The sequence below is a fragment of the Perca fluviatilis genome, chromosome 19 (assembly GCF_010015445.1).
Source record: "Perca fluviatilis chromosome 19, GENO_Pfluv_1.0, whole genome shotgun sequence".
Lineage (NCBI taxonomy): Eukaryota > Metazoa > Chordata > Actinopteri > Perciformes > Percidae > Perca > Perca fluviatilis.
In genome coordinates, this window is record NC_053130.1 from 25722400 (window position 1) to 25794488 (window position 72089).

At 41.2% G+C, this 72089-nt stretch overlaps 4 protein-coding genes across 11 annotated transcripts; 3 read left to right on the plus strand and 1 right to left on the minus strand.

The window, feature by feature from the left end:
- The first annotated feature begins 209 nt into the window (after window positions 1-209).
- LOC120548498 (spermatogenesis-associated protein 48) lies at window positions 210-12316 on the plus strand. The gene is made up of 9 exons (XM_039784775.1): window positions 210-636; window positions 3976-4061; window positions 7026-7108; window positions 7514-7652; window positions 9526-9593; window positions 9685-9726; window positions 9857-9964; window positions 10156-10260; window positions 11999-12316. The coding sequence occupies exons 1-9, from the start codon at window positions 210-212 to the stop codon at window positions 12132-12134; spliced, it is 1194 nt and encodes a 397-aa protein (XP_039640709.1). The 3' UTR covers window positions 12135-12316.
- Window positions 12317-17725: 5409 nt separating this feature from the next.
- Window positions 17726-35919, plus strand: ikzf1 (IKAROS family zinc finger 1 (Ikaros)). Of its 7 annotated transcripts, none has more exons than XM_039784565.1 (8): window positions 17793-18035; window positions 22736-22789; window positions 22962-23075; window positions 29626-29895; window positions 31463-31630; window positions 33594-33719; window positions 34290-34421; window positions 34915-35919. In XM_039784565.1, exons 1-8 carry the CDS (start codon window positions 17891-17893, stop codon window positions 35622-35624), a joined length of 1719 nt encoding a protein of 572 aa, XP_039640499.1. In that variant the 5' UTR covers window positions 17793-17890; the 3' UTR covers window positions 35625-35919. The 7 variants fall into 7 exon arrangements, with proteins under 7 accessions (XP_039640503.1, XP_039640500.1, XP_039640499.1 ...); XM_039784564.1 differs by having other exon boundaries at window positions 17794-18035; window positions 34287-34421; XM_039784566.1 differs by lacking the exon at window positions 34290-34421 and having other exon boundaries at window positions 17792-18035.
- Window positions 35920-42669: 6750 nt separating this feature from the next.
- On the minus strand, window positions 42670-46955 carry fignl1 (fidgetin-like 1). 2 transcript variants are annotated; one of them, XM_039782937.1, is made up of 3 exons: window positions 46856-46955; window positions 46376-46523; window positions 42670-45519 (listed from the first exon to the last, which is right to left on the minus strand). In XM_039782937.1, exon 3 carries the CDS (start codon window positions 45500-45502, stop codon window positions 43607-43609), a length of 1896 nt encoding a protein of 631 aa, XP_039638871.1. In that variant the 5' UTR covers window positions 45503-45519; window positions 46376-46523; window positions 46856-46955; the 3' UTR covers window positions 42670-43606. The 2 variants fall into 2 exon arrangements, with proteins under 2 accessions (XP_039638871.1, XP_039638872.1); XM_039782938.1 differs by lacking the exon at window positions 46376-46523 and having other exon boundaries at window positions 46856-46948.
- A 292-nt stretch (window positions 46956-47247) lies between these two features.
- Window positions 47248-55644, plus strand: ttl (tubulin tyrosine ligase). Its single transcript, XM_039784346.1, has 7 exons — window positions 47248-48015; window positions 48258-48336; window positions 48474-48706; window positions 48977-49112; window positions 49206-49475; window positions 50742-50885; window positions 53196-55644. Exons 1-7 carry the CDS (start codon window positions 47847-47849, stop codon window positions 53392-53394), a joined length of 1230 nt encoding a protein of 409 aa, XP_039640280.1. The 5' UTR covers window positions 47248-47846; the 3' UTR covers window positions 53395-55644.
- Window positions 55645-72089: the final 16445 nt, after the last annotated feature.

Genomic DNA, 72089 nt, shown 5'->3' on the forward strand with positions numbered 1-72089 from the left:
GTATGTGGTGTTACACACACCTCCACAGCCAACAGGTCATGTTGCCTCTCTGCATATCAGTAATTTGATCCGATCAGCAAACTAAGACGGTCTCTGGGCAACCAGCGCTCACTGCATCATTATGCCTGACAGCACATCTATGACGTGCTCTGTCAAACAGAGGCACACATTTAGACACACACACTCTGTGAGTTTCTCCCCTGGCAACAATGACAGCAGTTTTGGATCCCTCCAAGCCGTTCTCTGCAGAGCTGCATGTCATCAGACGGCTGAACTTCAGTCTGTACGGGGCTGGTGGTAGAGATGGACTGGAACCTGGACGTGCAAACTCTCCATTTTCTAGATGTCCCCCCCTTGCTGAGCATGTCAACCTGGCTCCTTTACGAGTCGACGTCCCCCTGCTGGATCCTTGCTGCGGTCAGCTGAGCGCCGGAGCCGAGGTGAACCTGGGGGTCGAAGGTCGACAACAATTCATAGATTTCCAGCATGTGGCCTCTGCTCTGTGGGTGCCTCCAGGTTTCAGAGAAAGGCCACAAACTGCTCCAAACCCCGCTGGTATCTGTGTAGACCTGAGCGAAGACAAGGCCTGGAACTCCAGGAGGATCCCTGATGCAGGATTGAGAGCAAGACTCAGTGGTAAAATAACACCATAATACTTGTATTTATTGCCTGTCACAATTTTTATCAGAGTTTGACACAAAGCTGGCTTATACCTACAGGACAACTGCCCCAGGGCCCCAAACACCCAGGTGCACAACATAAACTAAAACTATACTAATGAGCTGATATGATTAGTCGATTCACTGATTAACTGATTGATAGAAAACTAATTGGCAACTATTTTATTTTAATCATTTTTCAAGCAACCTCTGACCACACCTGGCCTCACTGATGGGTGGTCTGTTGCAACTGCACACACACACACACACACACACACACACACACACACACACACACACCAGTGAGTGAGTCATGGTGTTCTGGAGCACGCATCACATCAACACCATCTCAGCATGGTGAGAGATGGTCAGTAAAAACAAGATTTTCAAGAGGTATTCACTCTACTCTTAAAAAACTATTTTAAAACAACTTCAAAATAAGTTTAATCATCGCACCACTCCATAGACTGTTAATATGATCATATTCTTTTTTTCAGTCTATGCTCCACTCCCACATGCTGAATTTAAAACTGACAAATACGATTTTGGGTACTGCAGTGCCCCTCTCCATTCGATAGCAGTAGTAAGTTATTAGTGAAGGCACATTATTATATGAGGCATGGGAGAGAACACAGGGCGACTGCTTCTCCTGCTAAAAACAACAACAACAATATATATATATATATATATATACACACACAGTACAGGCCAAAAGTTTGGACACACCTTCTCATTCAATGCGTTTCCTTTATTTTCATGACTATTTACATTGTAGATTCTCACTGAAAGCATCAAAACTACTGCTACATATGGAATTATGTACTTAACAAAAAAGTGTGAAATAACTGAAAACATGTCTTATATTTTAGATTCCTCAAAGTAGCCACCCTTTGCTCTGATTACTGCTTTGCACACTCTTGGCATTCTCTTGATGAGCTTCAAGAGGTAGTCACCTGAAATGGTTTTCCAACAGTCTTGAAGGAGTTCCCAGAGATGCTTAGTAATTGTTGGCCCTTTTGCCTTCACACTGCGGTCCAGCTCACCCCAAACCATCTCGATTGGGTTCAGGTCCGGTGACTGTGGAGGCCAGGTCATCTGGCGCAGCACTCCATCACTCTCCTTCTTGCTCAAATAGCCCTTACACAGCCTGGAGGTGTGTTGGGGTGGGGCGTGTCCTGTTGAAAAATACATGATGGTCCAACTAAACGCAAACCGGATGGGATGGCATATCGCTGCAGGATGCTGTGGTAGCCATGCTGGTTGCAGTATGCCTTCAATTTTGAATAAATCCCCAACAGTGTCACCAGCAAAGCACCCCCACACCATCACACCTCCTCCTCCGTGCTTCACGGTGGGAACCAGGCATGTAGAATCCATCCGTTCACCTTTTCTGCGTCGCACAAAGACACGGCGGTTGGAACCAAAGATCTCAAATTTGGACTCATCAGACCAAAGCACAGATTTCCACTGGTCTAGTGTCCATTCCTTGTGTTTCTTGGCCCAAACAAATCTCTTCTGCTTGTTGCCTCTCCTTAGCAGTGGTTTCCTAGCAGCTATGTGACAATGAAGGCCTGATTCTGATACTGAGTCTCCTCTTAACAGTTGTTCTAGAGATGTGTCTGCTGCTAGCACCCTTTGATGAACTTATCCTCAGCAGCAGAGGTGACTCTTGGTCTTCCTTTCCTGGGGCGGTCTTCATGTGAGCCAGTTTCGTTGTAGCGCTTGATGGTTTTTGCAACTGCACTTGGGGACACATTCAAAGTTTTCGCAATTTTCCGGACTGACTGACCTTCATTTGTTAAAGTAATGATGGCCACTCGTTTCTCTTTACTTAGCTGATTGGTTCTTGCCATAATATGAATTCTAACAGTTGTCCAAAAGGGCTGTCGGCTGTGTATCAACCTGACTTCTGCACAACACAACTGATTGTCCCAACCCCATTAATAAGGGAAAAAATTCCACTAATTAACCCTGAGAAGGCACACCTGTGAAGTGAAAACCATTTCAGGTGACTACAGCGCTTTGCAGCGCTATCAAAAAAGCAAAGGGTGGCTACTTTGAGGAATCTAAAATATAAGACATGTTTTCAGTTATTTCACACTTTTTTGTTAAGTACATAATTCCATATGTAGCAGTAGTTTTGATGCTTTCAGTGAGAATCTACAATGTAAATAGTCATGAAAATAAAGGAAACGCATTGAATGAGAAGGTGTGTCCAAACTTTTGGCCTGTACTGTGTGTGTATATATATATATATATATATATATATATATATATATATATATATATATATATATACATATATTGTTGTTGTTTTTTTAGCAAGAGAAGCAGTCGCCCTGTGTTCTCTCCCATGCGTGTTCATTCATAGTTTTGATGCCTTCAGTGAGAATCTACAATGTAAATAGTCATGAAAATAAAGGAAACGCATTGAATGAGAAGGTGTATCCAAACTTTTGGCCTGTAACAGTGTGTATATATATATATATATATATATATATATATATATTAAATATACCACGAAAATATATATATATATATATATATATATATATATATATATATATATATATATATATATATATATATATATATATATATATTTACGTGGTTGCCTTGGGCACTATTTGTTAGCACGTAAGTATTTTGTTTGATCAAAGATTTAGATACTCCAAGAAAAATGTAGTTGCTGTAGCATTACTTTCTTGTGGTGCAAATTGAGTCTCACATTTAGCTAATCGCAGTAATAGCTAGCTAGCATAGCTGCTAAGCTGGCTAGTTAGTTAGTTAGTTATTGGTTATTAGCAGCTAGTACTGCCATGTTACTCAGCATCTTCTCTTTCTAAAAGTTGAAGATGTACATTTTTATTAAAAATCCCCAAAAAGGTTTAGCCTTGTGTTTTTGGAGTTTATTAACTATTTCCTTTGATACTGTGCTTACATGTTGACACATTTCTGTTTAATCAAATTATCACAAATACATTTACACAACAAACCTTGGGCAGGAGTGGTATTTGTTTCTCTTGGCAAAATGCTGTATTAGTAAACTGCGATTTGTAGTCTGCTGTGTGCTCTGTGCCTGATAAGCTTGAAGGCAACGATACATTCATACACAAATCACAGAGAGTGGGAGGAATGTGTGTGTGTGTGTGTGTTGAGGGAGGGGGGTCACTGAGGGCCCATGGCATATTTTAGCCCCAAGGCACCCTCATGGGGTAACATGTCCTTTAGAGCAGTTACTACTGTGCATAGTTATAGTTAGAGTTTACAATTTGCCTGTGTCCCAGATACTTTTTCTTTGTTGTGTCATCCTAAGGTTCAACCAATCCTGTTAAAGTTCAACCACGCTCACTGAGGACGTCAATGAAAGCACCATCAGACAGCAGATTTACTGGACCTCAGGTGAGTGATGACTGAATTGGCTTTCCTACTGAAGTACTTTGCAAAACAGCTTGCATTTACACAAGGGTGTAACTTTGGTTTGAGTGGGGGGACACACAATTCAATAATTAAGTTGACCATATTGATAAATAATGACAGAAAGATTAGTACTAAACTATGCATAAGAAAAATATGTCTTACTTTCTTTATGGCTTAAAATAGGGGCCAATCACAGAGACTTATAAATAAAATATTATCAAACTAATTTGAAAGTGTGGGGGGGGGGACACAAACGGGATTTTGAAAAGTGGGAGGGGGAGCCCTAGTATTTACAACATGGACCCCAACAGATATTTGTTTTTATTTTACTTCATTTTTTACTGTTTAACTCTCTGAGCACATAAACACTCTAGAAAACATAGTTATTATTACATTAATCAGATCACTGGTGACAAACACAAATTCATTATGAAAGAGTAATCCATAAACACATCCTTTGGGTCTCATCACACATGATAAAGTATCACATTAGCCCATTGTTATGTAAGCAGGCATTCACTTTGAGAACATAATCATGCTTTATTATTTGGTTTCTTGTTATTTGGAGTCTGCTTATTGAAGTAATCATAATTATCTTGACATACATTATTATGGTTTAGGAGAAGCTTTACAGTACTCAGCTGTAGTGAAGAGTTTAAAGTGATGGAGGCTTGATTAATGTCTGTATTTGAGCAGTTTGAGACGTGGGAGGAGAGTGGTGAACAGTGATGCATAAAAAGACCTAAAGAATCTAATGGTCTGATTGACTATTTAGATTCACTTAAGTATGTCTGGATAATTGTCTTTACTTTTGTTTTGCATTAGTCATTTGATAGGCATTTAGACAACATCCGGCCTTTTTCTTTCTGCTGGCATTGTGGCTAGAAAACATGGTAATGTCGGTCTCTCTGTCAGTCTGTCCACCACTTTGGTCCAGGATGAATCCTAATGACTTTGGTGATCTCTTGATTTAATGATTCTGTATTCAATGTTGTGGTCTTTTTAGATAAATGTCTCAAGAACTGGATTACCATGACACATGTTACACATTCATACCCCCACAGATGAATAGTACTAACTAACTTTTCATCTAGCAGCGTCATCAGGCCGAAGGTTGACGTTGTCCAATACTTTGGTTTATACAAACAAATGTCATTCCTATCAGCCTCAGCTGTACTTTGTTAGCGTGCTGATGTTAGCATTTAGTGTACACCTAGTCTCGCATGGCGAGTCCACACAGCATTGCGGGATGGGAGAAAAACGTGCTCTGGTTTATTGGCATTTCTTTAGACCAATCACAATCGTCTTGGGCGGCGCCAAGCAGCAACGGTGCCCCTACAAAATAGCCTCGGGAAGGAACTTGTTTTGGTGGAACATGTGTAGGTTCAAAAGTTGTTTTAGTCGTGCAACAGAAAACTAAGATTGGACAGCTAGTCTAGCTAGCTGTCTGGATTTACCCTGCGGAGATCTGAGGAGCAGTTAACCTTAGTCCAACACAAAAAAAGCGGAAGGTGATGGACATTCGGCCGAAATGAGAGACATCCGGCAGAATTTCTGGCAACACCTGAACAATCCTGGAAATGAAACGTTGTTGATATAGACTAGTGTGCACCTCATTTAAGTACAGCCTCACAGAGCCGCTAGCATGACTAGAGACTCTTAGGCTTGTTTTATTTTATGTCCTGACATCTATTAGATATTTGTAATGATCTTGATCTATTTTCTTATTCACTCACATTTACCGCAGGTAGCCTATTGTAATTCAGCCGGGTCTCATGGAAGTTCGTGTAAATGTGACGTTATTTGAATCTATTGATACGTGTTCACGGAGACGTTTTTGTCGGTTTAACGTGGTGGACAACACGAAAATGTAAAGTAATGTATTTCAATGGGAAGCATATTTTGTGGCCACAGCACGAAATGGTAGGGAGTAATATAAAAAGCCAAAAATCCGCGTAGGGAGGTTGGTCGGAGTGGTGGATGGGTCAAACAACACAGGACTTTCACCGCGGCGAGCGGGGATCGCGTCCCGTTTGCGGCGCTTTGTTTCCCGGGGATGGCGTCCCTGCGGTGTGTGTTTTGTCCCGCGTGTTACTGTGGCGCGTGTCTCCGCGCGTTTAACCCTTTCCCCGGCGTTTAAGGCGGCCCTTTCCGGGCGCCTTTCCCGCCAAGTTTTTTCCTAAACCCAACCTCCGCCATCCCGTTATTGTGGGCGTCCCCAGCCGGGTCGCCGGGCCGCTCCCGCGGGCGCCTCCCGGCTTATGGAGCTTCCTTTGCCGCCCGGCGGGTCCCCAGCGGGCCGCCTGCGGGCGCCTCCCGGCTTATGGAGCGTCCTTTTTGGGCCCCCCGGCGGGTCCCCAGCGGCCGCGGGCGCCTCCGGCATATGGAGCGACCTTTTCGGCCGCCTCCCGGCGAAAATAATGTGACATTTACACGTAAAAAACGAGAAAAACGTCTCCGTGAACACGTATCAATAGATTAACAATAACGTGGACATTTACACGAACTGCCGTGAGACCGGGTTGCGTAATTATGACAAGTTGTGCAGACTGGTTCCAGATCTACACGTCAGAGGTCCTTTGCAAGCTCATTAGGCTGGTGTAAGAGGCATCATGCTGTTAAAAACTAATGGTCTACCTATGATATTTCAAGTGAATAAAGTGATTTTTCTTTGGTACTTGTTTTTTTTTAATACGGTGTTGCTTACTAAAATGTACAAATGATTATTCAAAACACACAATCTTTATGTCAAATAATGACGTGTTTATTTGAGACATGGAAAGAAAGAAAGAAAGACAGAAAAATCTAATTAACACTTATTAGTGACCATTTAGCATCTTGCATCCTAATCTCCTGTTTTCTTATGGCCGTTGCTGCTTGATTTTCAAATGGACACAAAATGAAACCACTGACACTATAATGAAACGATGAATATCGTTTTTTAAGGATGGCTTCTCTTCTGATCTGAAGCTGTGGACAGACAACTCACCGGCAGTTCAACGCTTCAGATACACATCTGCAACACAGAGGTCAGAGCACAGAGACCTTTAACCGTTTCCTTTCAACAATAGTAAAACCAAGGAAAGATCACCTCCCACATACTTCATCATCTACAGTCCACGCACACTGTCATTTTGCTTTAAGGGTTTTTGAGAGTGAGTAGGTTTGATTTTGTGCTCCAGTGATGTCATCAGGGAGCTGTGTGTCCTCCTGTTGTGTTAATTGCTGTTCAATGAAATCATGCAGATGGACTGTAGCCCTGCTTAAAGCTTCTGGGAAGAATTGGCTCCCCAGTTAATAAGCTGTCTAATATACTTTGTGCAACGAACAGGGCTGTGTTTAATTCAAATTAAAGCGAATAACTTTCAGGAATTAAGTTAATAAATTAAACTGAATGCACTTGGTTCTTATGTTTAATGGCCATTCCTTTGCAGGAGTTATGAGGAAGTCGGTTGGGATACTAAGTTACCCCGGCGCTTAAAGGCACCAGAGACAACCCTGGAGAAAATGGCGGACCCAGTGAGTGAGCGTCTCTCATCGAGGCGCTACAGTTGTCGACCTCAGCTGTGGCAGGTCAGCAATGAAGAGCAAACGCTGACAGATAGTTGATTTCTTTCTCTCCAGCTGTGGGCTCCCAAAGGTTTACACTCACCCACAACTGAATCGAAATTTGAATGTGTAATAGCTGATTACTCCAGAGAGAGGTGCAAATATAACATGGCTGAAGCTAAATACTGAGATACAGAATAGAACTGCTTTGCTGAAGTAATTAAGCAGTGGTTGTTTTTAAGGAAGTCACTTACTATCAAGAAAAGACAATCTATTTGTGTTACCTGAATGCAATGGACCTTTTTACAGCAGACATTTTGACTTGCCATAGTTGGAAAAGCACAGCTGGAATTGATAACCTTAACGATGGCAATTCCATCAAATGTCACAGAAAGCCTTTTTCAGCGAGTCAGCATGCACAATACCAGGGCCTCTCCTAAGTGGAATGCAGCCATCATTAATGGTTTTGAATACACCTGTGCTTTTCCTACTGACATGTCAACATGTCTGCCGTGAAAAAGGTCTTTTACTGTGAGAATAAAAACCAAACTGTTATTGTCTCTCAAAATTAAAACCACGTTTCAGACTTAGAGGTATATTTGTTTTATATTCAGGATAACTGAATTAATTTCGCTCATTCCACCATGTTCAGAAACTGTGCAGGCTACAGCTTAGTATGTACTTTTTGTCCTGTACAGCAATGTGTCCCCTGTGCCTTAGAACAATGCAGCACATTTCCCGTCGGTTTTAACCTGTTGGCACACAATGTAAAATGCAGCATTGAGACTTAAGGGGGATAAAGTATAAATCTGGCAATATTCTATATTTTTCTTGCCATGAAGAGACCAAATCCCACCATGAATTGATCCTCCTTTCCCCCCTGTTGTCCTGAATCCACTCTGGTCCTCCTCTCCTCCTTAACTTCTTTTTTTCCAAAGATGATGTGTTGGGGCTTTTCTGCCTTTAATGGACAGGACAGATGAGAAAGGGGAAGACATACAGGAAATCATCACAGGTCAGAGTTGAACCCAGGACCCCTGCGTCAAGGAATGAACCTCTTAAACACATGTGCGCTTGCTCTACCCGCTGAGCTAAACCAGCCACCCTCCTTAACTTTTTAATGATACACAGAACCGCACTGGGCCGGTCAGCCCACTCGACTGAGACACACATCTTTTTTGAGTCGTGTTATGTGTTGTTGTTTTTTCACTGCATCGGCCCAATCTGTGTAGCGCCCACTGGAAAACTTCATCTTCAAAGCAAGGAGCTCTACCCTTGGTATATCTTATTCCTCTGTGCCATAGACTTCCATAGATGTTCAACAACTATTAAAAACAAATCACTGAGTGACATGTTCCTTCAGTACGATGACCATGGGCACTGTAGTTCCTTTTTTATGTCAATGCAGCAAAAACCATCCTGCTGCATTACTCACTGAAGAATGTGAAAAATGTGTATTAATCTATGGCTGAAAATAGTCCCCAACAAAATGCCCTATTTACTGATGTTTGAGTAATGTTTGCTAAAAGCTACAGTGCCCAGCTGTTTTAGGAAATAAAAAATGAAACAATATATATACTGAGAGCCACAGGCTGGGGAAGTGGAAGAGTATTGAGAGACAGACTAACACATTGTTGGTTTTGGTCTTTCCATTTGTTAAAAATAAGAAAAATCTATAACATAGCCAGACTTATCGTTTAATGCCTTCAAATCAATGTGGTAATAATATACTGATAATAAAACACTGCATGCAGAACTTACCAATGTGAACATTGTCACATGTCTACCTATGTTTGTGTTTATATAGTGAAGTGAGGGTGTATATAAGAACTGAGTGTCTTCATAAAGGTGCCAGATAAATACTGGTAAAATATCTGTTGTTACTGTCCGTTCCAAGTCTATTGGAGCTGAGTGGAACAGGCAGCAGCTTCGATCGAGGAGTGATGCCAGGAAACCCATATCATTGTAAGTTTCCAACAATGACTCCTGTCTTTAGAGCAGTTACATCAATGATGATCACCAGCTTTAAAACAATATCTGTCTCTCCTCTTTCCAGCTGCAGTGGATGTCCGAGGTCAGGACAAATCCCTCTGTACACGTGAGTACTTCATGTTTAAGAGGTCACCACAAGTGTCTTACGCATGTGTTTGCATGAGTTGATGAATCCAGTTTCCAGGCATGTGTCCACGAGCTGACCTTTGTGTCCTTGGGTTCTCATGTATGTGCAGTGGTACGATCGGCTCTGAGAACATGCAGAACATTGACAACATGGATGAAGACTTTCACCCACTGACCCTGAAGAGGAGCACCGTGCCCCCTTACGTCCCTACAGCACGGTAAGACATACTTTTATGCCGCACACATTCACTGTGGCTCTTAATAGCTCTATTAATTCAGCATGAAATTTATTTTGCACTTGAAATATACATTTTTTATTACACACCTTTGAAATTTGCCTCGCATAGTGATATTCGGTCTCCTGTAACAGATCCTGATAAATAATGTGTAAATGTCTGTTTTGTGCCAGCCGAAACACCATCCCCGGATATACAGGCAGGGCTGTTTATGCTAACTGTGCTGCTGATGCTGCAGTGTCTGTCCCAGCTGTCTCCGGTTCTGCACGCTCCTCTGGGTGAGTCATTACAGTACGTTTTATGAAGCCACCTAAGCAGCAAAATAAACGATAATCTGTCATCTTCAAGTTTTTTTTTCCTTGATGTATTCACTCCTGTTGGATTCACTGAATTCCTTCTCCCACCACTACTCATATCTTCAATACACTTTATTTCTATTTGGCTGGAGGACATTGGACTGATCACAAATGTCCACTGGAGGGCGTTCTAATGCACTCCACTGACACCATGCCTCAGGTTATATTCTGACTTCACCACACAGATGTGCTCATATTCTACTGCTATTCAATTGAAAATGAAATACAGCTCAGAGTAATCATCATTAATACCAAGACTACAGTGGATTATACTTAGTAAATGAATAATTTAAAATGTTTGATATTTATATTTTTCAGCCAGTAATTAATTTAACAGCCATAGTATTATTTAGCGTAGTGCTTTTTTTCTTTCTTTTTTAAAGGAAAAAAAAGCCACATAGTCATTTTACAAAGAGTAAATCCTTCTTGGCAATAACTGCAATCCTTGCCAAGAAACACATCTTAGGCCTAAATCATTTTGTTACTAATCACAAGAAGAAGGATCTGGGTGCAAAGTAGTACTTCTGCCTAATTCACAGACAAAAGGAATTCTGTGATATCAAGAAAAATACATTGTATCTGTTTGTTTGTTATTTTTAAAGAGAAATAAAAAGACATAAAATGTGAAAGATTCCTAATACCCACAGTTGTATTGGCAAAAATGGGCATGCACGATTACCTTAATTAATATTATAAATATAAAGACATAAAGCATTTTATTCTGAATTGTGTTTTTGCTTCTCCTCCTTTCTTTTTTTGTGCCTGTATGTATTTGAGTGGCATCACTTCAGGCATTTGCATCAGCTGAATGTGTATCTTATTTTTTTTTGGATGAGTGGGCCGGTGAGATACAAGTTAACGGTCAGTTGGTAAAGACTACAGTAATTGGAAATGTTCAGACAGAGATTAAAAAACACTGGATGTCGTTCCTGAAGACAGACAGGAAGAAAATTGGAAGTCTTGGAAAACTGGGGAGGAAATGACAAGAAGGTTAATTTGAGGGCAACATAACATTCTTGTCTAAAGAGGCGAATTCACTGCAGATTTCTGAGTTATTTAAACGGCATCAACAGCAATGGAAAATATTACATTTCAGAAAATGTAATATCTTAAAAAAAAAAGGGTCATCTTAACAGTGACATTGTCATTGTACATGAATGAAAATGTAAGTAGTTTAACACATATCACTGTGTAGAGCAAACATCCCTCCGCCCTGGGAGTGTTGGCTGTCTGTTAGGGAGGTGTAAACCTGTTTCCTAGTTGGGCCCCAGTTGAGTGAAATTTACCGGCTTTTGGAGCAGGCATCTCCAGATGGCTGGATCCAGAGCAGCTCGTGGTAATCGTGGTTTTTCACAACCTAGATCCCTTTTCCTGGTGCCCGACACCCCCTGAGATCTGTTTCCTCTGCTGATTAGGCTGGCCTCCCATATTTTTTCCCCAAAACAGAAAAAAAGACAAGCAGTTGGATTGATTAACTGTCTGCTGCAACGGTCAGACGTGCTCGGGATTTTTGCTTGCCACTGCTCACTCATTACACAAGCGCCTATGGGTATTTTTTAAGTATCAGTCTGAAGCAGTCTTAGTTATTTGGTTTTTCATTTTCACTTGACCCAAAATAAATGATAATTTACTGACTCAACATTGTAAAATAATTTCACAGGACAATCAAGGAATCCGGGAGTCCAACGTTTGGCCGTGCAGCGCCCCTGTCTCGAATGGTGACTAGCGTGACCCCCGGCAACCCCTTCCTGAGACCTGCGCCTCCTGTCACCCACAAACACGCCAGGAGGCATTAGACAAAGCAGATGAGAAAGTTTTGAAGGTGTCAGCTTCCTTTTTATGCCATCCAATCTGTTTATATGAATACGTCTATAATGATGTGATGTCAGTGACTGATTCGGAGGGAGTTGGAGAATAATGAGATGCCCCATTATCATAATTTCCCTGATTTAGATGAGTGGTTTTCGAACTCTGGGTAGTGAGCTCTTGCATTGTCCTCTTAAACATTCACTCTCTAACTCACTCAGTTTTGTGTGTGTGTGTGTGTGTGTGTGTGTGTATTTCAGCCCACACTGTTTCTGTCATGAAGGGCAAGGAGGGGGACAAAACAGAAAATATTTATGGAAGCAAGGATTTTCTGCACTAATGTTACATATTTAACAGTATAAAAAAACAATGGTATATAAGAGATCCTTTATGAGTCATATTTTGGTATCAACCCGAGCTAATTTGCAAGGGAAGCACATATTAAATACAGTTGGCACGCATCATTTAGAGGTGTTATTTTTCTGTAGATGTGACTGTAATGAAAAAAGACATTATTATGAAGTGTCTGCCAGCTATAGCTTTAGGTCTGTGGTTTGTGCAGCTTCACGCTTAGACAGGAAATAGGGATGAGCTGGTTTTCCTGTCTCTCTTCATCTATACTTTGTTTAGATTTACATTTCACAAGGATCTTTGCTTGAACACGCTGTTGATTTTGTGAGTTAGGGTTGTGTGATCAATCATCACAGATGCATTACAGTTCTAATCCACATCTTAATTACCTTACCTCTATTGTCATTAAAGGGGCAGAGGCCGAGATATCCTGAGTTCTAGTCTGTACTACATGCAGCTCAATAGCACCTTTCATTAGCCATCATCAGGATTATTTTTTAATTTTAGAAAGCACCCTTCAGAGCTACAGGAGACACTGTGAAAACTCACAGGCGGTACTCCTTGTGACGAGCAGTGTTGGGCAAGTTACTTAAAAAATGTAATCAATAAAAAGTAATTACATTGCATTACATTACTTCACTTTCTTTTCTCAGCACAGCTGCGTAAAATGAGCCTTTAAACAACTGGAAATCCTCTACAATTCACATATTCTGTAGTTACCATGTGTAGAAATAGAAAACCAAACATTGTTTTGCCTACATGTTAGAGGTATTAACTGGCCATTATCAGCTAGCAGTAGTGCTGTCGTCACAGTGAGGCAACGAGCTTCACCCATCCTCCAACTCTGAACAAACCCAGGTGACTCCCAAGGCTATTAGGTAACGTTAGCAAGCCAGCCAAGAACACTCCTTTAAATACAATAACTTTGGAACTACAGGGAGTCCCATTTCTCCTCATTTGATCAGAATCAGAACCAGAATCAGTTTTATTGGTCAAGTATACTTACATACACAAGGAATTTGACTTTGGTAGGTGTTAACTCTCTATACATTCAACAAACATAGATGACATAGACAGACCCTAACTGCCTCCCCACACCTCCACCACCAGGCCCTGCATCCAGCTAGCATTTCCCGGACCAGGCCAGTCTCTCTGCTGAGTACATAGAGCAAGCTCATATCAACCCTCCATCAAACTCCCGGTAAGACAGCGCACCGATCGACTCCCAAAGTGGAAGTTACGGAGCCTGCCTGGGTTTAGTAACTGTAATGTAATGATCACATTTCATATTGCAAACCCTTCTACTACCCTTTACTCAAAAAAGGGGTCACATTACAGTTGCTGCCCAACACTGGTCACAATTAATCTGAACTTTGTGTCTAAAAGATTTGAAATGCCCAGAATTATAAATCTACTAACATACACAGCAGGTTTGTTAGGATTGATCTTTTCCTTTGCACTGTGTGGATGTGTAGTGAATCCAGTAAATCTAGCGAGTGCACTCTTCCTTTTGGCCTGATATCAGCAAACAGCTCTGTTGGTGATTGACGTCTTGTAACCACCAATTAATGTGCTCGACAATCTTGACTTAGAATGCCACCATTCCATAATAACCACATTATTAAATGATGGGGGGGGGACCGGACTTTAGCTACTATTAACGAAAGCAGTTTCAATCTAATTAGTGATCATTATTTCAACTGTTTAGGATGTTTGGAGATGTTTTAGACACTTAAAGATATAGTTTGACATTTTAAAAAATACACTTGTTTTCTTTATTGCCGAGAGTTAGATAAGAAGCGCCAAGCAGCTCCTTTAAAGTTCAAAAATTAGCACTTGTGACATCCTGTGCACAGCTAGCTGTTTCCCCAGATATGAAAATAATAACTTCTCATCAATCTTTTGATCCAACTTTCAGCAAAAAAAGTGTATATCTGGGTGCCCAGATAGCTCAGTTGGTAGAGCGGGCGCCCATATATAGAGGTTTACTCCTCGACGCAGCGGGCCCAGATTCGACTCTGACCTGCGGCCCTTTGCTGTGTGTCATTCCCCCCTCTCTCTCTCTCCCTTTTATTTCTTCAGCTGTCCTGTCAATAAAGGCCTAAAAATGCCCAAAAAATAATCTTAAAAAAAAAGTGTATGTCTCAAAATGTCAATTTTTTTTTAAAATTATTTAAAATATAAACTAATCGATTAGTTGTCAACTATTAAATTAATCGACAACTATTTTGATAATCAGTTAGAGTAATTCTGTTATAAAATAAAAAAATAAGGTCAAAATTCAATGATTCCAGCTTCAATGTGAATATCTTTTGGTTTCTTTACTCCTCTATGACTATCTTTGAATTTTGGAAAAAAACAAGACCTTTGAGGCTGTCATCTTGGGCTTTGGGAATCACTGATCAACACTTTTTCACCATTTTCTGACATTTTATAGACCAAACAACTAATCGAAATAATTGAGAAAATCAACAGATTAATCGCTAATGAAAATAATCGTCAGTTGCAGCCCTACTGCCGGGTTTAAAACCAATAAAACTGCGTAAACCTTCTCATAGCAATCATAACTCTACTTGCTAAAAGCGCCCTCCTCCTCCTCCGATTTTCCAGCCTGTGGTCTGAATCTCATCACTGGCTCCTTTTCAAAACAGGCTCACAAACATCATGATTGATTCAGCCACTATCCTCCTGGATCTCAATGCCTGCCCGGGCTGCAGATTAATTTCCTTTTCCTCATCTTAATTTTTACTCATCGCTGCTCCATAAAAAGGCTAAATGTCAAGCATGCCTGACTCCTTCTAGTGACACGTCTATTCCAGCAGATAATTACCATAAGGAAATAGATGCTTTAGTGTGCAGAGGGGAATTTAATTTACTCTGACATCCTCACAGCATAATGCATTCCTAAAGAAAGAGAGTTTTTCAGTTTGCAATTGACTTTTTAGATAAATTGGACTATTTAATGTGATTATCAGTCTTGAACGCCTTTGACTTATTAAGGTGTTGAAACCAATTAAGGGTTACATGCTGCTCGTGCTTCCAAATGTGAAACTGTGAATACTGCTTAAAGATCCATGAAATAGGAACCAGCCAGAGCCTATTGTTCGGTAGTCGAGCGGCTACATTGCCTGATGATGTTTTGAGACTTGCCAGGTAATGATATTAATTACAGCAACATGGCTTGCTTCAGGTTGTGGATTAACCTGAAGGAGCAGAGGGTTATGTTCAGTTTGATTTACAGCCCGTGCATGTAGTATAATCTTAAAGGCTGCGGAATTAAGTAATCCTATAAAACCTTGAAGCCCTTTGCAGAAATCAGCTTCAATTTGTCGGCATGTCCACATGAATAATAAGAATTTCCACATGTTTTGTAGAAGTCAGACCGTAGGACTATGATCAGCAACTCAGCCAGCGTTGAGTATTGATCCCACCTCTGCAGTAACTTCTCTAAAACCTTGACTGAATCATTGTCCTTACAGTGTTTTGCCTCTCAGACCTACAGTGAGTGAAGCTGCTGTGTCACTGGGACGTATCTCTGGGGCATGGAAGACCACAGTCATGATTGGGCACCCCTGCGTTCGCTGATAGCGCTGAGTCACATTTCAGTCCCAGCATTCCCTCTGGGTGGCCTCAGGAGTCGCTCATCCTGCAGTTTTTTTTTTTTTTTCTCCACACCTGCTTGCATCCAAAGCCTGCAGCTCCTGACCTTATAGAGAAAGCAGTGACGCCGGCCGAAGGCTTTGAGGAAGTCAGCGAGCGTTGCTGCAATCCGTAATGTGGCCGTGAAGACACAGCAGGCCACAGTGCTCCTGCCCAAAGTTCCTCCTTTTGCAACCAACTGCCTGAATGTTGTGCTTCTTAGGAGATAAGGGTAGCCTCCCATGAAAGGTGACTCAGCAATCCAACACACAGCCTCTCCTGAGATAAGGTTGCTCCAGAGGCCTGTGGACAGTGGGATACTGGGGGGTGGGGGGTCACAAGCAGAGAAAACTGAGTAAGTTACATTCACAGTATAACCACTACTTTATTCTAGGAAATTGAGTGTGAACTTGTAACTTAATCAGCAGTGAATATATAAACAGTTCTGGAGGGAAAAAGCTCTATTTTAAAAGTAGAAGCTTTGAATACATGAGTAATTTGAAATACAGTAATTACAGCAGAGGTTCACTCCACCAGATATTCAAATGAGATAATAATGACAGGACATATCTGAAAATGAGAGGCACGTTATTTAAGCCAATCCAGAGGTGTAACTCATTATTTATTTAGAATTTCCATCAATATTAATCTACTATTTATATTTCTTTTAATGATGTAGGACAGTATAGGCGCCCGTCACTCTGTGGCTTTAACTACACGACTGTGCAAGAGATTGACACTTAGATTGGCATTATCAGAATATTGGAATGAAGTTATTAAACATCTTAACCTCTTTGTCCATACTATATGTATGAATGATGGCAGAATGCAGGGAGGTGAAGTGTTGCTCCCTATCCCGTTATATGTGCTGCAGACAGTAGGCTGTGGTGACGGTTTACTAATTTACATTCAGTGTTGTGTATCTCAGTTTTAGGTCACTTCCAAGCAGTTTTGAATTTAGATAATTGACTTTGCAGCAAAACTTCTAATGTTAAAGTTAAGATGAGTCTCGCAGAACTCATATTGATTTAAGCATCTGAAGCTGAAATATCTCTGATCCAGTAGCATACTTTTGGTTTGTAGACTCCTGCACACAAAACGCAAATGGAAAACCACATTGCAGTGAATATAATGCACATGCATGATGGTCTTCTGCAGGACTGAGCCAGTAACTCAGTGAGGATGCAGTCAGTGTGCAGGCATCTTAAAACAGAAAGTAACAAAGAGTAAAATGTTGAAAAAAGAAACCAATGTGCCCAGGTTCGGACATAATCCAGATTGTGGACACTTGCGGATGTGATGAGGCAGGACAGAAGCTTTGACACTATAAGGGTGGCCATGTCTGGAGAGAAAGAGCAAAGTGAAATGGATGAAACATTAAAGAGACAAAGAAAAACTCATTATATGGGAAAGAAAACAGTTGTGTTAATTTCATGGACTGCTTCAGCGTGCCAGAACAGGTGACAGAAGGGGAGCTGTCCAATATGCAAGTAAGGAGTCCCCCACCCCCCCCACCACGCACCCCCACGCCAGCTTCCTCGGTGAGAACGAAATAAATAAACAATGAATGGTCCACTCTCCTCGCGCGCCTCATCCCATCTCATGCATGGCTGCCAGTAATGGTCTACTGGGTGTCAGCTTTTATTGGCACGGCACAAAGCAAGTGCCAAGGGCTCGGAGGCTCGACTCCCCGCTGCAGACTCGGCCTGTGGATAAAAGCGAGCAAAATGCCCCAGCCGAGCTCAGAGACATAGTCATGTTGGGCTGGAACGAGGAAGTGCAGTGGAGAGGGGAGGGACTCCGGGCGCAGCTCCATGGGGCCGCCGCGGCGCTGCGACCTTCTGCACATGGAGCCGGGGAGAGTTGGAAGAACTTCATACTGCAAACTCAAGGAATAGCAGGTAAAGTGACTTCCACCGCGCTTTTCAGCTCCCAACTAATCTCAAAGGCTAGGTCAGCACCTCTAAGTTGATCTCTTTTTTCTTTTCAAGAGTTTTAGGAGACATTTTGCACCTGACTGGAAAAGACTCTCCTTTAGTTTCGGTGCAGGTGCGCCGCAGCATCAGATCCCGCTTGGTGCGCGTAATTCTCGGCCGGTATAGGATTTGTAACGGACTAACAAACCAGAGTACTATTTTGAAATTAAATACAGAAAAATAGATTCACTTTTCCGCGTCCTGTGTTACTAAATAGCCATCAGTTTAACGGAAGTAGTGGAATGTTCCCCATTTTTCCTGTGTCTTTTTTCTCTTTTGGGAACATATGGATAAATTATTTCACAATCACTTAGATTATATAAACATACTTGTCTCGTTTTTTAAGATTTACTTTACTACTTTGTTCGCAATTCGTTAGAATTGTAACCTGTTTAATAGGTTTTTACACTCCTGGTATAGCCTATATAGCACCTGTTGCAACAGATGTGCGCGCTCAGTAAACTTGGTGATGGTCCCTCTGTATCTTACGTTTGATAAAAATATGAAAATACACATTTTCAGGAAAGAAATCAACAACTTTTGATTAAGCACATTTTTTTCGGGGGCCAAAATCAAACCGTATGTGACAATATCATAGCACTGTTTAAACAGGAAATCAGTACGCACAGAAGCTGTACCCAATTTTTCTTGTAAATTAATAATCGATAAATCTGATAATTTCTCATACCGTTTAGCTTTGTATTCACCTGTTCGAACCACAGTCTCAGTTCGTTGTTTAACGTCTGTGTGAAGGAAAGAAACAAGACGCATGTAGGCAGGACTGATACAAGTTTTTACAGTGCTGACAGTGAGGTGGAAAGTAGTTCATCAACGCCCAGGCAGAAAAACAGAAACAACTCTCAAACTGTTGAGGAAATTTCCTCTTTTTTAACACGTTGCAAAAGTTGAGCCATATAGGTTAAGCCTCTGCAAAAAAAATGTATATAAATATATATATATATATATATATTCTAGCTTTTGATCAAAATAAGAATGTATAGCCCTTTTTTAAAAATATTTTTTTCTTTAAAGTGGCGCTTGTGTGATGCAAAGCCCCGAGTCATCGAGTTACCATTAGTTTGTCTTATCTGAAACTGAGAGAGAGAGAGCATCTTAATTTTTTTGTAATAGGCTTATACATTTTTTTTTAGGCAAATATGAATGCATTTGAAGTTTGCTTTCAAGTAAAATGTTTTTTTTCTATGAGTTTGAAACATTTAAGGGAAGTTAATAATTCACTAAAATCACACTTAAATGCAAATATTCAACAAAAAGTAACACTTGGAAAAAGTATTAGAAAAAAAGGTTTGATGTCAGATGTTAGATCTATTTTAAACTCGGATAGGGAACCCCAATACCTGCACAAATAGGACTTTTTCGCATCTCAGTTGGAAAGAGAAGTCCTGAAAGTGCTGCAAGTCTGTCTGCAGATACATCATCTTTCTTGTCAGTAGAAACAGAAGTAGGTGGGGGGTGGGGGCAGAGGAAGGCAGACAGTTATTAAAATGATTGTACTGTCTGAATAGCAGAGTAGTGAAGTGTGTCAGATGCAAATGAAGGAAACTTCTCTTCAGCGCACCTTTACTCTCCCCTCACCCCCTCGATAGGCTCCCAGAACAAATCCGCTAACACTATCTACCCACTTACACCCATACATTTCACGAATTACTGATGAGAATCTCCATGTGCATATGAACAAGGGTGACCGTGAAAACACATTGCTTGGCAGTGTAGGGTAATCTCTAATCCTAATGACTGATAAAAAAAGAAAGAAATCGCCCACAGCTTCATTACTTCTCGTGAAAACCACATGAGTGAAAATGAATAACTCAGATATTTTCCTGAATTGTCAGAAAGTTTAGTAACTGTAGGAAAAGTGGAAACGTTTGGCAGTGTGTGAGAGAATAAAGAATTATTATTCATATTGTTTGTGCATAATCAGAGTGAGGTGCAGCACGAACGAGCGATGAAACTGGATTCACATAGTGATGATATATTACACAGGCCTACTGATGGATTTGAACGCTATGACATGTTTTATTGCAGCCAAAGATCTAATTGTCATAAGCAGAAACATATACAAAATATTTAACATTTGCCTTAAATCCCACTTTTATTTGGTTTTTTAATTGTTTAATCACTCAATAAAAGGTTGAGTGATTTTTTTTAAATGGATTTTTATTAAAAACATTTAAATTTAAGGAATTTGAATGACATGAAACTTCATTTAATTCTAGCTGACACTCAGGAAATGTTTTGTGTGTGACTTTTTCCCCCTACCATTTCTATACTTGAGTGTTGCCTCATGCGTTCCAGTATTTCCTGTTCATTTTGAATGTGTCTTATGTATACTCATTTAAACATATACTGTACACACCAGTGTCTAAGCTTCCTCCTGGGTTTCCAAGCTCTGCTGGTGTGGTCCTCAGTATCTGTTAACGGTTTCGTTGTTTCTCATCTCCACCCTGCTCCCTGGTGTAGCTTTTGCACCTCACTATGAGCAGACGCCTCCAACCCCCCACCCCCACCATTCAACAAACACACACATACACACACGCACACACACACACACACACACACACACACACACACACACACACACACACACACACACACACACACATACACAGGAGGAGGACCGAGAATTCTGTCAACCCACAAGCCTCTTCCTGCCTCTCCTCACTTGACGTACTCCGACCAAAACTTTTCCAGTCCCCCTGCGCTATGTATCAGAAGTCTTTTCTGTGACTTCCATTTCACTGGTTGAAAGATTCCACCTGCCCCCAGTTCATACACACACGCACATGCACACGCACACGCACACGCACACGTACACGCGCTCACACACACACACACACACACACACACACACACACACACACACACACACACACACACACACACACACACACACATATACACACTCTTCCCGGAAAAAACCTGGGACATGAGCAATAAAGGGTAAAAATCATGTTTTGTTTTTTTCACAATATCAGTTTGATCTGATAAAATAAATGAGAAAAAAGTCGGGACTGGTTAGGTGGGATGGACACATTTTAGTTTCTTATTAAAAAGTGTGTTATCAAAGTAGGACTCTAAACTTTGGAAAAGAAAAATTAAAGCACGCTCTTGAAATCACAACTAAAAACAATATGGGAAAACTTTGTAACAGGTAAAAAAAAAAAAAAAACAGCATTAAAATAGTATCACAAAATATCTACTTCCTGAATACGTATCTACGTGCACCTTACTTTCCACATGCCTACGCAAGTGGGTTGTGGTTGAATGTAGGAACTCTCTTTTTTATTTCTGCCGAAGCCCCCCCCCTCCGCCAACACATCCGTGTTTCCCCTCGCACCATCTGCCCAGAAAAAAAGGGCACACGAGAATATACCCCCCTCTGCCCCCGACCTCCTAACTCCAGATGCTGAAGAAGTGCGCTGCGGAGTCGTAGCTCAGCAGAGTAACACGCAACACCCCTGTGTTGTGCTGAACAAATCTTCTGCACCAGTGACCTTTGACCCCCCACCCCCCTCCTCCTCCTTTCTCCTCCCCTCACACTTGCATCCTGGGTGTCTGCAGGCCGCCGAGCTCCTGACTTGACTCCGCAGAATATTGTGCGTTGCGACACAGCGGCCCGGTCGCTTCCCACTATTTGTTCCAAATGTGTGGAGCCATCTGTCAGTAAAACAGGAAGGCCTAGGTTCCCCTTCTCCCTTGGGCTCGTTTCGCTATTTTCGGGAGCTTCACTTCTCCCTGAGTGGCTGCTTGGACTGGGCAGCGGCCCCACCAAGGGCTTCTTGAAGTGGCGGAGTTGGGGCTGAGGCTGTCGGGCCCATCTGCTGCAGGCTTGAAGGCCATCCATTATTAATGGGGCCACGAGCACTGGTGACTCCTCAGATATTCAGTCCTGGCCGGAGGATTGCTTCTAAAAAAAAATCATAAAGAGAACTTCTCTGTCCTTCGGCCTGCTTTTTCTGTTCTTTTCTCTGCACCTTCCTGTTGCAATTGCTCTTCTGACTTCTTGCCCTCCCATTGCTATCTTCGTTCTCTGCCTCTAAATCTATCTCGCTGCCTCTTCTCTCTCTCTTTTCTGTCCTCCCCTCTCTTTGTTTCTGAGTGTGGCTTGCATGCGTCTGTGCCCAGGCCGCGGGCTCAGCGATGCATGCTCAGTAAATTAGTGAGAACACGAGCGCCGATCAGCTGGGAGCGCCAAACGCCCGCATACTCGTGACCTGGGGCCAGTTAATTTTCTGCTTAATTTTGCGGCAGTCAGTTTGCATTTTTGGATGATTACGTGGCAGGAAATTAACAATAAATAACAAATGTGGTCTGAAAGCCCATTCCTAGCAAGCCTACCAGCGGGCCCCATCAGCCGGAGCCAAGCCACTCTCCAAGCTCAGTCGCTCTGTCAGACTTGTAATGAAAATGTCTGTAATTCTTTGTAATGTAATGTGGGGGACTGTGGGGTGTCTGCGGCGGTGACAGGAGTGATCTCACTGAGGTGACAAAGCCACGCCGAGAAGTACACCCTTTACTCCACTCTGGCTTTTTATAATGTTGTTTCCTCAGCCTGCACTTGATTAAACTTACATACATCTCCATCTCCATCTCTCTCCCATTAGAGTACCTGCACCGCATGGAGACAGAGGAGGCCCAGGAAATGGCCCAGATGCCAGGTAAAAGACTACCTACTGCATGATTGAGACGTAGAGTGCAGAAAGTAGATACAATAGGCCCAACAAACAGGCTCTTACACCACCCGGAGGTAATTTTGCTTATCCTGAATGAGACACGTTGAGGGGCTGCGTGGTGAGTGATGGGTGTTTGCGGGTATGTGTGTCTCCCCAGGCAGGGACAGCCCCCCTGCCAACGAGGCATCCGAGGAGGCCGAGGAACCAATGGCCGTCCCTGAGGACCTGTCAGCCGGCTCCACCCACCAGCAGAACAACAGAGGGGACAAAGGTACGAGGCAACATCTCACCAAACGCACCCACAGCCACAGCAGAACAAAACTGATGCTTGTGTAAATGTAAGAATACATGAATCATAGTGTGCGAGTGTATCCATGAAGCAGCAATCAAAATGAGTCAAACCCACTGCAGTGTGTCTTCCCCAAAAGTAATGTATTCACTCCCAAAGCATCCAAATCAGAGTAAAACGGTTAAATGAAAGAAAATGTCAGTATCAAAAGCATAACATATATATTTAAAAAAAAAAGCATAAAAATGTTTTTATAACTTAATCCCATACACATCCAGAGGGAGATATTTGCTGTTCCAAATCCCTTGGAAAAATTAATTTTAAGCTGTAAAGAGACACATTTAGGTCATTGGCAGAAAAGGTAGAAAAAAAAAAAAAATCCCTTTGATCCATTGGATGTCATTAATAAGCCGAATCTTAAGGAATAGCTAATGTGGCCTTGATTTGAGTTTGTGAACACCAAGCCAGGGAATATCATGGTGAAAATAAGGATGAAGCATGCTAGGGGGATTCACATCGGCGGCGTATATTTATCTCAAGTCTCCTGACATGGGTGGTTTGTGAAAAAACAGGAAATGTTCAAGGTGGAATCATTATTGGTCATTAAAAGCTAATCGCTTTTACATGACAGCAGGATGAATCAGACATAACATACAGTTTAAATAGGATAAACAAGGTCTTTTTTTGCTTAGTATTATCATTACTTATTAATAGCTTGTCAAACACATCAATACGTCCACTGAATGTCCAAAATGTTAGGGACCGTCACAGCTTTCAGTACAGATGAGGCAAATCCACATGAGAGCCATTGAGTCGATATTGAATTTATTTTTTTTAATTTTGAAATGTGCAAAAAGAGGTGCAACTCAGGAACACAAATACGTGGGGTTATATATTTTCGTTTTAATCATGACAAATTATTTTAAATGATGGCAGAAAAACCAAGCACGACAGCTGACCATCCTATCTGTGTTTTTCCACTTATCCAGATGATGGCAAAGATTAGCAGCACCAAGTACAAAAATAAAATGTGAGAGAGGAAACTGAAATAGGGTGTGTAAGAGTTTCCTAAGAAGAACTTGCCACCAGGCAGTTTCAACACTCCTGAAGATAAAGAGTTCAGGAACAGGGCCAAGCTCAGAGAGATCAGCGCATCACTACACCACATAGGTCACACACCTGCGGGCCACACACACACACACACACACACACACACACACACACACACACACACACACACACACACACACACACACACACACACACACACACACATACATACAGATACACACATACACACACTTTTTTGAGTTGTGAGGCGCCGAGCTCAGCACAGGCAGGAATTTTCTGTGCTGCGATGGCAACAATTAAAACATTTAAAATCGAGTTAGGGAGCGTTTGTAGAGCCATGTTTTATAAGACTGTGTACATCTCATCTCAGTCGACAGATGCACGTTTAGTACGATCTGGGGAAAAAAGGAAATAGTCAAAAAGCAGATGATTTAAATGTCTTACTTTCATCGGCAGCATGTAAAGAGAGTAAAGGGGGCACAGCTGGCGGCGTGTATGTATGACTTGATGTACTATATGTGAGTTTCTGTTCATTCCCTATAACAGTAGGACCACTTCGCATGAGTGTGTGTGCACATGTGTCTATATAGGGACAGAGAGAAAGAAGGGAAGTGCAAGTATCTGGTACATCTATGCATGGCTGCCCCTGTGATAAAAGCCCAATTGAGTTATAATTATCGCCCAGGATCATGTGCTGCTCAGTTCTCTGTAGTGAAAAAAAAAGAAGGCATAAAGCAGAGGGACTATATGTGGGACATGGGACCTCAAAGTATCGAAAGCTCAAAACCTCAAAACCCAGGTTTGTTTCCTGTTGCAAATAAGTCTTCACAGCCTGGGATTGTCACTGCTGCTGCGCATTCACAGTGCTGTAATCCGCATAAGGGATCTTTAAAGGTCAAAATGAACCCTATTTTGTCCTCCATATCAGTGTGTTAAGTAAACTGTCACAAAAATGCTATTTCAAATAATTTAATTGAAATTAAGAAAAAATATTTTTATTTTTGGATGGAGAGATATTTGGTTGAAGTCACAAGGCGGTTAAATGACCTTCTGAAGATCCCAGTGAAATGATTTCTGTTTCACTTTCCGTGATTCAGACGCTCCTTTGCTATTTCAGAGACATGAGACTAAGAGGGAGACTGAGCTGTCTAGTTCCCGAAAACATGGAGGAGGTTGAAAGCGTGAGGGGGAAAAGCAGGCTGTTTTTGGTGTTCCTGCAAGTCGCGTTGAGAATGTTGCTGCCGTGGTTTAACACATGCGGTTCCACTACTTTGCACACAGGGTTATTTTCAGGCAGTGAGAGCAGCACCAGTCAGTAACAGGAACCTCCAGCAGTCTCCCTGTGTTTCCACACTGCAGAACTAACACACTTGCTAAGTTGCTTCCTATCTACTATCAAACTATTTCAGTATAGCTTGATCATTTCTTATTTTTATGCCAAAAAATGCTTCGTGTTTAAAAGAATAGTACTATAGCTTCTTTCTTTTTTTTTTTCTTTTTTTTTTTTTTACATTTATTGGTCGCTTCTCTCAGTATTGGTCATTGTTTAATTCTCTGCTACAGTATGTGTTACCCCTTTATCTGTAATCTGAGGATTAGATCCACATCAGGTTATAACAATTTTATTGCGACCAGTTTTGTTTGTCTGACCCTCGCTTCCCAAAACGAGCAAATCAGGATGTGTGACTGTGACAAACAAGATAAACAGTAGAAAGCCTTCTTCCTATTCCCAATTCAGTCACAACTTCCCCATATCCATGACAAGTAGGTGGCAGCCCAGCGTTCATGGTTCCCTTCTGTCTGTTTCACCTGGCTGATAACCTGAGCGCCTCACTGGTGTATTAGATGTCTCAGGAACTGAAAACCACAAGTAAACAGAACTTTTTTTTTTATTGCATTGTTCCAACAATTCTGAAATTAGTGAGAATAAATCATCTACACATTTTTTTTTTATATTGAAGACTTATTCCTGGATCAGTGGCACCATTTGCATGTGCAGATAAATGCCTCTCTTGTCAATACTGAGCAAGGCAGTAGTCTGATTAAGTCTTTTCATTGGTACATCATTTTACAAATCAATGTTGACATCAGCAAAGTACTTGAGATACTCAGAAAAAAATTGTGTCATTGGTTATGTGGCTAAAACCATAAATTAAATTAGGAGGGTTGAAGTGGTGTAGCCACTTATCGAGTTTTGCTTTCGAGCTCTGTGATATGCAAATGCAAAAGTAACCCGATCATTTGCCCTCAAAAATCCCTCCTTACATCACTTATGCCTGACTGAAACGCCTTGGTGGTTCAAGTGAGAAATTCAAAGGCTTGGTTTGCAACACGTGCAGCGTAGATACTCCAGAAAAGATCACTCCGGCTGCTTAGTGCAGGTTGTAATTCTCTTTCACCTCTGCAAAAGTGAGTAGGACATGTGCACAACCTGACTGCACTTCACAAAATGTCACAGAAGGTGTAAACATGTCTTAAGTCAGTGAGTCCCAACTAGGGGTGTTCATACCCCGAGGGGTACTTCTGCTGTTGCGTAGAGGAATGTGGAAAGATTGTGGAGTACCTTTAGTCATTTGAAAACATAGAAATTACAATTTAAATACAAATTTGCATAGTGAGTCACCTGAATACCACTTGTTGAGAGTGTGTGTTATGTAGTAGTGGGCAAGCAGAGGAGTTGAAACAGTTGTAATGGATAAACTGTTGTAATAGTGGTTCGAATGGAGGGGGGGAGCGATCACGGAAGGCTTGTGTCATGTGGAAGCACCGACACAATTGTTGTCATTACTTAAAATTCCTGATGGGGGAGACAGAAACTACGCACTATAGCTTTAAAGTAATGGATACACAGTTTAAATAGTTAGCCTAAATCAACAGATACACAGTTGAAATAGTTAGCTAAAAGTAACCCGTACATGTTTAAAATAGTTAGCTTAAAGTAATGGATAAACTATTTAAATATTTAGCTTAAAGGGATGGAAACACAGTTGGAATAGCTAATGTAATATATACAAAGGGAAATAGTTGAAAGTAATGGATAGTAATGGTGGACATATTTAGCGAGACGTAATGAATAGTTAGTTAAATTAGATAGCTCAAATTAAGGTAAAAACTGTTTAGTTTGCTAAAAGTAATGGGAGAATGGTTCAAATAAACGGTTGTGTAGACAAATGGGTATTTGGGTTCATCTGGCAGGGTTGTGGGAGTACAACTGACAAAAACTGTTGACAACCACTGTCTGAAGTTAAATGTATAAATGCATATATAAGCCAGAGACCTCCCAAGTGAAACTAAAGGCATCATGGCAATAACAGCATCAGAGTTGTGTGTTAACACATAGCAACACTTAAAAACCTTGTCATCCACGTTGCATTGCATTACATTTTGGATGCACATGTAGCATGTTCACACACAGTTCTGTACCATAACTTATCATCATCTTTTGCACATTGATAGAACTTAACACCAACGTAGCACCATTTTGTTTCTCTAAAGCTTTTCCTTCCCTTTGCGTGCATGGCTGGTATCTCTCTTATCTCATCTACTCAGCAAAAAGACAAGAGAGTTTGTCAAAAAAATTTCAACAGTCAAAACAGATGAGCAGATTGTTTGTCATGCCACGGCCGATAGAAAAAAAAAAAAACGTTGTGTGGAGATGGACGATCGGATTGTGTGACTGATCAGAAAAGCGATCATGAACATCTCATGATCCATCGCTGTTAGTTCTCAAATTTCGCTCCACCTCCTGCTCTCTATGGGAAACATTCTGTGGGGGATTTATGTTCCCTTGGTGGCTCTCGGCAAAAACAAAACTCCTGCAAAAAAAAAAAAAAATGTTTCAGTTACTGGCTGTTTTACAATTCCTTTCCCGTGCTTCCCTTTCTGTCACTTCTCCATAATTCTTGGTAATTTCAGTTAGACAGGCTCTCTTTCTGAAGCTTCCCCTTTTCCATAGATTCCTATATTTCATGATTTCCACTTCTTCCTCTTCAGTTGTACAAACAGAGGTAGAGGCATGGGGAAATCAGGCTGCCACAGTGACATGCAAACCACAGGCTGATAGCTGTGGGACTTGCATGATATGTCAGTTCTCTTAAATGTTTCTAAAGTTCGCTAGTGGGAAAAGAAGGAGCTGGTAGTTCAGCACAGAGGACACTTCTCTTTTCTGATCACTCTGGGAACACCAGACATCACGTAGAGATTATAGTATAATATAAATAATAGTTGGCATTTGTCAATCATGCAGCATTTACTCTCTGTATTCTACAGACCCCTCTGATTAGTGAAAAAGGTCAAATGCAAGTTTGTCTCATGTGTGTGTTCATCGCACTCTGTGGCTCTGATAGACACCGCTGTCGTCCCTAGTTTCACACTTCCTGTGTCTCTGTTTCCTGTTTATCTTGCTGTCATTTGTTTCACCAAAGTGTGATGGTGTGAGATGATCTGTTTCTTTATCACCAACATCCTCAAACAGTATGCATGCTATCCACCTGTGTATCCTTATGAAAAATACTATTCTGCTTTGAAATAAATGAGCAGTGTATCTACAGTATAGTCTACAGTTTAGAGGAGTAGGCAGTGGCTTGATCTTATCAGACGTTTGCTAATTTTTCTCAGGCTGAATTCACAAAATGCCTGAAGTAAGAGGGGAAGTTTGTGAACTGTCGATGCATCATCCTGGTAAACATACAAATGTTGCATTGAGCACTAAAGGAGGTTTTCCATTGCACAACTGTCGTTGCCCTAGTTATATTATAGTGCAGTTGCAATGCTATTACATACTGTACAGTGTCCATCCAGACAGAGGAACGAGGGAATGAACAGAATTATATTGACTACAATAACGTACTGAATGAATCCAAATAAAGCCAGGCCATGTTAAAGTTCAGTTTCTTGGCTGCGAGAAACACAGTTTGAGTTCATCAGCATAGGCTTTATAAAATGAGCACATGTATGTATTTTATTTGAACAACAAAAACAATGTAACACATAATATATCTCATTCATAGAAAAAAAATTTAACTTTATTGAATCAAAATAAAAGGCCAAACAATTATTTAACAATGACAATCTGTCAGGTCAATTATAAAATATAAGTATAAAAGTATAAAAAAAAGTATAAAATAAAATCAATTAAAATAGCGAGATTGATAACAATACTAAATAACAATAACAATGACAGAAAAAGCTATGTTTTACTTAAATCTGTTAGCAACATTCACGAATATCCATTCAGTGAGGCTTCAAAAAATCGTTTGACTTTCCTATTATGCAGCCTTACAGACCAAGCAAAGGCAACTTCAAGGCTACATCACAATGTTACAATAAGCAGCTCTTATCTATTCTCCTGTCACAGTATCAATATCACACTGACAATTGCCCATCTTTAGTATATAACATCATGAAAGAACCATGCTCGTATTCTAAACCGTGGCCCCCCCCTCCTTGCCCTTTTTTCCAGCCTGTAACATTAAAGTTGAGGCTCGCAGTGATGAGGAGAATGGGCTGGCCTGTGACATGAATGGCGTGGAGGAGGAGGAGTGCGCGGAAGACTTGCGCGTGATCGATGCCTCGGGGGCCAAGGTGAACGGCTCACAGCCGAGCCCCGAAATCAAGGCCTTCTCCTCGGCTGGCGGTATCCGGCTGCCCAACGGGAAGCTCAAGTGCGATATCTGTGGGATAGTTTGCATTGGCCCCAATGTGTTGATGGTGCACAAGCGGAGCCACACTGGTAAGCCACCTGCAATACTTCTTGCCCTTCCTTTGCACCCATGTTCACTGTTAGTAAGACAGGATGGATGAGGGGTAGAAAGGTGTTTGCTGTGGCTCCCGCCCATGTTCAGAACATTTCTTTAGACTTAAAGCTAAAAAAGAGTTGTTGTCTCCCACTAACACAAGCAGTATGTACATGCTGTAGCTTTGCCTACACACAAACGTCAGTGATAGATAAATAAACTTTAGAGCCTGTTCTTATGTTTGCAGTCACACTTATAATCAGTCGTAGCCGTAAAGGCATCCTTGCGTTTGGCTGTATGCATGTAAACCTTCTCTTCGTGCGTGAAATAGACTTTGAGCACACCGTTAGCATTCATTATTTTTCATCTAAATGATTCTGAATTACCACAGGACAAGCAACAGTTAACTGATCAAATTATTGTGTGACAAAGTAGCAGAGATGAACTTGGTCCGACAAAAAAAAAGCCCTGAGTTGAGAAACAGGATATCTGTGGACGATTAAATGGAATCTCTATGAAGTGACAATTATCTGGCTATTAAAAGTTTTTTCAAATTTCAAAATTGATATTCTATTGTAATGAAGCCAAACCAGTGGTGGGGAACATTTTTGAAAAAGGCACTTAACTGTCAAGCTTTAGAAACTAATGAAACTCAAAATGGAAGAAAGGAACACTAGACTAATGTAAATGCAAAAGAAACTACAATAAAAGACATAATGAAGTGCCTCTTATTTAAATAGAAAATATTCTGTGGTGAGTCTTTGCTCCTGAAATGCATTTTTAATGAATTTCCTTTTTTATATATTTTTGCTGCTTCACTGGTGACTCTTATTTTATGGGGGGCCTTTGAAAAAAAGGAAAAAAAAGCCATATTAAAACGTTCTCACAGAATGCCACAACACTCGGAGAGGCTGGATATTGGTTTATTCCAGAAGCGCTGATCAGGAAGACTGGCTCTCAACACAAAGTGTTTCCTCCGCTTTATTCAAATGAGGCTGAATTTGCATTGTGATGTGCCGCTCTTATTTTAGAGACGAAGAAGAGGAAAAAATGAGATTTTCAGATCAAATTGACCTAGGCAATGGTGCATTACGGAACTGGCAGGCTGAGTCTGAAAGGCTCTTGTTCGATCAGAGCGCCAGAAGTCGGTGGGGCAGGGGGAGCACGGAGAGATAGAGTGTCAGTCTGCTGTGAAACCCTCTCTCAGGCTGCTGGATGGCTCTCTGCCCCCGAGACGCTCCATCATCCGGCTTGTTCTGGCGCTCGGGATGCTTGTTGTGCAGTGACCCCGCATTCCTACAGCAGCAACCCGCTTTTTCATCCACATAGAAAAGTGCTTTTATTGTTGTCAGTGGAGGAATCAAACATAGTGAGGTTAGGGAGAGTGGTGCAATCAAGAAAGACATCAAAAATTATTATCTGACTGGTAGGGTACATACAAAAAAAACTATAAAATTGTGTGGCAGTAAAACGTAGACCTACAAGTTATTATTTTGTATGTGTTTTTTTTATTTTATTCGCCTCTTAATGGTAAACGTGCCTCTGTTGTGCTCTTGTCCCCAGGAGAACGTCCTTTCCATTGCAGCCAGTGCGGTGCCTCTTTCACCCAGAAAGGCAACCTGCTGCGTCACATCAAGCTCCACTCAGGGGAGAAACCCTTCAAGTGTCACCTGTGCAGCTACGCCTGTCGCAGGAGGGACGCCCTCTCCGGACATTTACGCACCCACTCGGGTGAGTATGCACAGGCCACCCACACTGAAAACTTCCACACTCATGGTAATGCAGAGATAATGCAAAGATCTTCAGCTCTAACCCAGCGGTCCGCTGGGTTGGAGCTGAAGATCTTTGCCCGACGGGACCCGATGAGTTCTATCATTTTACACAGGCTCGGGCCGGGCTCGGGCTTAAATGAGCGGTCAGGTGATGCATTTCAATTAGCGCGAAAATGGATGCTGAGGAGGTGAAACGGAGGCTGACGTCTGGAGGACTTATTTTATTTCTTTGTTCCAACTTCCAAGTGGCCTATAGCCTACGTTAGTCATAAATAAATGATGTTAAAAAATGTATAAATGACTCTTTCTTGACAAAAGGCAAAAGAGCTGTGTGCGTACTCACATTGAATAATGTCGGGCTGTAAACGGGTTCGGGCATTTAAAAAGCTGTCAATCAAAATGTGCTTGTCGGGCTCGGGACGAATTCTGTCGTGCTCGGGCCTTGTCGGGCCGAACTTTTAAGGCCCGATTACAGCTCTACGCTGGGTGCCTTTACCAAAGGCATGACATGTTCTGCAGTGCATACAGTGAGAGCTCAGGGCTTTATAAGGGGAAGTTGACAGGGTGTAGATATGGTGTCACTTTTTTGTTTGCAAATGCTTTGCAGAAGTATGTGTTAATGAAATCTTTTGGGTGTAAATAGTACACGGCCTGCTCTAAATAGTTCAACAGAACATTGAAGGGATAACCTGCAAAATGGTTTTTGCATTCCAGTTTCAACTTAAATCGATTTGAACGTTTACCTGCAACAATTAGTGACAAAACATCAAGCTAGCATTATGAACACCATAATGGGTTATCCATCTGAAGCACTTTGTTATTCTCCACAAGTTGGTGTACAGAGGCACTGAACTGAATTAAATAAGGAGCAAAGGCTAAAGGAATCAGAAAGCTTACAAACTAGGGAGGCCTATGCTTAAAGGAAAAGGCTGGAATTTATTTTTACAATTTTCTGTGTCATCAAATCCCATGAAAGGCTTAACACCGACAGTGTGTGAATATGACTCTCAGTACTTTCCAACTTCCCTACTATATTTATGACACTCAGTTCCAATCCCATTTATTCATACTGAAGACAGGCTTATTATTATTTATTTTTTTAAAGGTAATGTCACCCACTGACACAGAGTGGCTCATGTATGTGTTTGAGAGGAATTAGCTACAGTATAGTAGTGGCTCATGCCCAGGGCTGTAGTCAGAGTTTTCGAAATACTGAGGTCATAAGTCTCCCCCGCTTTAAATATTCTGATCAAAGTGATAGACAGATAAGAATATACTTTTCTACTAGTCCTATTTTCAATATTTTATTTATCCAACTGTTCCTTTAACATTTCAATAGATTATATTCCATGACTGTGGGTCTATTATTATTTAGTTTACTGTTTTGTTGGTGTAAGAGCGGTTCATCTTAATCAAGTCTACACAGATCAGATTATAAAATACCCACCATGAGTAGGTTTTTATTTGTGAACTCCCCTCAAGTTGCTTCCTGAATTCCCCCAAAAATACAGAGGACATGACCTCAGTGAGCTCAGTAGTAGCTACAGCCGTTTTCTGGACTTTACCTGTCAATCAAACAGTGTGGGGGCGGTACTGCCAGGTCTTTTCCTTGGGTTTTCTGTCGACAAAGTTTTTGTAGGTGGGGCTCTTTTTCTGTGTCTAACCACTCTGTCGTTTGTCTTCTTCTATTTATTCCGAGCAAACTGGGAATGTAAAAATCCGTCACTTCCTGTTTTACTTCCAGGAAAGAGCTACGAGAAAGGGCATTTAGAACAGCAGACTATAGGTTGAATTATTATTGTGTAACTAAACTAAAACGTATGAATTAAAAATGAGAAAAAAAAAGGTTATCACTTTAATATCAACAATCACATAGAATACGACACTGCTCTGTTCACTGATCTAATGTTATTTCTTTGCAGTTGGAAAACCCCACAAGTGTGCTTACTGTGGGCGGAGTTACAAGCAGCGCAGCTCTCTCGAGGAGCACAAGGAGCGCTGTCACAACTACCTGCAGTGCATGGGGCTGCAGAACAGCATGTACACAGGTCGGTGCCTCACCAGACGCACACTTCACTTTTCACCCAAATCTGATGGCCTACTTTACCCTGAGTGCAGGTCTCGCTATGCATGCAACAGCAGTGTGCCGTGAATCTGTTAGGAAATGCTCTAACAGATCAGCTCAAATTACTGTCATTTCCATTTGAGTATAAGCTCATGCAGAAGTTCTTTAGCTATTTAAAATGACTGCAGAGATAAATATAGTCAATTTAATCGTGGTGTCAGTGTAAAGTACTGCATTTGTCCATATATACTTGGCAGTCATAAACTGAATGAACTCACTATGGAGATATTTCATGCGCAGGCTGCTGTAAACCTCTGCGTTGAAGCCTAGAAACACATTTATACCTCATCTGTGAGCAATGAAGAAATACTATTTTTATAGACCAAGTGCTTCACATGTGTCAGAATAGTCCGCTCTGTGCTCTGCGAGAAAAATACCATCAGACCAGAAACTACCATCATGTGTTGTCAGGCGCCAGTTCATCACTTTAAACAGAACAAACTCAAATTACTTTTGATTCTGAAATCTACTTTTCTGTCTTGCTTTCCAGTAGTAAAGGAAGAAAGCAACCAGAATGAGCAGAGGGAAGACTTAACCCAGACGGGATCTGACAGAGCCTTGGTGCTAGACAGACTAGCTAATAATGTAGCTAAGCGTAAGAGCACTATGCCACAGAAGTTTGTGGGTAAGGGCTGAAATCTGCTTCCTTTGTGTTTATAACCTATGCATCTATGAAAGCTGCCTAGGTGAAGCTGCACTGTGTTTTGTGTTAATTACTTTTTCTCTGCCACCCTGGCTCTGCAGAATGCATGCAGTGTAACAGAACAAAAAGTCTATTTGTGCAGTTAAGCCTGATCAGGAATTGTTCATTTGTTTAGAAAAGCCTATGTTTAAATATTTACAAGTGTTTAACCCTGCATATTAATTTTACATTAAGATGTTGATAATTATAACAAAAGAGGGAGAAAAATAGAATATTAAGAGGCTGAGGGAAATGCTAGCATGAGTCTAGAAATACCAATAGGAGACCATGAGACCAGAATAAAACAGTCAGTCAGTCAGTCATTTTCAAACTAGAGAGGAGCAGGCTCTGTATTAAAGTGGTTAAATCACAAGATGCAGGTGAAAGTTGAAGTATAAACTTCCCGTTGCTCTTCTGTCTTTCTCCGAACCCTCAGGTGAGAAACGTCTGTCAGACCTCTCCTACGACGGAGGAGCAGGCGAGCTGATTCAGCCCCACGTCATCGACCAGGCCATCAACAGCGCCATCAGCTACCTGGGGGCCGAGTCGCTCCGGCCTCTGGTGCAGACCTCCCCGGCCTCCTCTTCCGATGTGGGCCTCAGCTCCATGTACCCCCTGCACAAGCAGGCGGGCGAGGGCCACGCGGGAATGGGCCACAACCTGTCGGCCAAAGACAGCGCAGCCGAGAACCTGCTGCTCCTCTCCAACTCCAAGTCCGCGTCCAGCGAGAAGGATGGCTCGCCCAGCCACAGCGGCCAGGACTCCACAGACACCGAGAGCAACAACGAGGATCGTCCCGGCGGGGTGGCTTCCGGCCTCATCTACCTGACCAATCACATCACGTCGGGGGTGAGGAACGGCATGCTCCCTCTGGTGAAGGAGGAGCAGCAGAGGCAGTACGAGGCCATCCGGGCCAGCATAGAGATGGCTTCAGAGGGCTTCAAGGTGATGACAGCAGACGGGGAGCAGGTGAGGGCATACCGGTGCGAACACTGCCGCGTTCTCTTCCTGGACCACGTCATGTACACCATTCACATGGGCTGTCACGGCTTCAGAGACCCCTTCGAGTGCAACCTCTGTGGTCACCGGAGTCAAGACCGATACGAGTTCTCCTCTCACATGACGCGAGGGGAGCATCGCGTCTGAGCCCCCGTACACCGGAGAGAACACACACACATACATACACACACAGACACACACACACACACACACACACACAGACAGACAAATAGGTGTAGATATGGAAAACATGCCGCACACACTCACTCATGCAGACATGCACTGGAAGTAAGGGACTGTTCGTTATTTATTTAAGGGGCCACCCGAGGAGGGAGAGACCGCTAGCTCACATAGTAAGAGCGTTCGCCCATGAGTCCTGCAGCGGTGCAGGGTTTGAATCTGACCTGCAGCCCTTTGCTGCATGTCATCCCCCATCTCTCTCCCCCTTTCATCTCTATCCACTTTCAAAATAAAGGGAAAAGCCCCAAAAAATAATCTTTAAAAAAATAGACATGACCCTACCCTCGCCAGTAATAATTTTTCTATGACCCTCCAAAACGATTTGGAAAAAAAGGGATGACCCTCCCCCAACAATTTATTGATACCTTCTGTACTGGTTTGTAGTTGGCAAAGATATACAGATTACCATGGTTTTTTACAGCAATGACATACATGATTAAACCTCTGCATTCTCATCTGACGCATCAATTCAATTCAATTCAATTTTATTTATAGTATCAAAATCATCAACAATAGTTATCTCGAGACATTTTACAGATAGATTGGTCTAGACCACACTCTATAATTTACAAAGACCCAACAATTCCAAATAATAATTTCATCACACTCCTCTGTTATGGTGTGGTGGCCATTTCAGTAGATTTACTGGCAGCATGGTGGCCCAATATGGCAGCATGGTGGCCCAATGGTTAGCACTGTAGCCTCACAGCAAGAAGGTTCTGGGTTTGAATCCAGGTAGTTCCAGGCCTTTCTGTGTGGAGTTTGTATGTTCTCCCCATGTTTGTGTGGGTTTCCTCCGAGCGCTCCAGTTTCCCCCACCATCAAAAACATATACTAGGTTCTCCAGTCAGATCTGGAGTTGGTCCCTGGGTGCTGTGATTGGCTCCACACTGCTCCCTTGAGGAATGGGTTAAATGCAGAGAATGAATTTTGCTATGTGTATGTGACATTAAAGTACCTTTACCTTACCTGTACCTTACTCACTAACGTTGTGGAAACACAATAAGCATGGAAACTAAATGCGCACTTCCTGCATAACTGCATTATTTCAAATACTAAGTTACTCCTCTAGTAAACTAGTATTCACATGAAATAAAACAATAAAACATTGAGACCATTCAGCAAAGCACTCTGGGTAACATTCAACACACAAACAGTTTGCTATGGACTCGTCACTAGGCTTCCTCCACTTCACCGTTTTAACAAAGTGGAATAAACGTATACAAGTCCAAATCTACACAAAACCCGCAATCAATTAGTAAGCTGACATCAAATGCATGGCATTAAGGCATTTAGGAAACCTTAATTGTAACCTTGGCACGGTAAGATGTCCAGACTAGCAACATTCATTTTCGTTTTTTACGTCCTGCTCTTCGCATCGTCAGCCAGGAAATATTTTTTTTACTAAAGCAGTATATGAAATCATATGTATTACCTACCACCTTTATTTGTTTTGTGGTATTTAAAATATATTTAAAATATCTGGTAATGCCAGGCGTAATTATTCCACTCATTTTTTAAACAATGCAATTACCCGTTTCAGTATGCTGGGGGTTTGTTTTCCCCCCAGCAAACTCATGGGTCAGACCCATCTGGTAGCGGGGGCCGAGACTGAGAGCTAAATGGATAAATATGCACCAAACAAGCCACTTTGAAATTTTGCTGTTTCTATGAATACAAAAGTTGGGTAACCCCCCAGACTAAAAAATGTTGGATGACCCTTCCCCTCAACAAAGAATAAAAAGACATGACCCTCCCCTATTTTCCTCCGGTGGTCCTTTCCATAAATACCGAACGGTCCCTAAGTGCATAGAAATACAACATGTAAATTACACTGTGGATGTCTGAAAGTTGTCTTTTTTTATACAAAGTATGCATGTTAGTTGAAAACAGATACATGCACAACTATACAAAAAATAACCTTTTTTTTTTTCAAATACCATGCTCAAAAGGAAGAGTAGTAAGAAACAAATGTATGTATTATAATAATGTTCCGTGTAGACAACAGAGGGGAGCTACTGTGCCACATCCTACAAAGGTTTTTGAACAATTTTTTTTGGCCTTTATTTGTATAGGACAGTTGACTTGAGAGGGGAGAGAGAAGGGGAAAGACATGCAGCAGAAGGCCGCTGGTTGGAGTCGAACCCGCGGCCACTGTGTTGAGGAGTGAACCTCTATATATATATGGGTGTCCGCTCCACCAGGTTAGTTACCCAGGAGCCCTCTTGCAAAGGTTTTTAAATTATGTATTTACAGTTGCCACATGTATAAAATGTCTTTTTTCTAGATTTAAAATAGAAAAGATTTCCAACCATACATTTACAAATGTAGTTACTGAAATTTTCTGCAGCTTTTTTCAGTGCAGGAAAACTCATTTTAAAATCTGTATTAAATGCAATCAATAAAAACAATCAATGTAGATAACCCCACATTTCCTTTTAACGTTTCAACCTGTTCTTGTATTTGTAACAACCTACTATTATTTATATCACAGTTACATGCCTGTCTGTTTTTGTATTTATTACAGTGATTGATGTTTGTCTGTAGAGTAGTCAATAAAAGCTGCATCTCTTTCTGTCCAACTGTACTAAATGTGTTGGAGGTGAAAACATGACTGCTGCTGGAATTTATTTTTAATTTTATCCGAAGAAAATGTTATCCGGCCTTACCTGATGGCTAAGAATTGTATCACTCACAAAATGAAGAGGAGCCATTTGAGGTTTGAATGAGCTTTATGCTTGCAAAATATCAATAAAGGATATTTTATATATGCACAAAGAGTGGGGAAATGTTTTGTTTTTCAGTGAATGAGTGCAGTAATAAGGAGAATTTATACTTGAGGAAGTTGTTTAATGACTAGACTGCTAACAGACCTGTAGCTACTTGGGATGATTTTTATATATTTATATAGATGTTTTTAATAAGATAGTTTTCTTAACTGGACTGTATTAATTACCTGTCAAAAGAATATGGAAATGTCCACATTAAAGTGAAAATGATTCCTGGAGTTAATGCAAGGTTTCTCTGAGTTTTACCTTCCAAGGAAATATGGAGATTTCATTTCACACTTTCGAACCTTCTGAAATAATTAAGTTTAGATGCCATTCAAGATGCTGCTCACTTCTACCTGTCAAGAAAGAGCCAAGAAAGAGTGAATGACTGGCACTGAAGGGTGAATAAATAAACACCTCTCCACATACAATTACCAATGTGTGGTTGAAAAGTACAGTCTAGATTTAGCAAAAAAGCTAATTTCCATGAATTATTGATCTTACCCTTCAGTGTTTTTGTAGTTAAAACCCATACTTTGCATAATTTCCAACTAAAATTCTTCTTCATATTATCGTGTAATTTACAAAGGATGCCAGACAGACAGAGAATGCAAGGCTGAAACATCACAGTGGCATTTGTCTGCACCGAGACCCTTGTGTTAAAATTGTGACATCAAGGGAATACTGGTAGCATAAGCAGCATGTGAGCGTGGAGACCCTCCATATATATATATATATATATATATATATATATATATATATATATATATATATATATGAGGGTCTCCACGCCACATGCTATATATATATATATATATATACACACACACACACACACACACAACACACACACACACACACACACACACACACACACACACACACACACACACACACACACACACCAGCATGCCGTGTCCAGGACCTGAAGAGTGTGTGGAGCTCTGAGGTGCTGGGACAGAGAGCATCAGGCACTGGAGCAGAAGGCAGGGGCCGGGGCTCTGAGGGCCAGGCCTGTCTGTGTCTGCAGAGGCTCGGCAGAGGCCGGCGAAGAGGAGCTCGGCGGCGTTGGGCGGCGACAGCCTCATCCAGATGGCTGCTGTGTGATTTAGCAGAAACGGGAAGCAGCTGTGGCCAGTGCTGAGCCCCCTACGCTTGACTGGGACCCAACAGGGGAGGGAGGGCATTTGCATGAGAGGGATAATCTGGCCAACCAACTCTGGCCCTGCCAGAATCCCAAATCTCACTTCCCCTTTCAGCCAGCTGACTGAAATACTCCTTTAAGAATCAGTCTCAACCAATTCCAATTGTGCTGTTAACAGGATCCAACAAGATGTTAGTGCTCAAAGTTTACACTTCACGGGACTGTGTCCCAGTAATGGATGGCCATAATAAAACATTCAATGTTGGTCACTGTTTCAACTATTGTTTCTCAACATGTGGGGCCCAATTTGTGCATCATGTATAGGGTAAAGTGCCCAGTGGTGGAAAGTAACTAAATACACTCAGTCAGTGGCTGTACCTAAGTACAATTTTGAGGTACCTGTACTTTACTGGAGTATTTCTATTGTATGCTCTATACTTCTCCACTACATTTTAGACAGAAATATTGTACTTTTTACTCCAGTACATTTAACAGCTATAGTTACTTGTTACTTTTTGGATAAAGATTTTACATTAAATACACTGGATTAAAGATGAAATCAGTGGTTCCCAACCTGTCTTGTGACATCTTACAAAAAAACAGTATCTACTTACATTTCACATTATGAGTTGTTCGTAGTTCCACCAAAGACACATTTCCCCTCTAAACTTCTCACTTTGTTTCATTTGAAAGAGGATATATATCTATCTATATATATTTATATATATATATATATATATATATATATATATATATATATATATAAAGTATAAGGTATATAAAGTAGTTTAAACCATGCAGCTACAACAGTAGAATGCTACGAATGCACTGATGCATCAGCATTACCAGCCTATAAAAGTACAACACACACATTGTCAGCAAAAGGAGGATGTTTACTTTTGATACTTTTAAATTATAATCCTTAAGATTTCAGTCGTGATTGGTTTTGTTGACACAAGTGGTCACTGGAGAAAACAGCATCTGCGGTTTAGAACTACTGTTTACAGTGCAGTCAAACAAATTAATGTTGTTTTGATAATAATTGTGTCAAAAATAACTTCAAATGCAATCTGATTTCATACTGGACACCACTCGAGTAGTTTTCCGAAATAAAATATACAGGCAACACTGCATTACATGCTGCATTGTTTCCTTTGAATCCCTGGTGTGCGTGAAGGCAATTTAAATCCAGTGTGGAAATGGCGGACCCCCACCACCAACAATGAAAACTACTATGTAGATAAGTGATTACAGAATGTAGATGCATTCAATGGCTGTTGCTGGAAAATACATAAATAATATAAAAAGCTGGGTTTGATTTAATGAAAAACTTGAAAATCTTAAGGATTTTAACTATAGGTACATTTTGCTGTAAAATACTTCAATGCTTTTACTCAGTTAACATTTTGAAAAGAGGACTATTTACCCAATCCTAGACCTATTTATATAGTACAACTTTTTTTTTTTTTTTTACATTGTTCTAGATACTTTTACTTAAAGGGATACGCCACCGTTTGTTGAAATAGGGCTTATCACGGTCTCCCCTAGCTGTAGATAGGTGGGCCAATGCATTTTTTGTGCATGCTTTGTTTTAGTCCGGTGCAACACTGGCAGCGCCGCTGCTAGTTAGCTTAGCTTAGTGAATGGAATCCTATGTTGCCGGTTAGCATGTTGTGAGTAACAGTGAGCCAACAAAAGACAAAAAAACAACCTAATTGCTTGCACTGAGACAAAAAATGCATTGGCCCACCTATCTACAGCCAGGGTAGACCGTGATAAGCCCTATTTCAACAAACGGTGGCGTATTCCTTTAAGGAAAGTTGTGAATGCTTCTTCCATCAACATCTATACTTGATCTCTGAACATACAATATCCCAAACAGGCAACATAAAGCTGTTACAATACAATCACGACTATGTTTAGGTTACTTAAATACTCAGCTGATACATTTCTACCTCGATTTCAAAAGCCAGTATCTAAAATTTGAATAACAAGCTATAGGCAGTAAAATTACACTTTTTTTTTTCAATGAACATAGTGTGCAATATGTTTCGTTTGTGACCACACAACCCCAGATGTGAGCACTGCTGCACAGCCAGTCAAATTGAGCTACAAGCTTACACCATATGTCACCGTTTTCAGTCCATACTCCATGGATCCCACCAGCACCAGAGGAATTCTGTGCATCTGTCCCAGTCCAGCTGTGAGGAGTCCCCGTGTGCGGAGATGCCCGAGGGGGGGGGGTTGTGTGACGACTTTCACTGCTGGCTAATTCAACAAAGTTTCAATACAGTGGCCAACCACACACGTCTGAAATATTTATCAGGGACTTGACAAAAAGATGAAAAATAAATGAAAGTCTTTTTTCATGGGCTTCCAGATTTTCAGATTGTTTCATTAAATTTACATGAGAATTTCATTTCATGTGTGCACAATCTATAATGGGCCTGCTCAATAGCAGTGTATTTATGACCAGTGAGGCATTCAACTCAAAAAACATCAACAATGTTAAAAATGTCAGACTGAGCTACCACTTGGCAATGGATTAACCCTCTTATTTATTAATACTGATGGCTGAGACATTAACTGGACAGACAGTTTGAAATACACACAGTACATCTACTATATCGGCCATGAACCCAGAGGATCAGGATGGGTACTAACATTTTTAATTATGGAGCTCATGCTCATTTTCTAATAAAAAAAGGATGTATTGCAGTAACAGATTTCCTTTTGACGCCACTGTGGTCTTAATCACTAAAAGGAAGGGAGGAAAAGACACTTTTCTTGACACCCAGGATACTCTTGCCCAACTTCTGTAGATAAGATTAGCACATCCAGCCTCAGAGACGTAGGACAGGACTAGACTACAGGCAAAATACTATAGAGATGTGCAAATAAAGCTCTTATCAAAGTGATCACACTGCCCTCTGTGGATCAGATGGGAAGGAGGAACAAGTGGGGAAATGCCACACTACACTGGAGACGAACTTACTGGGGATGTGTTTTAATTCTTAGACCTAAACAAACGTGCACATGAGGACATCATTTCAATTTATTAGGAAAAAGAAAAATACAATTTTGGCAATGCAATTAATTGAAACAAATTAAAGCATCAACAAAAGTGAAGTGTTGAGATACAGCATATGAGATAGTTGAGAATATCTTTGGGAATTAATACTACTTACGCTGAATGTTCATCCTCAAAGTGTTACAAAAAAGGATGCTAAGCGCTATAAAAAGGAATTTAAACAGATCATTGCTTTATCTGGAAGACAGTTCAAGCACACGACATGGTGCCTAATGCTTACACCAAACCACCAAGCAACAGTAACATAAATATCCAAACAAAACAATCTGGCCATAAAAATAAATAAATTGCTGAAAACAATGTGAATGCATAATGCAAACAGCTGGGAACAATTCACAGAGCAGTTTCTCCACACAGAAAAGTTCTCTCACCACAAAGATTACCGTAAAGAAGTATTGGGCTGCATTTAAAACAATACAAAGACAGTGCTCAACTTATTTCAGCTAATATGTTTAGATTTTTGTTCCAAGTGTGGTGACAACAGCCTGTAAGTAAGGACAAATGTTAATGGTTGAATAAACATCAGGCTGGTTGTAAAGAGATTAACAAATCAACTAAAAATGAACTGTTTGACACACTGGGGGATGGAAAAAATAATAGATACACCTGCTCAATATAATGCATCTAACATACATAGCACTTCCTTTGTGAAGCTATATTTTTAGGTTTGTTCTGTCAGAGTTGTTGATTTAATCTTCAATTGATTCTGCAATTATGTAAGGTTCTCCTGCTGTTTTGTCCACCCACTCTATGTGCTTTGCGTGCAACAAAGAAAATATTTACAAATCTATAGATTTAGCTAGAGCCAAAATGTATATCTCAACTCAGTTCAAAATAACATCTATAACTTTAACAGACGTATAATCGGGATGAGGAGTCACGCTTAACGTCCACATCCAAAAGTCTTATTCCAGTCTTCATACAGCTCCAAGTCTTTTGATGAGACACTGGGTCGTACCGTCTTCAGGGCCTCCTGGAAGTCAGTGTAGAGGATTGGTCGCACTTGATCTGCAGTGATAGTGGCAATGTCACTGAGCTGGATGCTGCGGATGGGCCCCAGCGCTGCCTCTCGACACAGCTGAGTCATGTCAGCCCCTGAGAAGCCCTCGGCGGCTGTTACCACGCTCTCCAGCTCCTGCTCTCTCAGCTGGTTCTTCTCTTGAGTCATGAGGTTAGTTACTATCTGCCGACGGGCCTTTGCTTCAGGCAGGGGGATGTATAACCTCTTTGCCAGGCGGCGGCGGGCAGCCTCGTCTATCTCTTGAGGCCGGTTGGTGGCGCCCACCACCAGGATGCGGTCCTCGGCTGCCGTGGCCGCCCCATCCAGCTGGACCAGGAACTCCGTCTTTATCCTACGCGATGAGTCGTGCTCCCCGTCTGTCCGCTGGGACAACAGTGAGTCAATTTCATCAATGAAAATGACAGCAGGCTGGTGGCAGCGGGCAATGGCAAAAAGGGCTCGCACCATTTTCTCCCCCTCACCCACCCACTTGGATGTGAGCGATGAAGCACTGATGCTAAAGAAGGTGGCACCTGACTGGCAAGCTATGCATTTTCCTATCAGAGTTTTCCCGGTCCCTGGTGGTCCAAACAACAGGATGCCTTTGGGCGGACCACGGAGGCCAGTAAAGATGTCAGGTCGCAGCATGGGCCAAACCACAATCTCCTTTATGGTGGCCTTAGCAAACTCCAGGCCTGCTATGTCATCCCAGGTGACAGGAGGCCCGTGGTCCATGATCTCACTCATGATCAGCTCGATTATCTTGGGCTCGAGGTTTTTCAGGCGCTCGTCCAGGATCTGAGGTTCCTGATTGGAATTACGGCTAGCTTCTTCTTCCTCCTCCGGTCGTGGAATAGGTGACACAAATTTAGAAGACGCACCTCGAGGCCTGTTAGCACCCAGAGATCTCTTCACAGTTGCTGCCATGGTCTGACCTCTCGTAGGCTGATTGGAGTGTCTTTTCTGTTGATCAACAATGAACTGCTCACGAGCAGTTCTAAAGTTGCCTCCAGCTCGCGGGTCAGTACCCGCTTGACCTCCGTGTTGCCCCCTGCCACCATCCCCTCCATCTGGGTTGTAAAAATTCTTCCGCTTAGAAGGGTTGGAGGTGGGGAAGTAGGAGGACTGATTGTTTTGCGTACCCCATGCAGGGCCAGCGTTTCCCTGTGGATGACCTGAAGAAGAATGACTAAACACAGACTGCGGTCGGGCTGGAGGTCGGGAGAAGGAGTTTGGATTACCTGAAATCCCCTCAGAGCCTCTTGGCCTCTCTAAAGCAATATTAGTAGCAGGATTACTGGTAGTATTGTTAACCTCTGTTTTAGGCTGTGGTGGGCCTATAGGTTTGAACAATGCAGCCTCTGACCTGACTCCAACACATATGTTAACATCTCCTGCTGCCACCAGGGAGCCTCCTCCCCCTTTGCCTGCCTGTATCATCCTCTGCACGCAGGGCAGCTCCAGCACACTCTCTGCGGTCAGGGACGACTCCCATTTGTCACTGTAGTTCTTCTGACTGCGGGCCAGATGCAGCGCGCTCTCTGCATAGTTGTTAAGCCCTGTGCGGGGGTCATCCGAGTCCAGCACTGCGGCGTAGCGCTCCGAGTAGGTCCTGAGCAGGCTGGCCATGCCGGCCTGAGAGAGCTGGGAGCTTGCCCATGCATACTGAATGGAGAGGATGTGGGCCCGGTAGGCATCGGCCGTCTGTTCAGGTGTACAGTTGCCAGATGAAATGTCAAAGGACCTCCTCTGCCATTCGTCCAGGTGTGCTCCACTCATGCCTGGCCTGCTCCAGTCTGATGAAGGAGATGGGACAAAGGTAATTAAAAATGCATGACATCAGTAAAAGCCGTGGTCCACATCACCCCTGACCCAAACAAACAAACAAAAAGTTGCATCTCATTACATTACATTCTGTGATATGCATGGGGCATATGATACAGGAGCCTGTTGATTTAGTATTGCACTTCCATTAACCCCGGTGCCTCACAAGAACAGAATAAAAGAGCATGGTTCAAACTGATGAAGCGGCAGAGGCTAAGATATCCTGACTTTAGAAAGCATGGCTCAAGTTCCAAAAACACTTCATCCAACTCAATAGCATCCCAACTCAAAAGCATCTCTGCGTTAAGACCCTCCCATGCCCATGTTTTTAACTTGTCTTTAATATTTTTCACAATTCAATGTTTAAAGCATAGCTACTTTGTTAGTCGCCATATCCCCAGCTGAGATGACTTCTAAACATAAAAAGTGTTGTTTTCTCAGTCTTGACAAAGCTCTTCCAGAGAAAAAGAGAGAAAATACAAGTGTTTTCACTTAGTAGCTACTAACATTGAATATTAAGTGACAATTTCTAAAACGGGTCAAACGCCTCTTTAACGACATGCAGCTACGCTAGCTAAATATCTAATTTGATGAATATGTAGCGGTACTGGAGGGACGTTCACTAACAAAGCTGCTGCAGTGTCATATAACATTAGGTCATTCATTCAACTGGCAGGGAAACCTAGTTTAGTCTCCATGACATGCAGTTATAAACAGTCAACTCGTTCTAATTCACAGACTAGCAATACAGGCATTAGCTTAGCGTTCACTGAAAATACACCACAAACACAACAAGCCACAACACTGAGGATGACGGACGACACTTACTATTAGAGATATCTTCTGCTGTTATGACAAAGTAAATAGGTGATGCACTGACGTAACATACACAAGTTTTAAAATGTCTCGTAGTTTAGTTGTTCCCGCCACCTGTTTCTTCTTCAGCAGCGACTTACGGCCACGTTCCAATTCGTTCCTGAAAAAACATAAATTAGACTTTCAGCATCGGTTTCACCTAATGTAGAAACCCAGCCTAAACTAACCACACGTTAGTAGTTATTCAATTGACAAAACGTCGACTTATGATGAAAATATAAGAATAATAAAGAGCCAAGCTAAAGCCATTAACTAATTTGAAAATATCGGAACGGGACCTATAACTTGTCACAACTAGGGAGTGCTCCATTTATCCCCCAGGTTCGCCCAGAGAGTGACGATCTGTTAATGTGTTATTTTGCCGCTATATCAATTCCCACGTAAAGCTTTTTGATTCGTGATAATAAATTATAAACTACTATGCAGTTTTACCTAAAGTGAAAAGCTTTGCCTTGAGTTTTAAAACTTATTTTCTCCAGACTGTGGAGTCACCCATAGACTATATGGAATCAGGGTCCGACCTGCTAATTTGAGGTCTACATCGCCATCTTGTGGCCACAACATACATAAGCATAAATTAAGTTGTCGCTTTATCGTGTTGCATTCTGGGAAACGAAGTACCATCTTTCTTGAAATTATATTCTGGGAGCTCATTTCCGAAATAAATTATTGTTAAAGACAGAATACTTTTACATACATTGCATTCCATGTTGCATTATTTTATTTTATTAAGTAGAAGAAACAATAAAATATAAAGTACTCTTGACATTAGTGTACGCGTAAACTACACTAACCACAAGCGTGGAGTTTTTTTGTTTATGCTGTCGACAGTGGATGACAGCGACTGCTGCTGAGAGCTTCAGATCATACGCCGCCGTGGGAAAATAAGCTGCGTTTGTGTAGCTAACTAACGTTAGGTAGTTAGTTCACGTTTCGTACTATTTATTATTAAAGTATTTGTCTTTGAGGAGAGATCGCAGGAAAAGTTTCCTGAATAGCTGTTCATAGCGGTAGCAGCCCGTTAGCTAAAGCTAAACCGGAGACGGGATCTTAATTAATCCAGACGGGACCAACCCCAGGAGCCGGGTAGCAGCAGTCAGTCACACCCTTGTCTGGGGTTAGTGAAGGAACCCTGTATGCGCAGAAATCTTAAATTTCTTCCCGTCACATGTTACAATGGTTTTTTTTTACAAATAAATGTTAGCCTCAGACTAAATTTGGAGCTTCGGACCAATATTGTGAGTTAACTGGGAAGTGTGGACTGGATATGACTGACTCATCATCATGGCACGGACAGAGGAGATAACCCTGAACAGTCCGTCTGCTGCAGTGCCAACCAGACAGTCTCGTAACTAGCTAGACAACTGAGTTACACATTCGATCGTTTCTATTATATATTTCACTTCGCGGTGAACGTGGCATTATGAATACCCCGATGTACACGTTTGTTTCCCGTGACGACAACAGCACGGTTTATGCAGAAGTTTCCAAAATCCTCCTCTCAACCGGACAATGGAAGAGGCTGAAAAAAGACAATCCCAGATTCAACTTAATGCTTGGGGAACGGAACAGACTGCCCTTTGGACGTCTGGGTAAATATGTTTTTTTTTTTCTAATAATATGATGTTTTTGATGAAGTGTTTTTGTGTGCTATATTTGGTGTACACCCACTCAGGACGAGGCAGCTGCTGTGACTGCGCAGAGCTGCTTGCTCCAGCATCCTGTGGAAACACTGTGTCTCTCTCTCTCTCTCATGTAGATTTGCAGTCGAGGCTCTGAGTGTACACGCAGATGTTTAAACGCATTTTAAAATGTCCTCACTTGGATTTTACAGGCCACGAACCAGGACTGGTTCAGCTGGTGAATTACTACAGAGGAGCAGACAAGCTGTGCAGGAAGGCGTCATTGGTCAAGTGTGTATCTGTCTTTTAAAAATGAAAAAAAATCTGCATATTTTGCTGTCGTTCATGTTTCTAATGTACTTGAATTATGCAAATGAATTATTCAAAGGCAGTTACATTAGCTGACCACTTCCCTTCTTTACCATTAGGCTAATAAAGACCAGCCCGGAGCTGTCTGACTCCAGTAACTGGTTTCCAGAATCCTACATCATCTATCCTACCAACCTCAACACCCCTGTTGCTCCAGCTACAAATGGCATTAGCCATCTGAAGAACAATCCCAAGACGGATGAGCGAGAAGTTTTCTTGGCCTCCTATCACTCTAAAAAAGAAAGTGGGGAGGGCACAGTGTGGATAGCCAAGTCTTCTGCCGGAGCTAAGGGTAATAACTATTATCCACGTTTAATTGGTTTAAATCCAAGACACGAGTAAGCTTTAGTCTGACCTTTTTTTCCTTCAGTGTCTTCTTAAATTATATCACAGTGAATCAAATCAATTCCATACCCTTTCTGAGCTCTTTGGAAGAGTTTTGCTCTGCATGGCAACCGTTTTCCCTTGATAAATCATCTTTTATGTGACCTACTACTGCCATTGTTTACAGTTTTAAATTGTGGTAAGTGGCAGCTTTACATATTTGTTTTTATTGCAACAGGTGCTGGTATTTTGATATCCCATGATGCTAATCAGCTGCTGGAGTACATTGATAATCAGGGACAGGTTCATGTTATTCAGAAGTACCTGGAGAAACCTCTGCTTCTGGAGCCGGGACATCGGAAGTTTGACATCAGGCAAGTCTTTAATGTTAGACCGACCAGAGAATGTTCTAGTATGTCTGGACTTTGTAACTGAGGCTGATATGGGTTCTGTTATGCCATTGCTAGGAGCTGGGTGCTAGTGGACCATCACTACAACATCTATTTATACCGGGAGGGTGTGCTGCGGACGTCCTCAGAGCCCTACAACAGCTCTGACCTGCAGGACATGACCAGCCACCTGACCAACCACTGCATCCAGAAGGAGCACTCCCAGAACTACGGCCGATACGAGGAGGGGAACGAGATCTTCTTTGATGAGTTCAGGCTGTACCTGCTGAACACTCACAATGTCACCCTGGAGACCAACATATTACCTCAGATCAAGCACATCATAAAGTAGGTCTTTCTTCTTTTTTATTTTTTATTATTGGATCTCATTTACTAGAAAGCCCAGCTTAGGGCTCCTGCACGCTGGCTGCGTGGCGTGAGCATGTCAGCTGCGTGGCGTGTCCGTTCATATTTCGGCTCCCATGTTAACAGGTTAGAGCTTGCACACTGCCTGCGTGACACGCACGTCTCAGGTGCATGCTAGAAATAGGACCGACGCCTATTTTTCACGCACGCATGTTGAAAGCATTTCCAGGCAAAATAGAATCCGAAAAGATGTTTATATGTCATTTTGACACAAATCCATTTAATAAATGACATTTTGATGTTTGAAAGTCTCTAGGTTTTGACATAAATGCAGATATTTAAGGAAATCTGTTGAACTCCTTTTGAAATTGTATTTCAATTGGATTCTGATAAAACAATAACATGGACTTTATTATCTCAGGAAAGGGAATTCAAATCTAAAAATATATATCGAAATATGTGCAAACAAATGGGCAAACACAAAAATATTGACAAAAATAAAGTTGAAGAACACGCTATTATTTCATATTATCAATGGGAAACATACATGTGTACAGACAAGGCTAGCAGCAGCAGCAGCGCCGCATCAGACACGTTTCTGGTGTGCAAAGACATAGAAAACGCCACGCAACAGGAACGCCACGCTCACGCCACGCAGGCAGTGAGCAGGAGCCCTTAGCTTTCACACATAACATTGAAAACTGAAATCCATAATTAATTTTTTTTTTTGTGTGTGTGTTAACTTTTCCTGCTACAGCTTTCTGACCGCGGTCACAAAGCACAGGGGGAACACCTTGTTTCTCCCACTATGCGTCTAGAGTCTGAACTCACTCCGAAGCTAATCCCCGTCACCCTCTCACTCGCTCTACCACACACTCCCCAGCATACACGCATGCTGTTCTGTTAAAGAGATGCCCTAGAACGACACAGACGGCAGCGAATGAGTGTAAACTTCAGGCCGCATACGTAGGCTACGGCGCAAACTGTGCGTAGAGTAGAGCCCCGGCAGAAGCATGATTCCCACTTTAGTGCTGTGGAAATGTGACTTTGGTATCTATCACATACCAGCTACCATCGCTTAGACGAGGCATTTTAATTCTGCATTTCCTTTTCAAAGGTCGGCGATTACTTAATGCCTGAAACGTTCCTAATGAATTGTATCAAGTGTTTGCACACGGCATGAAGTCGTTGAAGGCGTTTGTCGAGCAGTCGGATGATTGGAAATGATTTTGCTGTCTGGTTTCACAGGAGCTGTCTGACATGTATCGAGCCGACAATCAGCACCAAGCACCTGTCCTACCAGAGCTTCCAACTATTTGGATTCGATTTCATGGTGGACGAGAGCTTCAAAGTCTGGCTCATTGAGATCAATGGAGCTCCAGCCTGTGCACAGTCAGTACCATTCAGCTGATCGTTTATTTCTGAGCATCCTTTTTGGTTTCACTTGTTTCTTTTCCATCTAGAAATCTTCCATCTTTGGATTCTGTTGGATTCCTGTTCACATCTATTGCTTCAGTCTGCATTTAGACAGAGCTGTTTGGCTTTGGTTTACAATATGAGGAAAAGAAGCGTCGAATCTATTGCTCGAATTATCTAAAAATGTGTTTGGGGAAATGTTTGAATATTTGTTTGTTTATTGTTTTTTGTTCCACGGAGGGTCAGAGTCAAAGATACACGTTTAGAATTTTGCTCCTCGTGAATTTTAAGGGGTTAACTGACTTTTTTTTTTTTTTTTTTAATGTAATGTGTAATGTAATCTTGTTAAAGCGGATTTTTATAAAATTGGTACCTTAAAAAAGTATTGTTCAGGAACCGGTATCGGTGTCGAAAGATTTTTAACAATATCCAGCCCTACTTAATGAGTTCAAATAAAGTCTATGGGAAAAACTCACAATCCACAGCTAGCTGGGACTGGTTTAATATCTCTCATAGGAAATTAATTCCCATGACACTTAAAGGAACATGCCGACTTATTGTGACTTTAGCTTATTCACCATAACCCCCAGAGTTAGATAAGTCCTTACATACCCTTCTCATCTCCGTGCGTGATGTAACTCTTTCTGACGCCCCCAGCGCTAGCTAAGCCTAGCATGAATCCTGGAGGTAACCGGTTCCAACTAGCCTACTGCTCCCAATAAGTGACAAAATAACGCCAACATGTTCCTATTTACATGTTGTGATTTGTAAAGTCACAGGGTGTACAAATAACAAGGTCACATGAGACACAGCCGTCTTCTAACCGTATACAAACTGGGAACTATATTCTCAGAAGGCGAAGCACTGCTACTTCTGCTACTTGGGCGGAGTGATTTGCTCGCAGCACCTGAGAAGCCCCGTGGTGAGGAGCAGAGAGTTCGCCTGGAGTTCACTCAGAGTTGGAGGAATAGAGTCAACAATTACTAGATAGTAAAAGCTTAGTGACCTTGTTATTTGTACACGCTGTGACTATACAAATCACAACATGTAAACGGGAACATGTTGGTGTTGTTTTGTCACTTATTGGGAGCAGTAGGCTAGTTGGAACCGGTTACCTCCAGGATCTGTGCTAACCAGGCTAGAGCTGGGTGCGTCAGACAGAGTTACAACACGCACGGAGATGAGAAGGGTATGTAAGGACTTATCTAACTCTGGGGGTTATGGTGAATAAGCTAAAGTCCCAATAAGTCGGCGTGTTCCTTTAAGTGTCATGGGAATTAATTTCCTATGAGAGATATTAAACCAGTCCCAGCTAGCTGTGGATTGTGAGTTTTTCCCATAGACTTTATTTGAACTCATTAAGTAGGGCTGGATATTGAAAAAACTTTTAAAAACACACCCAATTTTTTACGAATTATAAAAACCGCTTTTAACAAGATTACATTACACATTACATAAAAAAAGTTAACCCCTTACGTTTTGAAATTTGGTTCCACACAACAAGACATTTTGGCTACGTTCAGACTGCAGGCAAAAGTGGCCCAAATCTGTGTGAACACTCAAATCTTGCCCAGATCAGATTTTTTTCAAATCAGATTTAGACCACTTCCATTTGTGGTCCTGAATCAGACCCAGGTCTGATTTATTTATTTATTTTTTCAATGCAGCCAGGGTGTGAACAACCAAGGTGGATTTTATGCAACTTTTACGTCAATCTACATCGACATTTGTCACAATTATGCGCCGGTGGGAGTTAGCCCTAGACACAGACAGTAAAATTAAAAACTTGACTAGGCCTACAAAATGGAGAACAGTGATGGAGCAAGTCAATGGAGGGAGAGTGAGGTGTAAGACCTAATTAGTGTATGCTCATTAATGTTACGGCTGCCATTACACAAACATTTTGAAATAAAAGCGAAAATGCTTACTTGCTCCATAACCTCCCTAACTTTAGTGCAACAGCGTGCTGCGTCTGATGTCATTATTCTTTTGCGCATGCGGGTCAGTTCGAAACCGCAAACAGTTCACACTGGACTCTGATATAGGCCACATTTTAAAAGGTAATGTGAACAGCCAAACAAAAAATCGTATCTGAGCAAAATTTTTAAATCCAATTTAAGCATTAAGACTTGCGGTGTGAACGTAGCCTTTTTAATACTCAATGGTTACTGAGGCAATTCAATCGGTGCCTAAGAAAGTATTGAACTCAATAGCCAGCCCTATGATTTAGTCAGAAAGCCACCTGTGAGGCCAAGTTGACCCTCCTATTTTCTCTTCCCCCTCCAGGAAACTATATCCAGAGCTGTGTCAAGGTATCGTGGACGTGGCCGTTTCCAGCGTCTTCACCATGAACAGCGGCGGTGACTGCCCATCTGCTTCCTCTTCACCTTATTCGTCCTCCCCATCCTCCACGTTCACCACCAACTCCTGCTCCTCTCCCAAACTGAGAGGGCCTCTTCACGTGGGCCCTTTCACTCGGCTGTAAGCACACGCGAATATTCCCCTCGTCTCCTCCGTACACGCTTCTTTCATGCTCTGTCCTCACTCCTCAACTCTAGCTGAGAAGCAGCACATGGCAGCGAGCCCAGCCTTTAATTGTACCTTGCCTGTCACGCCTGAAGGGAGTCTTTCTTTCTATGGAGAGCACTGAGCGCCAGAAATGATCTCTGCTCTCCCGGTTATGCATATTATAACGAATGTGAGGATGGGGACGAACGGATCAACAAACTTTTCCGGGAGTTTCTGAGTGAGGACAGACGCCCTTCCATCTCAGTCCCACCACCAGTTTCTCCACAAGCAGATTAATGGAGGACTGAAGGATGCAGAGACGCTCAAACTGAGACTGTAGTGCCTTACATTTCCAGCCACGCTCCCTTAAAAAAAGACTGCCAGTTAGCTTGCTCTGTCACTGTGGCTTGTACTTGTTCTATACGCCTTTGCACTGTTGCTCAGTAAAGTCAATGGGGTCATGGTCAGTCGGCAAGAATTAGCTTAAAAACGTATTACTTGACATGTGAGATCTTAGTGAATTTGTGTAAATTGGAATGCTATTTATCTCATGAGACACATTTTTATCTTTTTTTTGTTTTATTTGCAGCTTACCTGCAGCTATCTGTGCCCCTTAGTTTCATAGGAATGCTAAAAGCGATCAAGAGTTGTTAAAACTTACAAAGACTTGTATACTAACCCGATGTGTCTTTATGAGCCACACATTCAAGACGTCAAGGTTTGCCTTGAAAATCAACATTCCTCTAAACTTAGCCATGTGGACGCCATATTTAATTTGCGTTTAGGACAGCAACAAGGAGGCCGTCCTTCATCTGGTAAACCAAGGTTTAAGTCCGTCCTAACAAGTGTCCCTGACCCCTGACCTCTCTACAGCAGAGAGGAAAGACAAGTATTAGCCTGCAGTATTCTGTTCTCAACTCATTCTTCTACAAAATAGTCCAGCTGAAGACTATTTGGGCATTTTATTTGTCATCTGAAGAGAGCATGTTTGCGTGAAAGCATGTAGTAGAATGCATCCTCATACAAGCCCCCACAGCACTTGTTTGTCCCAGTTTGTAGAGCTGCCCTAATGACTGTTTTATTTCTGACGTATGAAAAGCTAGACTTGTCATTGTAAAGTGTCTTCAACAAGTGTGTGGATTATGTTTTTGAACTGTTATGTAATGAAAGTAGTAGTAGGTTGTGCAAAGTGTGTAAAAGGCCCCATGAAACGAAACTGGCAGGACACAAGAGACATAACAGAGCTGATGGAGACAAAAAAAAATATTTCATACTTTTTACACTGCGCTTGTATAACATTGTGTGTCAAATGTGTGTTATTACCACAGAAAAAGTCAGCGGACAGCCAGCGGCTGCAAGGAAGACACAGACACACGTCTTCATCCCGTCACTGCCTCTTCTTCGGTTACTGCTTGTGTTTGATCATGTCACTGTATGAACCAATTTGTACTGTTCTTTTTTTTTTTTTCTATCAGAGTTGCATTTCACGACTGTTTTTTGTTTTGTTTCATGGGGTCCTTGAAAGATTTCAGTTCTTTTCTTTTAATGAATCTCTCTGTGAATAGATAAGACCTTTAGAGGGGTAACTCATCTATTTTATGTTACAGTTTGGTAGAAAGAGGTGTTTAGTTTTTCCTCAGACATGAAACTTTAAATTAGCTAAAGAAATGTGCTCGTTGGGTAGTCGATTCAACTGTTGTGTCTCCAGGAGCTCATTTTAAACAAAATAAGTCATTCTAGGAGTTTTAGTAGGCGTGTCTCTCGTGATGTTAGAGTCCCCGCTGCTCCTCTCTTCTAACCTCGATTCAAACGTGTGAGGCTTTACATCCCATGTTGTGAGTAACTTAAGTTAAGGGACACCATCGGAACATTATTGTTTTAAATCGCTGTGTATTTGTGTTTACAAGATGACTCTGGGAAATGAAGGATATGAAGATGGTCAGACAGATGGAATAGTTACAGAGCAGGTTACACTGACATGAAACTAAGAACATGACGAATCCATTTCTGTGATGTTTTGCAGAGCCCTGATGTAGCCGAAATGCTATTTTTGAAAGTTTGGAAAAATGATGTATGTCATGGTTGTGTTGACAAATGGGTTACACGTGTTTGCTGATTTTTGAAGTATCAGAAGCAAACTGTCAGTATTGGAATTCAATTTGTAGGGAAATGTCTTTCTGTCAAAGGGAAAGGTGCCTTAGGGGGAATTGCATATTGATAAAAAAAAAAAAAGAAGCAATGGACCTCCAGCGTTTAAATGCACCTTCATTCGTTTCTTTGTATCGAAGTGATTTTTGCCTCATTATAAGACCTCTTTTAAATTCAATGATGTCATTTTTCTCATATTTTTCCTAAGTTTCCTCATCTTTACCAAAGATCAAATTCCTGCTGTATTTTCAGTGTCCGTAAAGGTTTTTGTAGTTGCTATAATCTGGACATTATCACATCAATTGGCCAACGTGATCCTAAATCAGGGATCATATTCAGAGGGATATCTGTGCTGTGTTTTTGTTCAGTGATGTCTTATCCAAACTCTTGCATGAACAATTGTCTTTATCAGAAACAATATTACTAGAATAAAAAAATATTACTAGTAACAAGCCTCTGTCATGTGTACATTTCTGCTTTACAATCTGATTCCCTCCTGCTTCCAGTCTTTATGCTAAACTTGACTAAACACATCCGAGACCAACTCTGTATGGACACAGAGATGAAAGTGACATCCATCTGCTCATATAACTGTCAGAGGTAAGCAAGTGTATTTCCCAAAATGTTGGACTTTTTCTCTAATATAAAAAGATTTGTATATATAGTTATTATATATAAGTTTTTTTTTTCTGGACCATGAATGCAGCTTGTGAGTAAGATACACTGAGTGGCCAGAAAAACAGAAACGTGATGTTGCAGTACAACAGCTCTGTAACAGGTAAGAAGAAATTATTTTCGACCCTCTAATGGGCTCTGATGGAGCTAGACTGGATCCTCGGACGGCTGCTATGTTCCAAATGTGTTTTTATGAAATGAACCTGTAATCTGTGTGAAACAGCAAATCTGTCTGATATGTAGAAACCTCTAAAGGTCACTGGCCATTAGATCCTCACTGATCCTGTTGTCGTGTCAGGAGATTTAAATAGGCTAGATCTCATCAATACCGGTGCTGTGCCACGTGCGTAAAGGCCTCTTTCAATGTGGAGACGCACATATTGATGCTGCTGCTGTGCGATGACTACAACTTGTATTTTATCAATTTAAAAGAGAGAAATTAGGCAATGAATAGTCGCAGGGAAAAAATAGAACATGACAAGCAAACCCCGATTACATTGAGTGATGTGAACAACATTATTGGTAAAGATCACTGATCTGACACGTTAGACTCTGCCTCAGTCACATTAAAAGATGGATTTGACGAGCATGTTGAGGTAATAATGTGAAATTGTAGAGCAAAGTGAAAGAGCCAATACAATATTAGTCATTGTGCACCACAGCATCTACTCAACAGAAAAGCAGGATGATGATAGGCTTTTTTATAGATAGGATGTGGTAAAGTATTGATCTTTATTGAAAGATTTTATCAGTGAGTTTTACAGATGCTGATCTCTGCATCTGTATTTTTTATTTTCGTCACTAGATGCCGCTGGAGCGTGCTCCTTGATGACGTCACGTTTGTAAAACCCGAAACCTCTATGAATGAAGAGATCTCTCGCCGGGTGCGGTGGCGCGCGCCTGTAATCCAAGTTACCGGGAGGCTGAGGCTGGAGGATCGTTTGAGCTCAGGAGTTCTGAGCTGCAGCGGACTATGCCGATCGGGTGTCCGCACTAAGTTCGGTATCGATATGGTGCTCCTGGGGGAGCCCGGGACCACCAGGTCGTCTAAGGAGGGGTGCACCGGCCCAGGTCGGAGACGGAGCAGGCCAAAGCCCCCGTGCCGCTCAGTAGTGGGATCGCGCCTGTGAATAGACGCTGTAGTGCAGCCTGAGTAATACAGCGGGACCCAGTCTTTTTACACTCTTTCTACTGTTCTACACACAGCTGGGATAACACACACGCTCAACAACAACGTTACACTATGTTACAGCAGCTTCTTTATTTCCTTGTTCCCATGGAAACCTCCAGAAACCAGTTGTGTTTGTTTGTCCTCCACCGCCTCCAGCTGGACGAGAGGAGCAATCACACCATCACACCAATTCATTCTCCGCTTTTCTTAAACTCACGTTTCCATTTACCTTTCTCATTTCTGTTGTCTCATTCAACGGACAAAGCACCTAAATAAACTAAATAATATTGTTATAATTTATCCATGTCTAGCAGAAACACAGCAAAGACAGTGCTGCACTGTGATGCTGTGTGTCTGTTAGACATGGAGACATTATGACACTATTATTTTGAAAGCAACTACAATAATAGCCTATATTTGCTCAACTACTGTACTTAAGTACGATTTTAATTTTATTTGTATTATGATTTTTATACTCTAATACGTTATATCTCAGGGTCAAATGTTGGACCTTTTACTTCACTATCTATTAGACAGGTTGGCTATAGGCTACAATGTAGGCTACTTTGAGATAAAGGTTTTACATACAAACTATAGAATACAGTCAGTTATTTAAAAATATATAGGATCCATTCATTTGATCATTCATCAAATTGTTGTTAAACACATAGCCTGTATCAAATTATCTTATATTTCTTCTTTCTGAATTGTCTGACAACTCATTGTAAAATGTTACTAATTACAACTGATTATTTGCTGATAGTTTGTGAGTGTTCAACCATATACTGTAAAATAATATATTAACTTAATGGATGTCGCACATAATGCTACATGATTAATCTTCACTATCTTAATGAGGCGCATATGACACACAATAGGTAAGGCCAATCAGTATGACTGGATTATTCTCTAATGTTATTCACTATTATTCACTATTATTCACTAAACCCACTCAAACAAAACACACAAAAACAAAAACCTGTCTTGACCGGGATGGAACCAGAGCATACCTTTTCTCTTCTTCTCAAAAATCACTTTTTACGAATTAGGAAATATCACAGTAACATTTCAAAGCAAAAATCAGTACACATGTTTTACAAGTTTGAAAAGTTATTTAATTAAAGTTTTTATCCTGATGTTGACATGAGACAGACATCCACGCACAGGGAGAGAGAGATGTCATTGGATTATACACTCTATACTCACAATTGTATGTTGTAGATAGTTAAATGTAATTTAGGTAGGTAAATAGTAAATAGAAATCTGAATGGAAATGTAAGTCCAAAAAACAGAGAATGAATTGTTGTGATTTAATTGTTGGTTGCTCCTTCCCTCCAGATGTAGGTGGCGTAGGACATATAAACAGAACTGGTTTTTGAAGGTTTGCAAGAAAATAAAGAAGCATGCAGTGATCTCCCATGTCACCATTGTTACATCCCCAGTGAAATATGTTCCACATATTGTCTTGTTATTGACTGTCAGAACAGGCCTCACTTGTAGGCCTATAACATTTGAAATGATCAGTGTTTTGTAAACAGTTATTTCCCTGAAGAGAAATGTAGAAATAAGAGATAGGACAATAGTGGTCTATTGTGAATAAATTGCAGATATTAATGTTTTGTGAGATGAACTGGTCATTTTCCACACATACCCTATCAGAGTACAACATATGAAGTTCCTCCTGTATTTACAAGCATTACTGATGTAGGCCTAACTTTAACTTTGATCAGTGAGGAGTTTTACAGATGCTGATCAGCCTTTAACTCTGCAGCTGCACGTTTTATTTTCGTCACTAGATGCCGCTGGAGCGTGCTCCTTGATGACGTCACATTTGTAAAACCCGAAACCTCTATGAATGAAGAAATCTCTCGCCGGGTGCGGTGGCGCGCGCCTGTAATCCAAGTTACCGGGAGGCTGAGGCTGGAGGATCGTTTGAGCTCAGGAGCTCTGAGCTGCAGCGGACTATGCCGATCGGGTGTCCGCACTAAGTTCGGTATCGATATGGTGCTCCTGGGGGAGCCCGGGACCACCAGGTCGTCTAAGGAGGGGTGCACCGGCCCAGGTCGGAGACGGAGCAGGCCAAAGCCCCCGTGCCGCTCAGTAGTGGGATCGCGCCTGTGAATAGACGCTGTAGTGCAGCCTGAGTAATACAGCGGGACCCAGTCTTTTTACACTCTTTCTACTGTTCTACACACAGCTGGGATAACACACACGCTCAACAACAACGTTACACTATGTTACAGCAGCTTCTTTATTTCCTTGTTCCCATGGAAACCTCCAGAAACCAGTTTTGTTTGTTTGTCCTCCACCGCCTCCAGCTGGACGAGAGGAGCAATCACATCATCACACCAATTCATTCTCCGCTTTTCTTAGACTCACGTTTCCATTTACCTTTCTCATTTCTGTTGTCTCATTCAACGGACAAAGCACCTAAATAAACTAAATAATATTGTGATAATTTATCCATGTCTAGCAGAAACACAGCAAAGACAGTGCTGCACTGTGATGCTGTGTGTCTGTTAGACATGGAGACATTATGACACTATTATTTTGAAAGCAACTACAATAATAGCCTATATTTGCTCAACTACTGTACTTAAGTACGATTTTAATTTTATTTGTATTATGATTTTTATACTCTAATCCGTTATATCTCAGGGTCAAATGTTGGACCTTTTACTTCACTATCTATTAGACAGCTTGGCTATAGGCTACAATTAGGCTACTTTGAGATAAAGGTTTTACATACAAACTATAGAATACAGTCAGTTATTTAAAAATATATAGGATCCATTCATTTGATCATTCATCAAATTGTTGTTAAACACATAGCCTGTATCAAATTATCTTATATTTCTTCTTTCTGAATTGTCTGACAACTCATTATAAAATGTGACTAATTACAACTGATTATTTGCTGATAGTTTGTGAGTGTTCAACCATATACTGTAAAATAATATATTAACTTAATGGATGTCAGTTGCACATATACTACATGATTAATCTTCACTATCTTAATGAGGCGCATATGACACACAATAGGTAAGGCCAATCAGTATGACTGGATTATTCTCTATTGTTATTCACTATTATTCACTATTATTCAAAAACCCCGCAAACATGGGGAGAACACACAAACTTGACACAGAAAGGCCCTGCCCTGACCGGGGATGGAACCAGAGCATACCTTTTCTCTTCTTCTCAAAAATCACTTTTTACGAATTAGGAAATATCACAGTAACATTTCAAAGCAAAAATCAGTACACATGTTTTACAAGTTTGAAAAGTTATTTAATTAAAGTTTTTATCCTGATGTTGACATGAGACAGACATCCACGCACAGGGAGAGAGAGATGTCATTGGATTATACACTCTATACTCACAATTGTATGTTGTAGATAGTTAAATGTAATTTAGGTAGGTAAATAGTAAATAGAAATCTGAATGGAAATGTAAGTCCAAAAACAGAGAATGAATTGTTGTGATTTAATTGTTGGTTGCTCCTTCCCTCCAGATGTGGTGGGGTGAGGACATATAAACAGAACTGGTTTTGAAGGTTTGCAAGAAAATAAAGAAGCATGCAGTGATCTCCCATGTCACCATTGTTACATCCCCAGTGTGAAATATGTTCCACATATTGTCTTGTTATTGACTCGTCAGAACAGGCCTCACTTGTAGGCCTATAACATTTGAAATGATCAGTGTTTTGTAAACAGTTATTTCCCTGAAGAGAAATGTAGAAATAAGAGATAGGACAATAGTGGTCTATTGTGAATAAATTGCAGATATTAATGTTTTGTGAGATGAACTGGTCATTTTCCACACATACCCTATCAGAGTACAACATATGAAGTTCCTCCTGTATTTACAAGCATTACTGATGTAGGCCTAACTTTAACTTTGATCAGTGAGGAGTTTTACAGATGCTGATCAGCCTTTAACTCTGCAGCTGCACGTTTTATTTTCGTCACTAGATGCCGCTGGAGCGTGCTCCTTGATGACGTCACATTTGTAAAACCCGAAACCTCTATGAATGAAGAAATCTCTCGCCGGGTGCGGTGGCGCGCGCCTGTAATCCAAGTTACCGGGAGGCTGAGGCTGGAGGATCGTTTGAGCTCAGGAGCTCTGAGCTGCAGCGGACTATGCCGATCGGGTGTCCGCAAAGTTCGGTATCGATATGGTGCTCCTGGGGAGCCCGGGACCACCAGGTCGTCTAAGGAGGGGTGCACCGGCCCAGGTCGGAGACGGAGCAGGCCAAAGCCCCCGTGCCGCTCAGTAGTGGGATCGCGCCTGTGAATAGACGCTGTAGTGCAGCCTGAGTAATACAGCGGGACCCAGTCTTTTTACACTCTTTCTACTGTTCTACACACAGCTGGGATAACACACACGCTCAACAACAACGTTACACTATGTTACAGCAGCTTCTTTATTTCCTTGTTCCCATGGAAACCTCCAGAAACCAGTTTTGTTTGTTTGTCCTCCACCGCCTCCAGCTGGACGAGAGGAGCAATCACATCATCACACCAATTCATTCTCCGCTTTTCTTAGACTCACGTTTCCATTTACCTTTCTCATTTCTGTTGTCTCATTCAACGGACAAAGCACCTAAATAAACTAAATAATATTGTGATAATTTATCCATGTCTAGCAGAAACACAGCAAAGACAGTGCTGCACTGTGATGCTGTGTGTCTGTTAGACATGGAGACATTATGACACTATTATTTTGAAAGAAACTACAGTAATAGCCTATATTTGCTCAACTACTGTACTTAAGTACGATTTTAATTTTATTTGTATTATGATTTTTATACTCTAATCCGTTATATCTCAGGGGCAAATGTTGGACCTTTTACTTCACTATCTATTAGACAGCTTGGCTATAGGCTACAAGGTACTTTGAGATAAAGGTTTTACATACAAACTATAGAATACAGTCAGTTATTTAAAAATATATAGGATCCATTCATTTGATCATTCATCAAATTGTTGTTAAACACATAGCCCGTATCAAATTATCTTATATTTCTTCTTTCTGAATTGTCTTACAACTCATTATAAAATGTGACTAATTACAACTGATTATTTGCTGATAGTTTGTGAGTGTTCAACCATATACTGTAAAATAATATATTAACATAATGGATGTCATATGTTGCACATATACTACATGATTAATCTTCACTATCTTAATGAGGCGCATATGACACACAATAGGTAAGGCCAATCAGTATGACTGGATTATTCTCTATTGTTATTCACTATTATTCACTATTATTCACTAAACCCACGCAAACATGGGGAGAACACACAAACTTGACACAGAAAGGCCCTGCCCTGACCGGGGATGGAACCAGAGCATACCTTTTCTCTTCTTCTCAAAAATCACTTTTTACGAATTAGGAAATATCACAGTAACATTTCAAAGCAAAAATCAGTACACATATTTTACAAGTTTGAAAAGTTATTTAATGAAAGTGTTAATCCTGATGTTGACATGGAGACAGACATTCACGCACGCACAGGGAGAGAGACATGTCATTGGATTATACACTCTATACTCACAATTGCATGTTGTAGATAGTTAAATGTAATTTAGGTAGGTAAATAGTAAATAGAAATGTGAGTGGAAATGTAAGTCCAAAAAACAGAGAATGAATTGTTGTGATTTAATTGTTGGTTGCTCCTTCCCTCCAGATGTAGGTGGCGTAGGATATATAAACAGAAGTGGTTTTTGAAGGTTTACAAGAAAATAAAGAAGCATGCAGTGATCTCCCATGTCACCATTGTTACATCCCCAGTGAAATATGTTCCACATATTTTCTTGTTATTGACTCTCAGAACAGGCCTCACTTGTAGGCCTATAACATTTGAAATGATCAGTGTTTTGTAAACAGTTATTTCCCTGAAGAGAAATGTAGAAATAAGAGATAGGACTATAGTGGTCTATTGTGAATAAATTGCAGATATTAATGTTTTGTGAGATGAACTGGTCACTTTCCACACATACCCTATCAGAGTACAACATATGAAGTTCCTCCTGTATTTACAAGCATTACTGATGTAGGCCTAACTTTAACTTTGATCAGTGAGGAGTTTTACAGATGCTGATCAGCCTTTAACTCTGCAGCTGCTTCACGTTTTATTTCTGTCACTAGATGCCGCTGGAGTGTGCTCCTTGATGACGTCACATTTGTAAATCCCAAAACCTCTATGAATGAAGAAATCTCTCGCCGGGTGCGGTGGCGCGCGCCTGTAATCCAAGTTACCGGGAGGCTGAGGCTGGCGGATCGTTTGAGCTCAGGAGCTCTGAGCTGCAGCGGACTATGCCGATCGGGTGTCCGCACTAAGTTCGGTATCGATATGGTGCTCCTGGGGGAGCCCGGGACCACCAGGTCGTCTAAGGAGGGGTGCACCGGCCCAGGTCGGAGACGGAGCAGGCCAAAGCCCCCGTGCCGCTCAGTAGTGGGATCGCGCCTGTGAATAGACGCTGTAGTGCAGCCTGAGTAATACAGCGGGACCCAGTCTTTTTACACTCTTTCTACTGTTCTACACACAGCTGGGATAACACACACGCTCAACAACAACGTTACACTATGTTACAGCAGCTTCTTTATTTCCTTGTTCCCATGGAAACCTCCAGAAACCAGTTGTGTTTGGTTGTCCTCCACCGCCTCCAGCTGGACGAGAGGAGCAATCACATCATCACACCAATTCATTCTGTTACCATTCATATTTGTCATTTCAGCTGTCTCCTTCAACAAACAAGCAACTAAATAAACAAAGAAATATTGTGACCATGTCTCCATGTCTAACAGACACAGCATCACAGTGCAGCACTGTCGTCTGTTGTCATGATTGTCCTGTGTGCAGTGGGGGAAAGCAGGCTACATTTGCTCAACAACTGTACTGAAGTAGGCTGTGAGTTTGAGGTATTTTTACTCTACTCGAGTATTTCTATTTTTAAACTGATACTCTAATCCACTACATCTCAGGGGCAAATATTATACTCTTTACTTCACTACATCTATTTGACAGCTAAGGGCTACAAGTTACTTTGAAGATAAAAGATTTAGATATAAATTATAGTGGTGCCTGGGTAGCTCTCCTTGTAGAGCGAGCGACCATGTAGCCTACAGAGGCTCAGTACTCAACACAGCGGCTGCAGGTTTGGTTCCGACTGGCAGCCTTTTGCTCTATGTTATTCCCCATCTCTCTCCCTTTCATGTCTAAGCTGTCCTGTCATAAAGAAAGGCCTAAAATGCCCAAAACAATGATCTTTAAAAAAAATTATAGATTAATATCAGTTAAATAAAAAAGAAATTATGATTCATTCATTTTGTCATTTATTAAATAATTGTTAAAAATACTTTAGCCTAATATGTCCAATGATCTCATAGGCTATTTCTTCTTTCTGAAATCTCTGACAAACCATAATAAAAGGTTAGGCCACTAATTTAAACTGATTATTTGCCTGTTTGTGAGTGTATAACAGTGGGGTCAATTTGACCTGCAACATATTGTATGTCATTTTTTTCCTACAAATTACAGGAGGGTTAAATAATCCTAAAGATGTGAACTGTATGGCCTTAACAGAGGTATCAAGAGGAGAGTCAGGTGTTGTTAATAGAGCTCGCTGTGTACACATCCACCCAGTCCTGACCAGAGGCCTCATTAGGCAACAAGTGAAAGCAGCTGTGTGGGGGAACCAGGCTTCACTAAATGAACCAAAGGCTCACATATTATCAACATATTACCAGTCTGACAAGTTCAGAATCCAGAAAAGGTTCAAAGGCTTTTAAACCTAAATTTAAATGTGATGCTGATCCTCTGTCAGAGAAATGTTGGAGGGAAAAGTAGTCCCAAACCAGAAGCCTTCTCTCTTTTATTAATCAAATAAAGAATATATGTTCACATTGTGATCCACTTTTCAGATGCTCAGTCTTAATGGTTGCATGATGTATTGTGATATATGACTCAGATTGAGTTGTTGTCTGCAGCATCGTCTGCTCCCTGTAATAAAGAGCTGTTATTTACTTTGGCAGTGATAAGAGATTCAACTCCTGTGTTTTAAATGCTGCTTTAAAAACGTATTACATGACATGTAAGATCTTAGTGAGTTGTTGTTCACTTGAATGCTATTCATCTCATCAGACACATTTGTATGTTTTATTTTTTTTATTGCAGCTTAACTGCAGCTATCTGTGCCCCATAGTTTCATATAGGAATGCTAACAGCGATCAAGAGTTGTTAAAACTTAGTGTAATGGCAAATTTACATTTAAGCATGATTCTTTATATTTCTGTCTTATTTTCTTCTCTATTAGCTTTCTCTCACAATGCTGAAAGGGAGTTTATCTCATTTCCACATGTAGATTCTGATTCTAACTAAGTGAGAATCACAAAGTCTGGAACATAATGTGAGCACTGTTTGTCTGAACCGATAAATGGGTACAAGGTCACAGTAAACTATCTTTCTCTGCCTATTCGGTTTCCCCATGCCAGTTGAGATGTACGGGGCATGTGACCTCAGGGTGAAAGTTGGGCAGGGAGGAAAGAAAACGAAATGGCTCCGAGATGTCTCTTGTGTTTGTCCATTGTCTTCATGTGTATCAGATTGCCTGTGAGAAATGTAGAGTCATGATAAGCCAAGTGCGTGTGTGCTGTCACTCTGAAGATGTAATTAAGATCAGTGTTTCTGTTCACTCATTGAAGAAACCTTTCCACACTGGGCTTCTGTCTTTTGTGAAATGTATGTTCTTCCTATATTTGCAAATATATTTTTAATAAAATACAAAAACCTAACTTGGTTTAGTCTTCAACTGTCTTATTTGTTTTGCTCTTCTAAACTTGTAAAACTTTACTCCTGCTGCAAAAGAAACTTTCACAACACGAGCATGTTGAGGTAATAATGTGAAATTGTAGAGCAAAGTGAAAGAGCCAATACAATATTAGTCATTCTGCACCACAGCGTCTACTCAACAGGAAAGCAGGATGATGATAAGCTTTTTTATAGATAGGTTATGTGGTAAAGTATTGATCTTTATTGAAAGGTTTTATCAGTGAGTTTTACAGATGCTGATCAGTCTTCATCTCTGCAGCTGTATTCTTTATTTTCGTCGCTAGATGCCGCTGGAGAGTGCTCTATGATGACGTCACGTTTGTAAATCGCGAAACCTCTATGAATGAAGAGATCACTCGCCGGGTGTGGTGGCGCGCGCCTGTAATCCAAGTTACCGGGAGGCTGAGGCTGGAGGATCGTTTGAGCTCAGGAGCTCTGAGCTGCAGCGGACTATGCCGATCGGGTGTCCGCACTAAGTTCGGTATCGATATGGTGCTCCTGGGGGAGCCCGGGACCACCAGGTCGTCTAAGGAGGGGTGCACCGGCCCAGGTCGGAGACGGAGCAGGCCAAAGCCCCCGTTCCGCTCAGTAGTGGGATCGCGCCTGTGAATAGACGCTGTAGTGCAGCCTGAGTAATACAGCGGGACCCAGTCTTTTTACACTCTTTCTACTGTTCTACACACAGCTGGGATAACACACACGCTCAACAACAACGTTACACTATGTTAGAGCAGCTTCTTCATTTCCTTGTTCCCATGGAAACCTCCAGAAACCAGTTGTGTTTGTTTATCCTCCACCGCCTCCAGCTGGACGAGAGGAGCAATCATATCATCACACCAATTCATTCTGTTTCCATTCATATTTGTCATTTCAGCTGTCTCCTTCAACAAACAAGCAACTAAATAAACAAAGAAATATTGTGACCATGTCTCCATGTCTAACAGACACACAGCATCACAGTGCAGCACTGTCGCTGTGCTTCAGTCTGTTGTCATGATTGTCCTGTGTGCAGTGGGGGAAAGCAGGCTACATTTGCTCAACAACTGTACTGAAGTAGGCTGTGAGTTTGAGGTATTTTTACTCTACTCGAGTATTTCTATTTTTAAACTGATACTCTAATCCACTACATCTCAGGGGCAAATATTATACTCTTTACTACACTATATCTATTTGACACCTAAGGGCTACAAGTTACTTTGAAGATAAAAGATTTAGATACAAATTACAGTGGCACCTGGGTAGCTCTCCTTGTAGAGCGAGCGACCATGTAGCCTACAGAGGCTCAGTACTCAACACAGCGGCTGCAGGTTTGGTTCCGACTGGCAGCCTTTTGCTCTATGTTATTCCCCATCTCTCTCCCTTTCATGTCTAAGCTGTCCTGTCATAAAGAAAGGTCTAAAATGCCCAAAACAATGATCTTTAAAAAAAAAGAAATTATAGAATAAAATCAGTTAAATAAAAAAGAATTATGATTCATTGATTTTGTCATTTATCAAATAATTGTTAAAAATACTTTAGCCTAATATGTCCAATGATCTCATATTTCTTCTTTCTGAATTCTCTGACAAACCATAATAAAAGGTTAGGCCACTAATTTAAACTGATTATTTGCCTGTTTGTGAGTGTATAACAGTGGGGTCAATTTGACCTGTAACATATTGTATGTCATTTTTTTCCTACAGATTATAGGAGGGTTAAATAATCCTAAAGATGTGAACTGTATGGCCTTAACAGAGGTATCAAGAGGAGAGTCAGGTGTTGTTAATAGAGCTCGCTGTGTACACATCCACCCAGTCCTGACCAGAGGCCTCATTAGGCAACAAGTGAAAGCAGCTGTGTGGGGGAACCAGGCTTCACTAAATGAACCAAAGGCTCACATATTATCAACATATTACCAGTCTGACAAGTTCAGAATCCAGAAAAGGTTCAAAGGCTTTTAAACCTCATCACACCTTAATTTAAATGTGATGCTGCTCCTCTGTCAGAAAAATGTTGGAGGGAAAAGTAGTCCCAAACCAGAAGCCTTCTCTCTTTTATTTAAAAAACAATTTAATAAAATATATCCACATTGTGATCCACTTTTCAGCTGCTCAGTTTTAATGGTTGCATGATCTATTGTGATATATGCCTCAGATTGAGTTGTTGTCTGCAGCATCGTCTGCTCCCTGTAATAAAGAGCTGTTATTTACTTTGGCAGTGATAAGAGATTCAACTCCTGTGTTTTAAATGCTGCTTTAAAAACGTATTACATGACATGTGAGATCTTAGTGAATTTGTGTTAATTTGAATGCTATTCATCTCATCAGACACATTTGTATCTTTTTTTTAATTTTTATTGCAGCTTACCTGCAGCTATCTGTGCCCCTTAGTTTCATAGGAATGCTAAAAGCGGTCTAGAGTTGTTAAAACTTACAAAGACTTCTATACTAACCCGATGTGTCTTTATGAGCCAGACATTCAAGACGTCAAGGTTTGCCTTGAAAATCAACATTCCTCTAAACTTAGCCATGTGGACGCCACATTTAATTTGCGTTTAGGACAGCAACAAGGAGGCCGTCCTTCATCTGGTAAACCAAAGTTTAAGTCCGTCCTAACAAGTGTCCCTGACCCCTGACCTCTCTACAGCAGAGAGGAAAGACAAGTATTAGCCTGCAGTATTCTGTTCTCAACTCATTCTTCTACAAAATAGTCCAGCTGAAGACTATTTGGGCATTTTATTTGTCATTTGAAGAGAGCATGTTTGCGTGAAAGCATGTAGTAGAATGCATCCTCATACAAGCCCCCACAGCACTTGTTTGTCCCAGTTTGTAGAGCTGCCCTAATGACTGTTTTATTTCTGACGTATGAAAAGCTAGACTTGTCATTGTAAAGTGTCTTCAACAAGTGTGTGGATTATGTTTTTGAACTGTTATGTAATTAAAGTAGTAGTAGGTTGTGCAAAGTGTGTAAAAGGCCCCATGAAACGAAACTGGCAGGACACAAGAGACATAACAGAGCTGATGGAGACAAAAAAAAAATATTTCATACTTTTTACACTGCGCTTGTATAACATTGTGTGTCAAATGTGTGTTATTACCACAGAAAAAGTCAGCGGACAGCCAGCGGCTGCAAGGAAGACACAGACACACGTCTTCATCCCGTCACTGCCTCTTCTTCGGTTACTGCTTGTGTTTGATCATGTCACTGTATGAACCACTTTGTACTGTTTTTTTTTTTTATTTCTATCAGAGTTGAATTTCACGACTGTTTTTTGTTTTGTTTCATGGGGTCCTTGAAAGATTTCAGTTCTTTTCTTTTAATGAATCTCTCTGTGAATAGATAAGACCTTTAGAGGGGTAACTCATCTATTTTATGTTACAGTTTGGTAGAAAGAGGTGTTTAGTTTTTCCTCAGACATGAAACTTTAAATTAGCTAAAGAAATGTGCTCGTTGGGTAGTCGATTCAACTGTTGTGTCTCCAGGAGCTCATTTTAAACAAAATAAGTCATTCTAGGAGTTTTAGTAGGCGTGTCTCTTGTGATGTTAGAGTCCCCGCTGCTCCTCTCTTCTAACCTCGATTCAAACGTGTGAGGCTTTACATCCCATGTTGTGAGTAACTTAAGTTAAGGGACACCATCGGAACATTATTGTTTTAAATCGCTGTGTATTTGTGTTTACAAGATGACTCTGGGAAATGAAGGATATGAAGATGGTCAGACAGATGGAATAGTTACAGAGCAGGTTACACTGACATGAAACTAAGAACATGACGAATCCATTTCTGTGATGTTTTGCAGAGCCCTGATGTGGCCGAAATGCTATTTTTGAAAGTTTGGAAAAATGATGTATGTCATGGTTGTGTTGACAAATGGGTTACACGTGTTTGCTGATTTTTGAAGTATCAGAAGCAAACTGTCAGTATTGGAATTCAATTTGTAGGGAAATGTCTTTCTGTCAAAGGGAAAGGTGCCTTAGGGGGAATTGCATATTGATAAAAAAACAAAAAGAAGCAATGGACCTCCAGTGTTTAAATGCACCTTCATTCGTTTCTTTGTATCGAAGTGATTTTTGCCTCATTATAAGACCTCTTTTAAATTCAATGATCTCATTTTTCTCATATTTTTCCTAAGTCTCCTCATCTTTACCAAAGATCAAATTCCTGCTGTATTTTCAGTGTCCGTAAAGGTTTTTGTAGTTGCTATAATCTGGACATTATCACATCAATTGGCCAACGTGATCCTAAATCAGGGATCATATTCAGAGGGATATCTGTGCTGTGTTTTTGTTCAGTGATGTCTTATCCAAACTCTTGCATGAACAATTGTCTTTATCAGAAACAATATTACTAGAATAAAAAAATATTACTAGTAACAAGCCTCTGTCATGTGTACATTTCTGCTTTACAATCTGATTCCCTCCTGCTTCCAGTCTTTATGCTAAACTTGACTAAACACATCCGAGACCAACTCTGTACTGGACACAGAGATGAAAGTGACATCCATCTGCTCATATAACTGTCAGAAGTAAACAAGTGTATTTCCCAAAATGTTGGACTTTTCCTCTAATATAAAAAGATTTGTATATATATTTATATATACATACAAGACAACATATGTTTTTTTTCTGGACCATGAATGCAGCTTGTGAGTAAGATACACTGAGTGGCCAGAAAAACAGAAACATGTGATGTTGCAGTACAACAGCTCTGTAACAGGTAAGAAGAAATTATTTTCGACCCTCTAATGGGCTCTGATGGAGCTAGACTGGATCCTCGGGACGACTGCTATGTTCCAAATGTGTTTTTATGAAATTAACCTGTAATCTGTGTGAAACAGCAAATCTGTCTGATATGTAGAAACCTCTAAAGGTCACTGGCCATTAGATCCTCACTGATCCTGTTGTCGTGTCAGGAGATTTAAATGGGCTAGATCTCATCAATACCGGTGCTGTGCCACGTGCGTAAAGGCCTCTTTCAATGTGGAGACGCACATATTGATGCTGCTGCTGTGCGATGACTACAACTTGTATTTTATCAATTTAAAAGAGAGAAATTAGGCAATGAATAGTCGCAGGGAAAAGAAAAATAGAACATGACAAGCAAACCCCGATTACATTGAGTGATGTGAACAACATTATTGGTAAAGATCACTGATCTGACACGTTAGACTCTGCCTCAGTCACATTAAAAGATGGATTTGACGAGCATGTTGAGGTAATAATGTGAAATTGTAGAGCAAAGTGAAAGAGCCAATACAATATTAGTCATTGTGCACCACAGCGTCTACTCAACAGAAAAGCAGGATGATGATAGGCTTTTTTATAGATAGGATGTGGTAAAGTATTGATCTTTATTGAAAGGTTTTATCAGTGAGTTTTACAGATGCTGATCTCTGCATCTGTATTTTTTATTTTCGTCACTACATGCCGCTGGAGCGTGCTCCTTGATGACGTCACGTTTGTAAATCCCAAAACCTCTATGAATGAATGGGTGCGGTGGCACGCGCCTGTAATCCAAGTTACCGGGAGGCTGAGGCTGGAGGATCGTTTGAGCTCAGGAGTTCTGAGCTGCAGCGGACTATGCCGATCGGGTGTCCGCATTAAGTTCGGTATCGATATGGTGCTCCTGGGGGAGCCCGGGACCACCAGGTCGTCTAAGGAGGGGTGCACCGGCCCAGGTCGGAGACGGAGCAGGCCAAAGCCCCCGTGCCGCTCAGTAGTGGGATCGCGCCTGTGAATAGACGCTGTAGTGCAGCCTGAGTAATACAGCGGGACCCAGTCTTTTTACACTCTTTCTACTGTTCTACACACAGCTGGGATAACACACACACGCTCAACAACAACGTTACACTATGTTACAGC

Excerpts from the sequence above, each read along its gene's own strand:
- ikzf1 (XM_039784564.1), top strand. The coding sequence starts at position 17,891 with ATGTTGGGCTGGAACGAGGAAGTGCAGTGGAGAGGGGAGGGACTCCGG. Across the intron at positions 31,631-33,593 it reads ACATTTACGCACCCACTCGG|TTGGAAAACCCCACAAGTGT; the intron begins GTGAGTATGCAC and ends ATTTCTTTGCAG. Across the intron at positions 34,422-34,914 it reads TATGCCACAGAAGTTTGTGG|GTGAGAAACGTCTGTCAGAC; the intron begins GTAAGGGCTGAA and ends CCGAACCCTCAG.
- ttl (XM_039784346.1), top strand. The coding sequence starts at position 47,847 with ATGAATACCCCGATGTACACGTTTGTTTCCCGTGACGACAACAGCACG. Across the intron at positions 48,016-48,257 it reads ACTGCCCTTTGGACGTCTGG|GCCACGAACCAGGACTGGTT; the intron begins GTAAATATGTTT and ends TGGATTTTACAG. Across the intron at positions 48,337-48,473 it reads AGGAAGGCGTCATTGGTCAA|GCTAATAAAGACCAGCCCGG; the intron begins GTGTGTATCTGT and ends CTTTACCATTAG.
- LOC120548498 (XM_039784775.1), top strand. The coding sequence starts at position 210 with ATGACAGCAGTTTTGGATCCCTCCAAGCCGTTCTCTGCAGAGCTGCAT. Across the intron at positions 7,653-9,525 it reads GTCGACCTCAGCTGTGGCAG|TCTATTGGAGCTGAGTGGAA; the intron begins GTCAGCAATGAA and ends GTCCGTTCCAAG. Across the intron at positions 9,594-9,684 it reads GCCAGGAAACCCATATCATT|CTGCAGTGGATGTCCGAGGT; the intron begins GTAAGTTTCCAA and ends TCCTCTTTCCAG.
- fignl1 (XM_039782937.1), bottom strand. The coding sequence starts at position 45,502 with ATGAGTGGAGCACACCTGGACGAATGGCAGAGGAGGTCCTTTGACATT.